Raw genomic sequence first — 59,275 nt, forward strand, 5'->3', positions numbered from 1 at the left:
ATGCCACCTGGAAATATGCTTATGTATTTGGCGGGCCATTGCCCCTGGAAAGTTGAACAAAGTATAAACTATCAATAATCATATTACAATTCTAAAACAGCCTTTTCAGATTTCTCGAAATGAATGCATTGCACAGTGTAGGAAATTATTATTATCGTATGATTATTATCATCTCCTGCGGTGGGCCGGCGACCTGCCCGAGGTTTGTTTCCTGCCTTGCGCCCTGTGTTGGCTGGGATTGGCTCCAGCAGACCCCCGTGACCCTGTAGTTAGGATATAGTGGGCTGGATAATGGATGGACGGATATTATCATCTCATCCACTGTATTCAAAGCACTCCATATTGAATTCATTCTTTATGTTTAAAATATTCTTTGATCACCTCCAGTTAAGAAGTGAATCCACATTACACCTCAATAACGGCCTTGTTTTACCTGTTTGCCCAGACGAAATATTTAACAGCTAGTTTAGAAAGTCATCGTTATGCTCTGCTCCACATTCCGCACCAATGTTATGCTTTTAAGTGTGGGTGTGCATTAAAGTATCATATATGCTGTCGATGTTCTATGTATGTACTGTATATACAAGAAGCTCCCACACACACACACACACACACACACACACACATACTGGATACGCACTCATCTGGTTTTGAACCTACTTCTTCATTTACAGCTTTACAGAGAACAAGAATCGACCCTGACACCACTAAGGATCACCAAGCCAGGATGTCCTGTCCAGTCGGCGTCTGTCCTGCCCTGCGGAGTCAGGTTAGCCTTTACTGTGTGTGGCTTCATGTGAAAGAATGCAAATCTCATAATATAATATTAAATTCACTTTTAAGACCGTGCATCAGTTTTGATTTGAAAATTAAAAAGTAACGTCTCTGTGTTGCTACTGCATGTGTATATTAATGCATTGTATGTGTGCTACAAGTCAGTCAGTCAGTCAGTCAGTCAGTCATTTCCAACACACTATATCCTAACTACAGGGTCACGGGGGTCTGCTGGAGCCAATCCCAGCCAGCACAGGGCGCAAGGCAGGAACAAATCCCGGGCAGGACACACACACACCAAGCACACACACGGGACAATTTAGGACCGCCAATCCACCTAACCTGCATGTCTTTGGACTGTGGCAGGAAACCCACGCAGACACGGGGAGAACATGCAAACTCCACACAGGGAGGACCTGGGAAGCGAACCCGGGTCTCCTAACTGCGAGGCAGCAGCACCACCACTGCAGTTACCTGCTTGTAAATAAGTCTCAGTTGGATTATCTTATAAACTAGTGCCGCCCCATCTTTAATTTACTCCAATGCACCATTCAGTAAACTCATCAGCATCACGTCAGGTCTTGACTGCCTGTCAGCTTTCCCTCAGAACTGACGTAATTCAAACCAGTAGAACATCTGCATTTCCAGTCCTGTAGTTATTCATCATACTGGTAAGCCCAACCTTTCTTATGACAAAGCTCATTGATTTTTAACACCCTTAGAGACTACTCATTAGGCCTTTAAAATGTCAATCTAGATATGCGTCTTACCAATCAGCATCCAGTCTGATAGTTAAAGTGGCCGTTTATTTGAACCCTCTGTGTCACTTCAGCGCCAGATCTCTGTTAGTTACGGTTCCTTTCATAGATTCTCCATGGTTTGTTATATTTATATACCCCCCCGTTATCTATTATTTAATATGGTACTCAGGTATGTAACTGAATTGAAGTTTTAAGTTGACAGTACAACTTCAGAATGGCAGCGTGAATGAATGTTGAGCACAAAGACCTCCAGCAACATTTGATGTTTGAAGATGAACCCTACCAAACTAAACTTGTACAGATGGTGTTCAGGTTCCTTTTTTAGTTATAACTCTGTGACAGCTTGTTTCCATTTCAGCTGATCTATGGCTTTATAGCACATTGAAGCCCCATCAGTGTGTTAAAACATGGAACTCTTACTCCATGGGGTTGCCAGTTTTCTTTCTTTTTTTTTCATTCTGTGACCCTGACCAAGTTGCTTACCCTGTCTGTATAAGAATATCTGTACACAGTTGTAACAAATCATGATCTTGTCAGCCAAATACACAATTCTAATGCAAGCAAATCACCAGAACATCCATCTTAACATGGTCTGCCTGTCTTGTGAAGGCAGTGTGCACTCTGTTCATAATGAGCTTACAATTCAAAAATGAACCCAGTCAGTCAATGGTGGATATCTCTTTGTACAGGTGACGTCTCTGCGGCAGTAAGGAAGCTAGCATTTTCAGATGAATATTTATTTTAACAACTGACATCAAAAAAGAATGCATCATACAAGAAATGTACACATCTCAGGAAATGTTAACAAGATGTAAAAGTGCATGCAGATTATGAATCGCCATTCATTTTAGGGTTGCCTTTCAATGCAGTCAGTCAATAGTGAGCACCTGAACCACTGCAGTCATCTTGACCGGCTTGTATTTGAAGGACATTCTGTCACTTGGTTTTACGGAGGCTATGCATTACAAAGATGACATCCATGACAAATACTTTTTTAGCAAGCTGATGGAATAAATGCTTATGAATTTGTACAAGTGCTTGTGTCAGATGATGGCTCTATTTTCATTGGACATGTGCTAAATTCAAAAAGGGCAGCTACCCCCAGCTGGTTATTACCAGGTTGCTCTGTTTCTTTTATATACAACTTTGTCTATGTTATGAAGTTTATTCCATTACAAAGAATAGATGAGGTTATGTTTTTTTACAGTAAGAACAGCTCAAAGTACAGTGGTGGTGGTTGTTGTTGTTGTTTTGTTTTTTTTTTTTAGTCATCAGATCAAACATTCAGGAAATTGTATTTTAAAGTCTCTTTTACATTTTTGGCTCAAAGAATTTAAATATGCAATTATTGTAACCTAATATTGTCTTTGTCTTCAATGCTGAAGAATTCCGATCAAAGTTTTCCCCTTCTTTTTATACTTTAGGGAATTTTCAAACGTCGGGAACTGTGGCTGTAATGCCCCAAGATTTGTTCTCCCTGAAAGAAATCATAGTAAGAATTTATTAACTACAGAGCAACCTGGGTTTTAGGGGTCTGCATTTATTTTACTTCTAAAATGTTATTCACTGTAAAAAAAAATATATATATATATATATGCTTTCCGGCATTGATGGATTTCACTGATTACTTGTAGCAGCTTGTCATGCATTAACAATTACCAGTATTATTTGTTTGGATTGGTTTGCTTACAGGGTTTAATTGGCAAATCAGTGGGGCATTACTTGGTAAGAAAAAAATAAATAAAACAAAGAAGAAAAAAAATCAAAAAAACCAAAAAGATTTGCATTGAGCACTCAACACTGAATGATATTTAGTCTGCTGATGTCACTGAGAAAACGAAACACTGTAAAGAAGGACCACACCTTTTATGAATGAAATGCACAAACACAAGTTTTGGTTTTTAATTAAAATATAATAAAATAAAACTCATTAAAAGCAAAGTATTTTATTCACACAAATTTAATAAGATATATCACAACCGTTTGGTCCATAAATATTTAAGGGGAAATAGTTTCTATACACCATCTTTTATCAAGAAACAAAGAAACATGGACAATCTTGTCAGACCACTTACTGTACTATAAACACGAAGATCAATATATAAGATTTATCAACTATATCTGAAAGAGTGCACAGCTGCTTTCTATGACACGCCATGTCTGTCCCCTTTGAGCAGGATACACCATAAAAAGATCTTCAGAAATTTGATGTAAAACAGTACAAAACTAGTGAGGTGTCAAAAGGATGTGAATCAGTTAACAAACAACACATTTAGCCTGAATTTCACAAACTTTCTTCCAAGTTATAGTGTAAGGCACATTTGTAAAACTGAGTTAGATGTCTACTTTGGAAAGCAGATCTAGAGTACCATTTGTGTTCTGTCAAAGAACAAATGTTGACACTTACAATGAAATGTTCTGAAAAGCCAACGATAGATTTTCTTAACCCTTCAGCCTGAAGAAACATGAAATTCTGGGTCTGTTCAGTGGCAAAAGTCCATAATGGGATGAGAACAGAATGCCTCAAAAAGTTAAACTGACGGGCATGGCCGTGGCGTTATATCGATATCCATCCTCGACTCAGCCTATTTTAACTAGGAGATATATATATACATATACATATATATAGGGTGGTCCAGATCTGATTATGCAATTTTCATTACGCCGTAACTTGTTAAGTTTATTACACCTGAAAAATCGTGGACCATCGACAAGTGTGCGAACTGACGACATGAAGAATCATCTTTGCGCTGAACTGGAATCGTCCCCACATAAATCAAAGTCATCCAGACGATCTGGATCTGCATAATTAGATCTGGACCACCCTATATATATATATATATATATATATATGTCTAACACCCTGAGCAATGTTCAATATTAATGCGTTTCAGGACTGCTGTGCGATTGTTGTGTGTGTGTTTCTATCGCTCTACATTATCATTTTGTTTGAACACTAGCATCTGGATAATTAACAGCGTGTACAGTGAGGTATAGGCCTACTCACTCAGTTTTAGAAAAATAGATTCCAATCCAATTACAATGTTTGTACTAATTTGGACACATCTAAATCCACATATTCAATGAACGATTACCACTGTACAGATCTCTATAGTCCCGTTGGCTTCATGCTACAGTAAAATTCAGCTGACCAAAACAAACCATTTGTTAGGCTTAGCATCCACCTGGCATTCGAGTACAGAAACAACTTAATTAGAATTTTGATTTCTTTGTGTAATGCATATTTAAGGAAAGAAGAATACTGTATCTGACCACAAATGTTCTATTGCTACCCTTTACAAAGAAATGTATTATTGTACATAAATATTTAGTAAGGAATTTTCATACAACAAATGTAAAGGTCCTTTGCTGTTGATAGGCAAATGGTTTCTTACAATCCAATAAAATTTTTTAAATGAAGCAGAAAGAAAAAAAAAAGAAAGAAAGGAAATAAATAAATTAAAAAAAAATCTTTACCATACATTTCACAAATAAATATTTAATGTTTTTTACCTTAATGGAATTATTTAAAACATTACAAAGAGTATTTGTTTTTCTTTATGGACATCCTAGCTTAAAAAAATAATAAAATGCAAAAAAAAAAAAAAATAATAATAATAATAATTATATAACTATGAACAAAATTTCAAAAAAGAACAATTGTACATATCCAAATTGCAAACTATGTTTTATCATTAAAAATATTTTGTGCAAAACCTGGATATCACCTCTGTATTTAAAGGCTATGCAAAACTCCTATACTGAGCTGCAATGGGTGTTTTCTTTGAAAAAGAGAAAAATCATAGTAAGAGCTCAAAATAACGACTCCGTTATTCCATTACATAGTTATTGTTAAAGAAGAGCTGTTAGAATTTAAAAAAAAAAAAAAAAAAAAAAAGAGATTAGTTCAAAACTCAGCTGCCAAGTGGTTGCGAATGCTACACACCAAGTTTGATTCTGTTAAGTTTGTTCGTTTGTTGATTTGTTCATTCGTTTGCTTGTTCGATTTCCCAAGATCTGTCTCTGGTCATTAAAATATCTTGTAATAAACTGTTAGAAAAGATTTGTTAAGGTAGTTTGTGAGGGACTCCCAGATTCGTGGCTGTCCAAACTAGAGGTCACTGAAGTCACTACAGTGATAGTGGGATTGGTCAGGTCTGTTAAAGTGGCCGCAGTGCTGGGTGGAGTTAAAGCGCCGCTGTCTGACGAGGGGGCAGGCGGGAGTGTGGTGCCATCTGCTTTATCAACACCCCCATTCTCCTGTCGCAAAACGTTTCTTCTGAATTTGGCTCTTGCGTTTTGGAACCAAACCTGCAAACCAATCCCAATTGATTTCTTTACTTTTATTTCATTTCCTTTTTTTTTTTTTATTGTACTTGTATTAGAATCATTTCCAATACGATTTGCATGTAATTAACATCACAGTTTCACTGCTACAAGTTACACTAGAGTTACAAGACTAGATGACATGTACTGTTTGCTAGATACAGAACTGGGGTGCTTCCTTTCTGATACCTGGGTCAGGACCACCTAGACTCTGACACGGCAAGAGATAATGAAGGCTACTTACACCAAACAGGTACAACTTACAGCACATTTTCAACTGTACAGACTTATCCATTTTCAAATATTTCATTTTAACTTAACAGATTTCCAGGACAAATGTGTGCCTTTATGGTTCTGCAGTTATTACTTTTTCAGATGGTCACAGCCTTTCAGTTGAATTGTTTCTATTCAGCTACTGACACTGTTAAGAGACAATCAGTAAATGAAAGATCTAGAAATACAAGGACCTTTACGGTCTTTCTCTCTCTTTTTTTTAAAACTGTAACCTAGCAACCATTGAGATAAGACCTGGCACATACAATGGTGGGCAAATGAAGCAGTTAGAAGGTACACACTCCTAAAGGACAACATTAATAGACATAGCTGAAGAGAGGCTTACCTGAAGAACTCTTTTGGTTAGCCCTGTTTTCTGGGCCAGTTGTTTTAAATCTTTAGCATCGGGATTGTGGTTAATGGCAAAGTACGACTTCATGGTACGGAGCTGGTGGTGCTTGAAAGAGGTGCGCATACGCTTTGTTTTCTGGGAGGGAGGATATGGCTGCTGGTCACGGTCCAGGTGGTCAGCCTCATTTTCATTACAACCTAGTCAGAGTAAAAAAAAGGGGCACACAGTGTCAAAAAGAAGAATACACTAGCAATATGACATATATTCATATAGACATATAATATTTTTTCTTTCATGCCATCTTTGGATGCTGAGAGAAAGATTTGTCTAAACTGAAAATATAGAATTTGAAAGTAACGTTAGGGTGGCTTTCTTATAAGATATTTTTCCACTTGTTCCAGTGGCTCACGTCTGCAATGCAGATTTCTTCAGGAAACACACAACATGAGTTCAGCCTTGTCCTTCATTTGGGAAATGTGCTGCTCACATCAGTGAGACGCCCGGCTAGCGGTCTTAACGATAATTTACTGGTGTTCATTTCAGGCGAAACACTTCTAAGGATGTAGCAGACAAAATCATCAAATATGACATCTAAAATATATAAATATACAACTGAGAAGCTTAACACTAAACACTACATGGTCCCTAGCAAAGGTAGCTTTGGAAATGTTCCCTATTAAATATTGAGAAAATAATTTATATACTATTAATGATATTAGGCAAACTCTCAGGAAAATATTTGGTAAAAGGTACCTATTAAGTGATATGTTTCAGAGCACAGTTTATAAAATGTAAGGCTTTACCTCCTGTCACATCAGGAAAGAAAGAAAGAAAGAAAGAAAGAAAGGAAACACATTTTCGTCTGTGACAGTGTTTAAAAATGTTTTGGTTTCAAACAGAGACGACTCCCTTCTTAGCTACATTACTCTGACTGAGCAGCTCAAGTGTTTTATCAGCCACGAGGATTTTCATGAGCTTTCTGATTTCACGACACTCGCTGCACAATCGCCAGTGTTACATTCACACTTGGAGTAAAGATCTGGAAACATTTGTTCAAAATATACGTGTGTGCGTGTGTGTGTAGATAGATAGATAGATAGATAGATAGATAGATAGATAGATAGATAGATAGATAGATAAGAAAGCTATATAGATAGATAGATAGATAGATAGATAGATAGATAGATAGATATGGCACTATATGATAGATAGATAGATAGATAGATAGATAGATAGATAGATAGATAGATAGATAGACATACAGATACATACATCCGCACTTTAAAGGTTTATTTTAACATTATGCAACTTAATTTAACACTAGTGGATTTGCTGTGAATTTGCACCACTTAATTGCAAGTTAACTTCAAATGTTTATGCCGGCTTTGCTTCTTGTATTTATTTCCATTTCAAGCTCTTAAATTTATCAACAGTTGTCCAAACATTTGGTAGATCAGGTATTGGACTGCCCTTTACAAAATTTCATATTAAAACTGTGGTAATTAATATATGCACTCAGAACTGTCTATTTGTATTGCAAGGCCATTAAAATGTACTGCTTTAGCAGATGGGTGCATCTGCTGGAAATTATTAATGTCTAAGATTGTCTTTCATTTCCCTTTTCTTTAACAGAATCTATCTTATCTCATCTTCTGTTTAAACAAATATATATATTTTGATATATATCATCTCATCTTGGAAGGCCTAAGCAAAGGTTTATGGATGTGGTGAGAGAGGACATGCAGGTGATGAGTGTAACAGTACAAGATGGAGAGGACAGGAAGATATGGAAGAAGATGATCCGCTGTGGTGACCCCTAATGGGAGCAGCCGAAAGAAGAAGAAGAAGAAGAAGATATCTCATCTCATCTTCCGGAACCACTTATCCTGGCGATTGTCTTTGTGAGAATATATCTACTGCATAATTCTATTGATTCAAAAAAATTCTAGTTAGTTTGCCGACTATTACTGACTATTACGGATTATTACACTCAGCCATCCATTTCCTGAACCCACTTGTTTCATTTCATCCCATCAACCGTTGTTAATTCTAAATTAACTAAATCATGAAATATGCTGGATGATATTTAGTGTGAATTCTAAAGTTTTATAACACTAGTAGGAATTTAGTGCTATAAATGGAGATTTGCATTTATAATAAAATTGTTCAGCTTCTTTATCTTTTCAGTTGGGTGATAACATGGAGCAGTCATGAAGACCCAGAACTCCAGAGTCCTGCCCTTAAGTTCTCGCTCCTGTTCCCCCAGTGGTTGGTCTCCTCCCACACCTCACAGATGTTTGCATTCTGTTTATTGAGAGCTCTGATTTGGCCCCACATCAGTGACCCAGCATGTGACTGATTGTGCCCTACATTGGACTCCCCTAAATTTCCATCCTTTCACCCCAGTGCTGCTAGGATTGGCTCCAGTACCTGCAACCCTGAAGTGGGTTAGGTAAATGGATGGATTTCATTAGTTTTTGTTTAGAAAATAATTGCCATAAGAAGACGTTACAAGTCTTGTCAAGAATGTTCTGGCTGTGACTATATATATATATATATATAGATGAACAACGGCTACAGTGGGCTGGTGCTCTGCCCGGGGTTTGTCTCCTGCCTTGCGCCCTGTGTTGGCTGGGATTGGCTCCAGCAGACCCCCGTGACCCTGTAGTTAGGATATAGCGGGTTGGCGAATGACTGACTGACTGACTGATGACATAAACAACGTTGCATATTTTGCTTGTGTAAAATATACTCCTAAAAATAATGATATAATTACAGTATAACAGACAAATCATAATCTGTAAAGTATGTAAAGTAACATGCTAGATATAATCAATCAAGCAAATACTTCAAAATGTATCAACTTATTTAACTTGTTTCTAAGTCAGCAGCTTAAAGTTAGCATTACTTCGTTGTTCTAAAATATGTTTACCTTTAATTTCCAGTTTCGTTTAAAATAAATAGCTGTGTCATTCATATTTTTAACTACAGACTTGTTAGTCATTGAATCAATACGTAAATATGTAACCACATGACAAATATACATATTCATATTAAATCTCTTGCTACTAAACAAAACTTTACGAACAATTTGATGTTTACTTCAATATAGCCTGCGAGTGCCAGCCAAAGTGTTAATTACTTGCTGCGCGTGTTTCGATTGTATATACTAACTAATTTACCTTAGGAAGCAGTTAATTTTTCCATTAGCACTTATGCAGATTTCACTTTAATGAAGATCATTATTGAATTTCAGAGTTTTACGTTAATTTAGTTCTTCAAATTAAAACGAAATAATTTCAGGAAACTCGCTTGCATTCGTTATTTCCAGCTGGGCCCAGGTACACGCAGACGCAGCTAATTTAAAGGAATCGAGTCGTTGGCATTTTGTGGAGTTTCCGTTTAATTCCAGTCAGTGACCACCAGGTGTCGGTAAACGACCACTTTTGAACTTGTTTATCTGGCATTAAGCGGGAGCGCGTTTAGTAAACTGGTTCAGGACTTTCTGAAGCACGCGCTTCACAGGTACACGATTATTTCTCGGTCCTTAGCAAACTAACATTTGAACTGAGACAGTCGTCAGACCGTCTAAATGAATGTAATCGATTTTAATAAGAAACTATTTAATAGGACATTTGTCAGATTTTACAGTCTGTTGGTCTGAGTGACCGTTTCGTGGGTTCTTCTGAATTTATGCAAATCTGTCAAATCCCCGAATGAAAATTAGAACATCTTCTTGTGCAGCCAGCATAATAGAGCATAAATAAGCAGAATATCTTCTTATTTTAATATTTTAATATTATCTTGAAGAATATAAGGCGAACATCGTGTAATGGTGTATAATGAATGTAAAATGTTCTGGCTGTGAAATGGTGAATGTCTTCTCCGGGAAGCAATTACAACTTCACGCATTCTTATAAATCCTAAAGGTATTTTCTGCATCCTCCAGTATTTTTCCTCGCTTTGGATAAGAAATGTATTAAATGTATTTTCGTAATATATATTTTATAACGCGGATTTTAAAGTAATAAAAAATGGTTTAGTACATAACATTCTCAAAACCTGCTTATTTCATTATATCATTAAGAGAGGTGTGTTATTCTGGCGCAAAGTGCAAGTGACTGGAACAGAATACCAATTTAAAGTGAACACAGCAAACTGCTTTAAAAATGAAGCCAAAGATGTCTGTCTGTCTGTACGTCTTTCTGGCGATGGGTCCCAAAGAGCGCGCACCAGCCTTGCTGAAGTCTTTTTCCCACGTGCTATTTCAGGACTGAAAGTATAAAGTTATTCGTGTCAACAACTGCGGTCTTCGCAGGACGACTTGGAACTCATTGGAATCCCGGGATCCCAGCGTCAGCTTCAATTAATTCAAAACAATAAACACGGAGATTACTCCATTCAAGGGGAACGCCAGAAACCTGGCAGGCACCACAAAAATGAAGACAAAGGAAGGCGCTGGATTAACACACGAGTCGAGGAGTTTAAGAGAAAAGTTTAAAATGTCGGATACGAGAAATGTGTGCTCTTGGGGACGGAGGGGTGGACGATCTCTTCATTACTACAACGTTTACTTTGAATTGCTGTGTTGAGAGCGCGCACTGCCGGGACAACTGATCTGTTTAACTTTTAAAGGGTCCACTTGAAAGTTACAATTCTATCATATATTAAACTTAGAACAAAAAGCTATTTATTAAACTGTGTGAAATCTGAGTTATGTGAACGACGTCTGATATCACATGTGAACAGTTAAGGATTTGTCTCCAACGCAGTGAATTTGCTAATGTTAAACGAATTCTTATACAATACAATTTATTTTTGTACAGCCCAGAATCACACAAGGAGTGCCGCAATGGGCTTTACCATGGCCTGCCTTTTGACAGCCCCCCAGCCATGAATCTCTAAGAAGACAAGGAAAAACTCCCCAAAAAAGACCTTGTAGTGAAAAATATAGGAGAAATCTTGAGAAGGGCAGAGACCCCTTTCCAGGTAGGTCGAGTGTGCAGTGGGTGTCAAAAACAGTGCCAAAGAACCCATTAAAAGTACACATATATGGAAAAAGTAAAAATATGGACCTTTTACAATATTAATGTAACTCTAGTGATTTTACTGTGTATGCTTAAATGATTTGTTAAGCTAATACATCGCATTCAACGTTTACTGTCGAAATTGTGCCGCAATTCTGAATATAAAAGGCGATTCTGTGTGGTGTACATGGAGCAAGTTCTTCACTGGGGTCAACACTTTTTACTTGTACTGTACTTATTTTCGTATAAGCTTAAAAAAGTTCGTTTGTTTTCAACCCTGTTTTTTGTAAAAATTGATCTATCTGTATGGAATGATTACAATAAGATCAATAAAAATAAAAAAAGTTCGTTTGTTAATTTATGTATGCAGCGTTATAAGTTTGGCCACTGTTTAGATAAACTGATAGATAGGCGGGAAAGGCATATTATAATACATAGATGGATAGATAAATAAAATAGTACTATATAATACAGTAAATAGATAGATTTTAATAAATTGGCGTTTCTTTACAAATACCATGTTTCTTGATGTATTAATGTGTCAAAATCTTAAATTAAAGACTAGTAATATATTTTGACAATAAACAAAGTGTTTTGGTTACAAAATGTTAGAAGAATGTTAAAACGTTGAAATTGTCCGTTTTGGTAACTGTTCTGACATATATTAAATTATCGCATTTATTTGTTATTCTCTTGTTTAATGGGGGAGCTCTTCAGTGTAAGTGACATCACAATGAAATGTTTCACTTGTAGCTTTCTATTTAGGTGATGTTTCTACAAAGTATATAATAGGAAAGTTGGGAATCCTCGTGGACTTGTTTATCTTGTTACGTTATATATACACCGTCAAACATGTAACATTTTCTCAAATATCTTGCCATCCATCCATCCATTTTCCAACCCGCTGAATCCGAATACAGGGTCACGGGGTCCGCTGAGCCAAATATCTTGCCATGTTTTAATTAATATTAATGTATTCTAGTTGTAAAATTCTAGTATTTCCCAACCGTTGGCCTAGTGCACGCTTCCCTTTAGATGGACGTTGTCATATTAAGCGCTTTAAACACGGGGAAGAGGCTATATACATTGAATGGAGGATGATGATGATGATGATGATGATTATCTCAAACCAATCCCGTCTCTCTTTGGTGTGGACTGACTGCATTTAACCACGAGCAGCCTTTTCGTAAGTAGGCAAGTTCTTTACTAGCATGTTTGTAATTTAGATGAAATGATAACTGGACTAATAATTTCTGTGTTTTTCTTAAAAATCTCAGCAATTGACTTGACGTAGAAATGTATTCTGTTTCCTGATTCACCTTTATACATTTCGGTTAGCCCTTTTAAAGAGATATCCGACAACACACCACCGTTCGCTGGGTAATAATTAGGTCTCCCAGTCTCAGTCGTACTCCATCCCCCTGGGCATTTCACAACGCTTTCCCTTTAACTGTCACTTCTGATAGCTTTACCTGAAGACTGACATAAATTACACCGTTACGTGTTTTGTCAGTAAACACTTTTATCACTCTTGTGTTTTTCTCTTGCTATCATATGCATAATTGCGCCATTGTTTTGTAAACGATTTTAAGGATTTGCCATGGACGTGTGCAGCGCCCCTTGCTGACTCTACCCGTGCAGCATCGATTGTTGTTCTCCTCGAACTTCCGTCTCTTGTGTCCTGTAAGTGAATTATTTGTTGCTGACTCTGTAGAAACAGCGAAGGCCAACATTATGGTCACGTGCACAGAATCTCAGTAAAATCTCTTTTGTTAAATTGACACTAGAAGTGTATATGTTGGTCCTGTCTTTGCAAATACACATTTTAAAGGATTAATTTAACACTGCAAGCCAATTTAATTTAATTGGTGCTTTTGCTCGGAGTGAAATTCTCCTGCTTTCAATATTGTAGTGAAGTTTTGTGCTTCTCCTTAACAATTCTATCATGGATAGCAATGAAAAAACCAGTAGTGCCCACCTGAATTGTAGCTGTTTATGTCCACTCCCATCGCCGGACTTTTTCTCTTCCTTGGCCTCCCTTTCTGGACTGCACCGGTGCCATTGAAGTAAGGCAGTGCCAACCCACCTCCTTTTGCAGCGATTTCAGAGTAGTTTAGTTGGGGATGGTATTCTCCCTGTAATAACGTCTCGAAGTGGACCCTGCAATAAACCAGGTTGTCTTTCATGCCAAATTGATCTCCCGTGGTCAGTGTCTTGTTGCAAGTGGTGCAAGTAAAGCAGCTCAAGTGGTAAACCAAGTCCCTGGCGCGCATTACCATTTCCGAGGCTGAAATCCCAAGGTGGCAGCGGGCACATCTCTGCACTGAGAACCTTCTGAAACAACAAACACAAGTCACGTCATGGGCCGTTTGGAAGATGGCTGTTACTAACAAGCACCAAATGACATCTATGATGCTATGAATATATATTACCCTGTGCTGCTATTAAACTTTCTAGGTAACTATCGAGAAATGAGTTTAGTAAAATAATCAGAGTGCGATCCCTCCAGTTATGGACTACGGCCTTCACTCTCAGGGTCTCAGAACAAAGAGAGATATTGATCATCAATGACCAGCTACTTTGTAAGTTACATGCTCTTAATTAATTGTGTCGCAACACTTAAAACATTTCAGGCGAACATCTAGAAAGTCTATGGAATGAGACGACACCATGAAAGCGTTCTGTCGAATATTCTGAAAGATGTCACCGACGGAATGGTTTGTTCTTCCAATGGATTGATATATCAAACAGTAACTATGAAAAAAAAAAAAGAAAAGACGCCCGTTGCAACAAATTATTGGACATATTTAGTAAATGAAAGCAGAATATTACTATCGTTATATAATATATGTGGTATACATAGTGAATCATCCACCATCAGGAAATAGCAGTACACAGTGCAGAATTGGTTTGAAAAGCTGAAATACCTCGACGCTACGAAGATTTGTTCTTTTGTTTTTTTACATAAGTGTAAGTATTACATTTAGATTTCTGATCCATAACTTGTTTATCTTTTTAATTGTGTACTTAACCACGTCCACAATAGGCCTCAGAATTTAAAGAAGTTCTTCATGACGTGCGATTGCATACATTTACTTCATTCTACAATGGAATTTTATACATTGAAAATTGAATTTATTTACTCATTTATTTATTTCGTTCTCCAGCAAAGGCATCTTTATAAAAACGCCATCAAAGAAGGCAAACGTAACCTCTTCTCGCACCAGGTATTTGCTTTTGTGCCAGCTGCTGGTATTTTAAAGCAAGCTGCATGAATTACTTCCAAATTGCTTTGTAAGCGAAGCATTAGGGGTTTATACACTGCAGGCCGGGCCTACGCTGAGAAGAGTAAATTCGTTTGACAGGAGCCTCGTAATCCATGGAATTAACTGACTACACAACTGCACTGCTTTAAAGAAAGAGAGAACTTCTTTGGGACAAACTGGACTTGCGCTTGTTAGAAAATAACAACTTAATTAAGATTTAGGCATAACAAATTTCACCTCGGAAAACAGGCCCTTTTTTATCTATGAATGTTCTTAGTTTTACATCATACAAAATAAAGCACACAATGAGAACAAAATCTGGTTGGTTTAGAAGTTATAAATATATATATATATATATATATATATATAATATATATATATATATATATATATATATATATATAATCTATGTTTCGATGTTAAGTTTGTCAATGAGACTCTTACCTGTAGTAATCCTCTTTGCAGTAAATGCTACCATCCTTTGCGAAACATGTGAGTTCTGATTCAAGGGCGAGTTTACATTCACAGCACTTGAGACACCTGAGGTGCCACTGCTTATCCACTGCCAGTAAATAATATCTGTCCGAGATTTTACCACCACAGCCAGCGCATAGGGCCGGCTTCTCCGGGCTCATCGAGGGCATCGTCTGTAAACAAGCGTCGTCAGGAAAAGGCAGTTAACATTCCAGGTTAAAGCCCATCACCGAAACTTTCAGTATGATAAAGTATACGGACATACACTGTACAGATTTTAGGCTTTCATTAAAGTAAACTCATTTACAAGGAATTAAAATAACTGAAGAAAATACTGGAAGGAAACTTTTTAAAAATTTCAATGTAACTTTGATGTATCATATCATCATGTCAAATGATATCTATCTATCTATCTATCTATCTATCTATCTATCTATCTATCTATCTATCTATCTATCTATCTATCTGTCTGTCTGTCTGTAACAGGCCTATACCCAAATACAGTAAACATATTAAAACTGTAAACGCTAAACATCTAGCATGTCTCCCTTTTAATGCCGAGTATAAGTCGTTAAGAACATTTTTTTAACCCCGTGCTCTTATTTATTTTTAAATGAAAGTTGTTTATTTTCTTGTTCTTTAGATCGTGCGAGTCGCAGTTGTGCTAAATTGGGCCGTTCCGTTTTTTCCGTTCCTTTTGTCAATGCTCGTTTAATTTATTTATCACTTTTGTTGTGTTCCGGGCATTAATGAATTCGGAGCATTTCGTTTCGCTGTAAAATCCATTCATATTTGGAGGCAAATACCGTGCAGGCTAAAGTACCATTTTTCATTTCAACAATCGGTAAGAAAAATGCCAGTTTAATCTCAGGCTGGTACTTATAACAGAGAAAATGAAAATCAACGCGCATAGCTGTAAAAACGAATAATAGTTAAATACGAGATATGTACGTGTACGGTATATTTTTAGCCTATTATTTTAAGATTTAACCAAAAAAAATGTTTTGGGAGACATTGTTACAAAATGCGATTAATTAATATTTAATAACATCTTACCTCAGAAATTCGGGGTACAAATACATTATAGAGTGTGTAGCGTTAAAATGATTTCACACACTGCAATATTAAGATTTTTTTTGTCATAGTAGAAGTAATACACTTGTTTAAATTCCCATAACACAAGAAACATACATGTAGATCATTAAGTACGTAATGACGAAAGCAATGGTGATGTAGCTAAATTAAAAAGTTCCGCAGGGCCTGAAATCAGAAATTGTAGAATTTGGTAAATCCCAGCAAAGCTCAGTTTTTTTTCTTTCTTTCTTTCTTTTTGTCAACTGATTGAAGTTCCTTTAAAGAAACCGTATTCTTAGTACCATACAAATGACCTTTGTATCTTGTAGTTTTGTTTTCATCGTATTACTTAACTAAATTGCAACAATGTGATTGATAATAATAGTAATAATAATAATAATAATTAATAAAAACAAAAGGTAATTATTTTGTTTCACCTAAAATTTTCAGTTATTTTTTAACGATTCACGACGTGTTTTAAACCACAGAGAACTTGGAAAACGTTGCCAACGTTAGAAAAGTTACTGCGAATAGAGCTAGCAGAAAAAGCTGCTGAAACTTGGAGGGGATTACAGCTGAATTCGTAGAAGAAAGTAACGCACATTATACAAGCTCACGAGAAACTTTTCCGCGAATAAAATGATCACCTTTTTCTATACATCATTTCTTTAATTCCTCAAGAACTGCACACTTACCGTTTCTCGCCCATTCATCTGCACACTTTTGGCCAGTCGAGACTCCGATTTAGACCTCCGCTCCATCTCCTCCATGATTCCATGGATGTGATCCCCGGAGATGCCGTGGAAAAGCATGGCTGATGGACGAAATGTGCAAGCGTTCTCTTCTGCCCTGCACCCTACAACTTCCATATACGAGCCCACAGTCTTAGTTCATCCAAAATATCTACAGAAAGACACACGAATTGAAAGATTTACTGCCTTTCGAATGCAAAAAGTACTCATACGATGTGTCGCCGATTCTCTTTCTCTGAAAGGTGTTCTGAAAACAAATGTAGAAAATGAGACGCGCCGCAGAGTTGCAGCCCACTCTTGTTTAGCAAGTACAGCCGAAGTATAGTCCAAATAATAATGCTGCCAAACTAACTGTGGATCGTGCGTTAATGATCATTAATTGGCTTTATATCTTAAGCGTTTTTTTTACTTGTTTTGTTATTTGGTCTTTTTCGTTCTTTGTTTTCTTTCTTTTTTCTTTTTTTTTTTCTTTTATGTGTCCGGTCCCTGGTTCCCTTCAGGGGTTCCAAATGCTTGAAGGTCAGATTGGGACTGCCTGGATTTCGGAGCTGTGTCCTATTTGAGAACGGAGCAAAAGCCTGCCCAGTTTCGATAATTTGGTAGGAGGAGTTCGGCTTCCCTGAATTTCAGTTCAGCAACAAAGACCTGTCAGATTCTCCTCAAACAGTCGGTGATGGGTAGCGCTGGCATGAGAGAGAGAGAGAGAGAGAGAGAGAGAATGTGTGAAAGTGAGTGAGAGAGAGAGAGAGAGAGAGAGAGAGAAAGCAACGCCTTTGGTAATATTATAATGTTATTGTATGTGCTCATTCAACTTTATTAGACTGAAAATGTAAGTCCTCGTTTAGGAGAACAAACAAAAGCAAAACAAAGACAAAGCTGAGATCAAACGATTAAAAAAAGAGACACTGCGTAAAATTTGTGACATTATGACCGAACATTTAAATGAAGAAAAAAAAATTATTTCATTTAGAAACATATATATATATATATATATATATATATATATATATATATATATATATATATGTGTGTGTGTGTGTGTGTGTGTGTTTGTGTTTTGGTGGGTATTTGTGCGGATGTCTGCCAACCCAGACAACTCCATATTGTGTATCCTATATATTGCTCAAGTTTTCTGATTGCTTTCAAATCTTAAATATATAGTGCACTTCTTAAAACGTAATTTCTACAGAATTTATTAAGGGAAAGGTGATTGTTTATTTCTTGATTTTTGACTCTTTTCTGATTATTTTACTCGAACTCCCAAACTAACAGATGTCTTTTTATGGGAGGAATTTCAGAATTGGTAGTCTGGTGGGCGCATATCTTATATGCATGAAAACTCTCTCGCTCGCTTTCTCTTTCTATATATATATATAGAACACACAACTGTGTGTATATATATATATATATATATATATATATATATATATATATATATATATATATATATATATATATATATATATATATATATAAATTTCTCCTAGGTGGTGCATAATGCACACTTGCATGCCATCGAGACCGTGGCTCACTTACCGCGGCCAAAACTGACTATTTTTTAAGCATCTATCTTTGTAGTTAGAATTGCAACGAAATGCTTAGGCAGATTTTCATAAGAAATCACCTGAAATCTAAATTTTAACTAAGAACATATGTCTTATATTCATAAGCATTGTGTTTTTGTAAATCTTGATTGTAAGTCTTTTAATTCTTCATGAACACGCAGGTGAGGTACACAAACTTCTACGGAGGACACAATGATTGTATGCGTTTTTTCCCGTTTCAGTTTTAACGAACAAATAATGTGGCTTGTGTAAATGTAACATATGTTCGGTCAACCATTCTCTAAAATTCTTCTCCGTCAGGAAGCCTGTTTGACCGAAAAAGGCAAAGCCTTTGTCTGGGCACCAGCGTGTCATCTTCATTTCGACAACTGCGCCTGCTAACTGCAGGGTGGATTTTCTCTAAGAACTTCCTGAATATGAGATATCTCTCCACTTCTCCTTTGGGATCCCTCCATACCCCCGCCCCCTACGACCCCCTAAAAATTGCGTGTTAAAACAACCAGTTAATCTGTACGTGTACGTGTTCATAAAATGTCACTTACAGCATCATCAGAGATTAAAGTATAAGATATCCGTCATCACGTGATTTTTGCCCAGCTTTATTTTTTCATAAAAGTAAACTATTTTATCCTCAAATTTTGGAAAAAGCTTAACAGGTTAACGGCAAGGCAGCACCCTTTCTGAATGGGATACAGTTTTCATGTGTAATTATCCTAATCAGGTTTATGCGTCTGACAGGAGGGCTGCTACTTCATGTAAGTAATGTAATTAGTGGCTCTGATGTAAACAACAACATGGTTTTCATCAAAGCAGCCAGTAATACGTGGCGTGTTCGATGCTTAATGGCTAATTCGAGCTCTGTAACAATTGGAATCGGCAGCTCAAATGATTACTTCAGCAAATCCCAGCCGAATAAGATGTTGTCTTTCTTCTGCCTTAATGCCCTGCATTTCAAAACTTATCACACTATACATTTGAAACTGAAATGGCATTTTGAGACATTTTGCGAGGTTCGTGACGCTATTATGATGTCACAGAGTCGTTTACAAAAATATTTCACATTTTCGCCTGCACTAAACGCATCGGAATATGCCCGTCTTTCATTGTTTACCTCTTCTGTGATAATACACATTTGAAAAGTGGCCGGCGTGTTGTTTTTTGTGATTTTGCCGACAGAGCTACACCCTCTACGAGGGGATAAGTCGAGTGGGTGACAATAAAGTCCCCCAAGTGCGTGACCCATTCTATACTTTCTGTATTGTGGATGCATTCACGTGACTTATGTCGTGACTTTAAAGTGCGCTTATTTGCAAAACGGTGAGCTCTGGTTTTACTTTGAAAGGTATCAGACGTTGACATGGCCGACTTGATCTCGGGTTCACAAATGTTCGTGTTGATATTTTATTTTAGTTTTGCGTTTGTGTTAATATGTATTCAGATATGTCTTACTGCCACAGCCCAATTAATCGAATCATTTGTATGTATTTATTTCGCTGCATGTTTAATGTCCAAGTGCTTTCCTTTCTGCACTCTTTGACTAGTCAGGAGCTTCGTCGCGCTCGTTCCCAACGTGCAGGTGAATTGGTAATTCCTGTCGAGGCAGATCATTTGAACAATTCTTACATTTCCATCTCAGCCTCTCTATTAGATGCAGTTGGGCAGCTCCGACAGACAGAACTGCAAAACAGCCCACCGTCCCAATGTCCTTTCCCTTTTAATGCCCATCGTGATTGCTTCACGTTTGCTTCTTGATGAAATCAGATTGATACCAGCGTGGTGAGACGAGCTCAACGGTGGCACGTTTGGCTTCTACACTTTGCGGTGGCCTTTTCTGCGTCTCTCCATCTCGTAAATATGCTTTTAAGTAAATACTTTTTTTTTTTTTCCAAATGACAGCATTCGTCACTTTGATGATTTTTCGGAGATCAAAAAAAAAATCATTTTTTACTGTAAAATAATTGATACAAATTGAATCTGAAGCATGGCCTTGTGTTTATAGCGCCGACTCTCAAATAAAACGAGTCTGCTTCGTATTCTAATTTGATTTCAAGCACGTAATATTTAAGACAAAGCAGGCAGAAACGAACATTCTTGCTTACCAATTAAACCAATTACTTTTGCCAATACAATGGACCATTATTCTGACACTATGCGTTCTCTAAACGGGGATACTTTGGATTGTGATGTCAGATACACATCCACAGTAATCTGACCATGACAGACAAAAAATGACAGTCGTGAGCTTTTGCTAATATGTTCTTTTTTGGTTAGATTGATTTAAGCGCATTGTCCGGATGACGTTCTCCTAGTATTGACCTAATAATTATTGACTAAGCTCTTAAAATGCAGGAGACTATTAAACCGTGAATGATTTTCGTATTTAATTAATAGGATTCCTCTTGAGTCGACTTGTCTTCTGTCCCGCTGAGAAGAGGTTTCACTTTCTAAAGCGTAAGAAAAACACAGAATTACGCCAGTCAGGCAGTTTTGTTTAACTAAAAACCATTTGATTTACCCAACAATAGAAACAACTTGGACTCCGATGACTTAACATTATTATTGAACACTACGTGAGGTACAAACCTGTAATTAAGGTTTCCGGGTGCAATCTGAACGACCCTTGAAGAGCTCAGCTAGTCTATGCGCATTTTATTCGACTTACAGTATATATCAGTGAACTGTAACGTGACATTGCGCAGTATAATAAAGCAAATTATTCTGTATGGTTGCTTTTCGCGAGACGTGAGTACAGATTTACCCAAAGCGAGTTTTTAACATCTTTATACTTTTCACTTGGGCTAAAATACTACAGAAATGTCCATATTAACACAAGCCCCACACTTTAGATGACATGTCTTGGCTTTCTATTTAAAAAAAAAACTGTGACTGACATACTGAAAAGCCACGAACTGCCTAAAATGCGGAGCAGCACCAGTCTGCCTACAGGCGAGAATCGATTTATTCTTGATAGATTCCGTAATTAATTTACATAGCCTCATATATGTGTCTAAAATCGAATTATGTAATGATTTGCAGTCATGTTAGCACTGTAATATTAAACGAATGTTTGAATTTCATGAGCTCTTGATCTGTGATAAATGTATGCGTTTCTTTTACTTTTTATTATCTTGGCGGAGAACATCAAGGCCTTTACCTACATATATTACGGTGCATGCACCATTATTCATCACATTAAAAATCTAAAATATCGCTGTTGCATTAAGTAAATAATATAATCGTCCGATATAATATTATTCGATCCTAAATTCCAAACATCCAACTTCAAATAAAAAACCCGTATCTCGTATTTCTTCACTGCACCTTTTAAAGATGAAGACCCAGATCGCAACGATGCAGGCACAATAGAGGAGACGTAATGTTCTGGGACAGGTGAATTGCACCGCTGCCGTTTGCTTCTCTACCTGCCATTAATCAGATTCGTATCACAAGAGTCTGCAAATGGTATGGCAATAATGATTTTTAAAGTGCTAAGTGTATTTGATCGATATGGAACGCCTCAACAGAGAGCTATACTGTTTTATTCGTCATAACTATCCTTCTAAGTCAGTTGATAAGCAAAATGCGTAATGCTATCTTACCTTCAGGTTTGCAGAAGCTTGCCAATGTGAAAATGAGTCCAAGTGACTGAGGAGAAGGATGTGATGGACTGGAGATGGCAGCGATCCTGCCAGTAGATGGGGGCTGTTCCTTGTTTCTTATAGAGAAACCCGTGTTAATTAAAACAGACCAGCTGCTTAGTGAAGAGAGGCTTTCCTTCAGACTCCACATCATCCGCTACACAACAGACTTAAAGGCCTGACCTCCAGACCTGCTTTCTAAGACAGCTTTTACCTGGCTTTCGCCGTTTTATCACCACATACCGAGGTGTGAATTTGAATTGTAATCATATCCCTCAAAATAACGCACAAATTTGAAACGTAAAATATTTCACTCTCATCTTCTCCCTCTCGTCTAAAAGTAATGCTTTAAGAAAAAATAATTGTTTAATATTTAGTATTCGTATGAACAAATTAAACTTCATTGATGTCTATTTTTTGTGTGCCCCCCAAATACGATTAGTGGAGCATTGGTTTTGATTGAACACAAAGAAAACAAATTTGCTCGATCGGAAACAATTTTATGAATAAAAAAGTATATATATATATATTTATATATATATACATACACAGTGTATGTATATATATATATATATATATATATATATATATATATATATATATATATATATATATATATATATATATATATATATACACTTTTTATTCATAAAATTGTTTCCTTTATTTTGGCAAAAAGGAATGAAGTCTTTCGGTACATTCCTAAAACAAACGCCATGCTTGGTTTGGGGAAGGGAGAGGCGGGGGTAGGGAATTAGACGATGGTATTTTTCTGTTTGAATTTCTCAAAGGATGTATTGATATACCAGACAGCTGTCAGTCGATGAGAAGGATAGATAGATAGATACGGCACTATATAATAGATAGATAGATAGATACGGCACTATATGATAGATAGATAGATAGATACGGCACTATATAATAGATAGATAGATAGATAGATACGGCACTATATAATAGATAGATAGATAGATAGATACGGCACTATATAATAGATAGATAGATAGATAGATACGGCACTATATAATAGATTAATAGATAGATAGATACGGCACTATATAATAGATAGAGAGATAGATAGAGTTTGGAATGCACAGTAGATAATAATTGCCTCAAGCCGCCTCCGATGGGTTCGTTATCAGTCCTTACCAGTCCCAAAGGAGCGCGGCACCGTTCACCACTGAGGCTACTAGAAGATTTAGGAGGGTCGTTATCAGCGACTTAATGATTGGAAAAAAAATGCTCATGCGCATTAAGAGCAATTAAGTATTTACGGAAGTGTACTGCAGAGCGCTGTTAAGTTTGCTTATTGCTTGCAGAACGAGGCGCATTGTGGAAGAAGATACCTTTACGTAAAGTCTAACCCTACCCTTTTTTTCATTTGAAATTCTAATATGTAAAAATATTATATTTATACAGTAAACTTATCAAAACCTTAAACGTAATGGCTCGTGTTCGACCCTAACTGGTGATCCAAAGCAAATCGCTTAATCTACCCAGTGTTACAAATGTCAAATAAACGTAAAGAACAGCACTACAGAAAGACGCAAAATACAATTTGATCTAATTAACAACATTACAGTATACAGAGCAACGCTTTTCAACATTGCGCTTGGAATGCAACTCATAATTAAATATATATGATTTTATGGAGTAACGCCAACCAACCCAAGGCCGAAAATAACTACTTTTTGTAGACGCGGCTAGTATATAAAAGCGTGGTTTGGCCATTTCTCTTTGATTGTTGTGTCAGTGCCATTCATTTGTGCCCTGAATGGACATCTTCAGCGCGTGGACCTCAGGACTATCGACGGCCTTGATGTTAATGTGCTGCCGCGCTCTTATTACTCATTAAATCGCATAGCAAACCTCCCAGACCTTCCAGTGGGCTCATTAAGGATTTACCGGCCTTTTTCCTATGGGATTGATGTGCGTAAAAAACCCGTCCATTCAATGGACTGACAACAAAGCGATCGGGTGCAAAACACCTTTTTACTTTACATAAACCCGTCAATAAGGTATATGCATGTATTACAACGAGTGAGATTTTCCAAAAGAAACCTAATACTCCTAGGGATTCCGACATATTCTAAGCAACATAAATGCTGGACAAATATATACGAAAGGTTGAAATTCTGTACCTGTATATTGGCGTTACAGTTAAAATGTGTCATTTCCGATTATTGCTTTATTGTACTGTATTTTTAAGTGGTACAGCACATGAAAGCCAAGGTACACTAAGTGTAAAGTGTGATTACAATGCAGTATCGTATACGTGTAACATGCATTCTAATTGGCATTTTCTGCTGTGCTGTTATTCAAATATGCTTTCAATTCATACTGCTTGAAAATAATGTAACAAATGTTTCGGCAACACAACCCAAATTCAGTCTTTAACCAATCAAATAACAGCCTATGAAACATTAAACGTGATTAATCCACTCTGTGTTAACCAAGAAGCTAAACGGTGGCTGCGCACTGACCTGGTGGAGAGACGAGGCTGACCAAGGCGCGGCGAGTATGGACGGGCGAGATGACGGCATCTGGGGTGCACTGGCGTCCCGGCCGGGACTCGGCTCTTCTTTGCCACCAGTGCTTTCGGGTGAGACTGTACTGGAACAGTAATTTGTTTAGCAAATGAACGAGTCATCCACCTCAAGAAGAAGAAGAAGGATTCAAATGTCAGGAGTTTGATTTTTACACGTGTTACCGCAATTTGTCATTTGGGGTTAAATAAATAAATAACTCTGGTTAATGGAGTGTTCAGGTTCCTCACCGGCCAACCTTTAATGTTTTTAATGTTGCTGGTATATGTGCCGATCCCCTTACGAAAATGGATTTGAACGTCATGTAATAAAGTGACACAATTTTAACCGATGACTGAATGATGTGGTGACTATTAGAAACATAATTTTGACTCCATTCTTTTTTTGTGTCCACTCATTAAAATGTTGAGTTCTTTAATGGCGCTTAACTGAGTTGTGTGATTTCTCGTAGAACCATTGCTTGACTAAATATTTTATTACGTGAAGGGTTCTTTGCATATAAAACTGGGCTTTAAAAAGAATCGTATTTGTACAGATCTTTAATGTATATTATAAGATCAACCTGTGTTATTGTATGCAGCAGGATTCCTTATAAAATCAGGGACGCATTGGTGTTTGACAAATTTGTTTTAAAGGTTATTTAAGCTGTTACGAATAATACACAAACAAACAAACAAACAAACACATAAATAAATGCAGATTCTGGAACATTAATGTGGATGGTTCGTTTGAGAGCCAACAATTGCACCCTATGGCATCGGTCCGGAGAACCTCCCTGGCATTTTCATTTTTAAGTGTTGTTTGGCCATTTGCTTATGTAAAAAATCGAGTATTTATTTATTTATGCAGCTTTTGTTTTTTGATTTAATTTATATTACAGTACCTCAAAACATACCTTATATTTATTTTATTTTCTGTGAATTCTATGCTGTTGTATACTGTGATTGTTCCATTTGTATTCTTTCTTTTTATATATTATACATAATATCTCTATTCGTACCTTAACATAGATCACTACAGACTATATATTAATCCATTTGAGGGGTGACATAGTCTGCGTCATTTTTGCTTAAACTTTTCATCGCAGTCATCGTAAGCCTTTCAGTGCCTACGCCTACATGTCTTCCTATTCCTTAGACTGAGGACTTCTCTTTTGGAGACTGGTCAGGTGCTGTTATTTAATGGAAGGTCAGTCCAATTTACTATGGCCGGAGAACTTTGAGCTATAGGAATACATTATTAGTGGTATTTGGAAATCCGGTCATGTTTCCAACAGGCTTAATCTCGTTAAAAATGTCGAGGGACGTATCGTCGTGCAGATTACAGACAAGAGCCAAAGCCCGGACTGGGCGCCATTGACGCACACGTCGCACTTGTGGGCTCCTTTAAAGTGACACAGTAATCACAAATGAGCGCGTGTACATGTTTGTAATCGGTGCTGATAATCCCACTACCTGACATGTAACCTCAAATTTCACGTACAGTGTTTTTTAAAGTGGCCTGTCTATTGTTATTGCGTACGTAGTTCGTTTAATTGTTTTTTGTGTTACTTATAAGACGCCAAATATAAGCGACGCATATTTTATTAGCACATTTCTGTACAAATTTTAAGGAAATTTAGAGGGAAAAGTCAGCGTTTCCTGGCCTTAATAAAACATTCACGCTCCGTATACCTATAAAATACAGTTAAGAGATGCATCTTTAATAATGTTAATTGATATGGAAAACAATAGCCGGGAGTCGTATACTTTTTTTTCATTTATGCCTTTGTGCGCAAGTTTTATATTCCAGTGCAACAGCATATCTACTGGCTTTACGCTTTGTATCAATAAAATGGGTTTAAAAAATGAAAGAATAAAGGACGGTATTTTAAAAGCTAACGCCTGTCAAAGTCGTCTCAGACAGCAAACATCTGACATTTAAACACTGATGATATAATTGCCTCGAACTTACGGGTTTTCTTTAGCGATGCCTGAAGTTGAACTGGGAGTCGAGGTGAGCGGTGCGGCGCTGAGGATTTCCTGGCGGAGTCCCGAGATGTTGGGTGTGAAAGCGCTTTCTGGAAGAGGCGCCGGTGTTCCTTCAGAATTTTTATTTTAGCTGGTGACTTGTTGCTTTGCTTCTATCCTTACTCGAGACCGATTGCTCGAAATAAATACATACATACAGTAAACTGATTGCAAGTGCAGATGGCATCAACACGCATTCACTTACAAAAAATAAATAAATAATTAAGGCTTTTGGGTTCACAAAATTAATGTATAGATGGAAGCCAGATCTTACTTAATATGTGCTGAACATCCCATACCGTATACTTGTGTGTCTGTCCATATAGCTCTATTGGGTAATTACTGTCACGTGTTCAGGGCACGCGGAAATTCTTCCTTGCTGTAACGCCACAGACAGTTTAATCTTGAATATGGGAAAGGCGCTATATAAATACAGTTTGTTCATGTTGTTATTCATTTCGAGATGTTCGAGTATATGTTTCATCTTTCATTTCTGCCCCGCGCATGATGCCTTTGTGAGACAGGAGCGGCCAGACCGGACACGAAGCGCACCCGCTAACGACTGACCGGTGTCCACAAGTGACGCTCCAGCTCCAGCTCGGTCCCGTAAGGTACAGGATATTTAGTTTCGCCAAGTGATGACATTCTCCTCTTTTTTACATTTTCAAATACTCAAATATTAACTTTTGAAAACGGGTTTGTCTTTCTCTGCCTTTTTTTACATATGATATATTTTCATTGTGTTTTGCAAACCGAGTAGTTCAGTAATTGTATGTAATCGTTTCCTATAAACCGGATTAAAGTTATAATATACCTTTAACAATGAATCATGAACAGGATGCATGTTAAGAAGACGAACAAATGATCGAATTAAACAAATACACTTAACGTATAACTATCTTACTTATATAGGAGATTAATTTGCCACAGGAGGACTTGGAAGTGAACTTTACTGTCTACTAGTTTACTTTTTTTTAACTTTGTGCAAGTTATCACATTATTTAACTCTTATTTATTATAACCAGCTGTCTAAACTAATAGTATTACTAGTACAAATATTACTACTACTGTAAAAGAGGGGTGGGTGTCAGGGACCTCTGGAAAGGCGCTAATTCGCAGGGTTTAGCTAACAGAAAGCCGGGCGCAGGAGTCACACTCAGACGACTGCCGATATGAGACTGTTGGATTCCAGTATTTTATATTTATTTAACGTAAAAAAACAACGGAAACAATAAACAAACATGCTGTAGATGAACCAAAATGGCGGAAAGAAAAGTCTGTCGTGAACAGGCACCCACTTCCGGTCGAGGGCGTGACCTTGTTAAACTTTCTTATAACTACTACTAATAATAACAATAAAAGTAATAAAAATAACACTAAGCATTCCGAGTAGTAAAAGTGGTACTAATAGCAGTACACCCTTAAAAAGAGTGGTACTTTAACGGCATTTGACTGGGATGTGTGGTTCCCAGTTGACACACTGCTATTCTGGCATATGAAATCAGTTACTTAGGCTTTTAAAAGGCTATTTATATGTGGACAAGACAGAAATCTTTAGTGCATAGTAGGGTACCGAGCAGAGTACAAGCAGATCAAGAAACCCAAACTTAGCCTGTGTGACTTTATGCAGCTGGGCTCCGTTTAAAATTAGGAGCCCACTGGTATTATCACCAGTTCATAGTCATTTATGCAACCTGTTAAGGTTACAAATCAGCAAAGGTTCTTTTTGGAACCAAATACACTTCCCCTACGCCATCATTCTGAAGAATAGCCTTTGGCTCCTTTATGTTTTAGAGTGTAGTCGTTATTATTATTAGACTTATGGTGATGAACAAAACTGATTTATTAACAGCTTGTACTTTCTGGAAGTCAGTTTAGGACGATCAAAGTTTTAAAGTTTTAATTACTATAAGGTTGTGAACTGCTGAAGGTTTATAGTCTCCATATGCTTGCATCAATGAACGAATCAATGAGTCAATCACTTACTCAATATATCTTAATTTCATACAATACACAAAATAGGATGCAGATAACAGGACTGAATAAACAAAATTAGAAAACTGTATAATTTATTTTTTTAAATGCACATAAACCGATAACATAAGGGGCTATGGAGTATACGTTTCCAGTTTTAACAATTACCACTAAAATGTTTTCTTCTTCTTTATTTTCTATCCACATATATAGTGGGTTCACTGCGTAGCCACGCAGAGGGTTCATGGTGTGAACTGCGAGACTAAGTTAGAGTGCAGGATCGACTGATGCGTTTTGGGTTTGGCCTTCAAAGCGTTTAATTACCGCTGTGTCATTATTGCCAAAGTGAACAGGAGGGGTTGGTGAAACTCATAAATGAAGGGGCGGCAATTAAAAAGTCAAAGAGAACAGCTGGGCCTTCTCTGTGAATGCGAACATCAAGAACACGAATCCAGGCCTAGAAAGCAGGAGCTACAAACCTAGCGGAGCAAGTTTGACAGTTTGGAACAGTTAAGAACACCAGCATCAGAAGATCGGCAGGGTCTAACAAATGTATGCAGGGGATGTCCTCGCTAATTATAAGGGCTTATAAGTGAGTAACAGATTGTTCAAGATGATTCAGTGTCAAACAGGAAGCCATTGTAGAAAGGCCCGCTAGGTGAGGTCACAGATTTGTTGAAGTGAAGAATCAGGCAGCTTCTTTTTGAACCTCTTGAAATACACTGATACTTTACTAGACGAGAACATTAGAACATTTGAACAGTCTAGACAAGAACAGGCCATTCAGTTCAACAAAGCTTGCCTGTCCTATCCACTTATTTCTTTTAAAATAACATCAAGTCGAGTTTTGAAAGTCCCGAAAGTCCTACTGTCTACCACACTGGTGGCTTATTCCAAGTGTCTGTGGTTGTCTGTGTGAAGAAAAATTTCCTAATGTTTGTGCGAAATTTACCCATAACAAGTTTCCAACCGTGTCCCCGTGTTCTTGATGAACTCATTTTAAAGTCACCGTCTCGATGCACTGGACTAATTCCCTTCATAATTTTAAACACTTCAATCAACCATACTTCACAAACTGTGGGACGATAATGAAAAACAAAAGACTTGTAGTCCAACTAAGAGGAATAAAAGGACTCTGGTGATGTTTCATAGCAGATAAAATGGCGTTTTCAATTAAGTAGTTCTGTGAGATTTAAAAGTCAGGCTTCTGTCACATCCCACTTCACAACTGCTCGTACAGGAGGATGTGAAAAGTTGTTAAGAATCAAAGTTTAATTAGATGAGCTGAGTTTCTTGAATTGTCTAAGAGAGCCTACCCAAAGTTATCCAGTGTTGTGTGAATAGAGTTGGAGGAAGTTTGGCAGACATTGAGGCACCAAAATCACTGAGGTAGACAGATGAGGTGGGGGCCTTGAGCATAAAAATGGAAGATGAAGTTCAGGAATGATGTGATGCTGCAAAGGTGTGCAACATAAGTGAACTACAGTGCAGGACATTCAAGCCTGGTTACCATGAAAAGCAACAGACAGCAGGGAGCTAAAGAGGTAGTTTGAAAAGCCGTCGTCAACAGCATCAACCCCAGCAGTACTGAGGGATAACCGCTGTCATCATAAAGGAGGACATTTACAATTTAGATAAAAATCTTGTGATGTGGTCAACAGCTGGACTGGAAAGACAGAAGTCAATACTCAGAAGAAAATATACATTCAAGAGTTTTAGGCCAAAAAGAAGACTAATAAATGGATACATTTTGGAGGGCTGAAGTGCCTCAATGGGCTTTAACAGGCCCTGCCTCTTGACAGCCCCCCAGCCTTGACTCTCTAAGAAGACAAGAAAACACTCCCAAAAAAACCTTGTAGGGAAAAAAAATGGAAGAAACTTTAGGAAAGGCCGTTCAGAGAGAGACCCCTGTCTAGATAGGTTGTGTGTGCAGTGGGTGTCAAAAAAAAGAGGTAAATACAATAGAATACACAGAACAGAACATAAATAATCCTCAATGCAATATAACAGAGCAATAGAAATATTACAAGTACGGAGTAGAATTAACAGTAGATGATATCCCTTAATATGATTTGGATTTGTTTAGAGTCCTGGAGACCTCGGCCATCAAGCTGCCTCCCCCATTTGGTCATTCCACAGCTGAGACAGTGCTGGGCCAGCCAATCCGATGAAAGGACCCCTCTTTCCCACGATTCCTGCGATCCTCCATCAGGGATGACTTTACCTTAGGCAGGTAAAACAACTTGGCAGGTGGCACCAAGTACCACATTTGAGTACCAAGAAGAAAAACAGAATAGGTGAGGGTTAGTAACAAATTCTAACTATCATGTTAATTATGTTTTAGTGTTAATGACTAACAGCAGAGATGCAGCCTGTACAGTTAATCAGCAGCTCTAGTCAGGGTGTGCTAAACTGAAATCGTGAGTCTTCAGCTGGGATTTAAAAGCTGAGACCGAAGGGGCATCTCTTATAGTAGCAGGCAGACCACCCCACAGTTTAGCAATGAAGTACATTCCCACACTCTTGAAGCTACAAAAGCTAAGATGAACAGAAGAGTCAGACGTCACTTAAAGGCCTTTATTTTGTGGTGAAAGTGATGTCAAGATGCTTTATAAGTGCAAAGCTAAAGACTGATTGTTTGTATTTTTAGAGTTCACTTGCTATGGTTCACTTGGTGAGTTACTGGTGAGGACTGAATAGTCAAACATTTTGGTTGCGGTCTAATGTTTTATTTTAGGCCAGTTTTTCATTTTGCTAATACTTGATTTCTAGTAGAGTACTGATGTGCTAAACAGCATTTACAAATTAAATTTTGCTGAAAGACACCCATTTATATCTATATCTATATCTACTGTATATCTGTATCTATGTCTATATCTATATCTGTATCCATATCCATAATGTCATGAGCTTGAGCACCTGGCTGAATCCAACGAGACTGGCTGAACTGGACTCCGGGTAAGGGTTAATGAAAATGGTGGAAAGGCCAGGAGTCCTTGTGCTTTCCTTTCAGCAGTAAACAAGCAAACCTGGATGAAGCCCTTTGTCTTTGCACCAGCCCAACTCACTTCCCAGGTACAGTAGCTACTGCCACCTTGGGGCTTTTTAATCTCGTCATCATTGCGATTGCCAGATGTGTTTTATGACCATTTGGAAGAGAGACCTCGATCCTCATCCAACATGCACAGCGGCAAGGCCAGTGGTGTCCTTTAACCAGCTCAACAATCAGTTAACAGTGCTCACCTTCCAGGGTGCCAAACCCTTTTTTACTTCTCTTATATTTATAAGGTCCAGATTCCAGTAGTCCTAGTTCAGCCACATACTGAAATAATTATATCAAGAGATTTCCTTCCTCATATTTACCTGTGAGTCACTGAAAGAATGAGACCATAGGTACAAGCAGCTGGAGTGCGGTTTCTCTGTAGGTTTGCAGGGTCCCCTCTCTGTTTAGAGCTCTTAATGGAGAGGAGGCAGTTGAAATAGGCTTTTTGGACCCCTGTTATATTGGGCATAGCCCACTTTACAGAGTTTCAGAACTGGACGCTGGAATGCTGGAGGGATTTTAAAAACACTTTGACTAATTGTGTGAAGGAATTTCTAGGAAGGAGCTGGAGTCAGAGAAATACGAGCTACCCTGCCCAGTCTGTTACTGCTATGACACTCTAATGAAGGAACCATGAGAATCACATGATCATTACTTTTATATTTCAGATATTACCTCCCATATTAGCATACCTTTTTGACAGATAAGTAATTTGGTAATCACTGATGCCACAAAGGCAATGCCTCACCCACTTTATGTCACAAATCTAGCAAGCACCTTTTTATTTCATGTAACGCTAATCAAGGTGGGCACAATCAGGCTCATAGGACCAGTATTGTCAGGTGTACCGAGTGCAGTGAAATTCTTACCCGCATATGCTAATCAGTATGCAACGCATTTGACACTATGGGTGTTCAACATTAATATACTATATGCACGGCCAGATTAAGACCTTTAGAGGCCCTAAACACTTCAAGGTTTTTAGTGGATGACTGAACAGGGCAGCCGACAAGACCAAGAGAAGAACGATCACGTGAGCCTCGGTGAACCGTGTGGCAGTTAAAAGATTCTAATTTTGTTGTATTCCCAAAAGTAATATATACCATTAACTTCTATTATTACTATTTTATTATTATTTTTTACTTATATATATATATATATATATATATATATATATATATGTATGTCATTTTTTCATTTAAAGTGGGAGCCCCTTTTTGTGGATTCTGGTTCAGCTGCACCATTTGCAGTTTTGCACCATATGGTCCATGGTAAATCCAGAAATGGAAACGTTTTGTGGTGCCCCCTTCCCTTAATGCCCTTAGCATGTGTTTATTTTGCTTAATGGTTAATCATCTCAGCCACTATGAATGGCAAACAATGCAGTAAATGGAAATACAGGTTAATACTACACAACAGATACTGCAGTACAAGGGATGTTCAAAAGGTTTCTGCAGTTTTATATTTTCGTTGTAAATGGTGAAGGTGGGTGTAGTAATTGGGCATTAAAAAGTTGGTACGACGCTGGGAAAATTGCATCGCAAATGAAGGAGACTATGTAGAAAAGTGATGTCATTTGTTTTTGAAATTCTTAATAAATACAGTTTAACAAAGCGTGGAAACTTTTTGAATGTCCCTCGTAGTAAGCAATGCAAAATTCAAATGAACAGGACATAAGATGAGCAAGGACAGGAAGAGCTTAAGTCAGGGTGGTGAGCTTCTAATACAGACTGAATAGGAGTGTGACTTAGGAAGTTGAGATTCAAGACAGTGTGTGAGTGGAAGCTAAAAGGTGTATGGCCTTCCCTTGTGTGTCAGGACAAGTTCTAAGTAAATCCTATTTCATTCACTTTGCCTCAAAGTTTGTCAAAATTCAAATAAGTTCAGGAATTCCTCAGTGAAATACATTAAAGTTGATGGGTAAGAAGAAACTGAACTCGTTTTGAGTGGATTATAATGATACAACAGACTTTTTAGTGTATCTGATGGCTAGGAAAGCATCTGCTAACTATACTGGATGGATTATTATGGCCAATAATATTACCTGAGGCATAAATGAGCAGTGCAATGAGATTAAATTGTACTCTTGAACCTCTGTCTCTCTGTTCATCTCCTGAGCTCCTATCATTATGACTAATGGTTACAGGGCCTGTCATGCCGAGAGATGGGTTGGGAGCATGTGCTGATAGTGTGTTACTGCACCCACCACACGACAAACCACCTGGACTGGGAGACGAGTGCAGTGGGTGACACCTCCGCACCACACTGGAACAGTTTGAGATTTTTTACAGTGGCTGGACTGCCAATCCTGCCATCAGCTCCCAAGTTTTCCCTGTAAGTTGGAGGAACTGCTCGCATGGCTGGATGCAGATTAACGTCATGCCCGGGATGAGTCAATTGCAGGTTAAGGGCGTTGCTCAAGGGCCCAATGGAGTAGAGTCACTTCTGGCGTTTACGGGATTCAAACCTCCAGCATTCCAATTGCCTGCGCAGATTCCTGGCCTGAGGGCCACCACTCTAGATCTGCGTTATAAACTCAGATGGTTGTTACTGTCACTACCTGATCTGTGCTTCACAGTGAGGAGCATAACATGCTTAATCCTTGCAGTGAAGACACAACATACATTGAATCTATGCTGAATAACAAAGTACTATATTTTCAGAATATTCTCATTATAGTTTGCTTATGTACTCCTCTAATGAAAAAATTGCAAGGTTTTTTCTTTTTTTTAAAGCATGTCATAAATTATTCACGCAAACATGATGCAGATCAGGGAGCAGGGTAAAGTGTGAGGAGTCAGATTGCCATTCATCTGCCATGAAACCTGTGTGGCGGGTGCCTGGAGGCTGTGCCCAGCCGGGACGCCAAGAAGAACCGAGTGAGGGACTATGCCTTCCCCGGACTTCGAGAGGGCAGCTGCCCTGGTTTTTATGGGGACCACAGGAATGGAGCATGGAAGCTCAATCCTATAGGGGACAGTGGCCACTGCCAGGGGGTGCCCAGATGACTGAGGAGCCCTGGACGTCAGCACTTCTGCCACACCCGGAGATGCTGCTGGAAGTATTACCAGGGACATCCGGAGTGCTTCCGGGTGCTCATGCGGCACTTCCGCCAAACCAGGAAGTGCCGCAGGAAGCTCATCAAGAGGCACCTGGAGCACATCCGGGTGGGAATAAAAGGGGCTGCCTCCCTCCAGTCATCAGCCGGAGTCGGGTGGAAGAGGATGAAGCTCAGAGGAGAGTGGAGGTGGAGGCGGTGAAGGCAGGACTTTTAAGAGGCCCAGACTTGAGAGTGTTTGGAGTTGAGACACTGGGTTGTGTGCGAGACAATACCAATTGTAAATAGTGTAAATAAAATGAGTGTGGTGCTTGAGCCAACGGTGTCTGTCTGTCTGTGCCAAGGCTGATCTTCCACACCTGTTAAATCAAATTCAGAGTTTTGTGCCTGAAGCGTATTCTAAAGAAGGAACCAACCTTGGATGGGACCCCAGTCCAAGAAAATGCAGAAGGTCCGATTTTCAAGGGAAATATGTCTACAGCCTCCTTTCACTTCCTACAAGCCAGAATATCAGTTTGTCATGAAAGTATGTTATATAATTACTATTATCAGCATGGGGTATAAACTGTATATCATGTCATTATTATTTTCAAACTAGTGTGGTCTACGAATTAACAACCAAGAAGATAAATTCTTCTGCAAGGGCTTTGCCCAAGAGTGCTGCTTGAGTCTTTACTTGGTATTCATAAATTAGACTTACATGGGCCCACTTTAAAGTTACCAATTAAACAGACCTACATGTCTTTGAGATGCAAGAGGAAGACCAAAATGTATTGTACCCTTTACGAAAATGTAAAAATATTTCTAAACCTGCTTAAATCCAAAGGCTGAACATGGGGAGAGCACATAAACTCCATACAGTCATTTGTTAAATCATTTAATTGGCTCCAGTGCCTATATATGTCATGAAGTGGACCTTGTAAAATGCCTCCACAGTTAGCCGGTAAGAAAGCATTTTATTATACTTCTTTAACCTAAACTAGCTCAAGACAATAGTGCTAAGCAGTAAATTAAGACATATGATATAAATCATGGTGCCAGACATGATGCATATCAGTTCGCTGGTTGAGGGGCCATCCTGGTGCTAAATAAAGAATACAGACAGGCAGAATTTATATATATAATTCACTAAGGCAAGACAACCATGGAAAGCGTCGCGGATTCACTTAGCTGCCGACAAGTGAGACACCTATGGCGCACGCAGGAAAGAGCCACGCCCACCAACTCCAAGACCATTGTATACGACGACAACTCGGACGCGACAACACAGAAAAATGGCGTCATTTATATTCGTCTGTCGTAGAAGCCACATGCAGTGTCAGGTTAATGTCATGTGCATGTCATGTCCGAGCCGTTGACTGTTCATAGAGGCATGTTTCTCGGAGGTGAATCGCCATATGCAGCGTGTGAAATGAGGGTATCCCATGGGATCCTTAAAACAATCCTTTACAACTGAGGTTGAAGCACAATGAAGTAAGCAGTCTTTAAAAACCAACTTTTCGGTTATGATGCATGACCACGTGCACCATACCAAACTGTTTTACATGCTACATACAGCTATTCGCTTCCGCGACAAACATGCGTCTTTTTAGATGCTCCTTCAGGAACACGGAAGACGTTTTCCTGCCCACCAATGCTCCTTTTTCACCGGCTGGCGTCTACCCTCGCTCTCTAGTCATTTACATTGCTTGCCCATTTGCCTGGACGCAAAAACTCACCGACCACCCAGTTAGTCCCTTTCGTCAGCGGTAAGAGTCCACATGCACGTCTGAGCCACGCGGCGTTTGTTATGCCACGGGTTTACTATTGTGTTGTATTTTGCTCTCTCCAGAGTTCCATCTTTTCATTCACTTACTGTTGTATTCTCACACCAACCCGTTTTAGACATCTGTGTCTTTCCAGAAGTGTTTAGCATTCAATAAATAATTATGCCACTAAGTGTGAATCATACACTCCCACTCATTACGTCCTTACCCTTTGTGCACACCCCCCTCCTACCATGGTCGGGTATCTTGGTGGATTATATATAGAAAAGCAGCCAAAACCGAGGGGTATCCCATAGGGTCCTTAAAACATTCCTTTACAACTGAGCAAACTGTTTTACACGCTACATGCAGCAATTCGCTTCAGCGACAAACATGCATCTTCTTAGATGCTCTTGCACTTTGTTCACACCCCCCTCGCTACTACCGTGATCTGGTGTCTTGGTGGATTATATATAGAAAGGCAGCCAAAACCGCACAGAGCAATGAAAAGTTCCATCTTTTCATTCTCATTCTGTTGTATCCTCAAACCCTCCCTTTTTAGACAACTGTGTCTTTCCAGAAGTGTTCAACCATCAATAAATAATTATGCGGTGTTTGTTATGCCGCGGGTTCACTATTGTGTTGTATTTTGCTCCCTCTAGAGTTCCATCTTTTCATTCGCTTACTGTTGTATTCTCACACCAACCCGTTTTAGACAACCGTGTCTTTCCAGAAGTGTTTAGCATTCAATAAATAATTATGCATGACATTGAGCGTGTGTCTACCCGGTGTGGGTAAGCCGTTGAACTCCATTCGGGCTGCAAACTAAGTCCCACTGAGTGCGACTCATACGCTCCTACTGGTTGCGTCCCAACCCTTTGTACACACACCTCTCCCACCTCACTACTACTGTGGTTGGGTGTCTTGGTGGATTATATATAGAAAAGCAGCCAGATCCGCACAGAGCAATGAAAAGCACAGGTACATCTGGACTGTATAAAGACGACGACTCAAGTGACGAGTTGGAGGTGGGCACATGAGCGGGCAGTGCATACTGAACGAGAAATCAGCAGACTAGCATGACGGATGGAGCTGAATGGACGTCCTTCTCCTCTCCTCCCGTTCCACAGCACCCCCATCCCTCCGTGGCAGGAGAAGCACGGTGCGCCAGTTTTCAGTCATTGTGTGTTGGTTTCGTGCATTGTTACAATGTTGCTTTTCTTGCTAATTTATTACATTACCGATTTTTCAAATGTTAATTTTCTCCCTGTGCTTAAAAATCATTAAAAAACTGGCCTGATTATGAACGGGTTGGCTAGTATATGTGCTTAAGACAGATCTGCCTAAATCCATTCAATATAAACAATGATGGCAACCCAGGGAACAAAAGGGTCTGCTCCCTACCACCAAACAGACGGAGTGCAATAAGGATTAAGACGCACCAAGAAGAAATATGCTGAAAAGAGACAGTAGCACCTTAGTCAGTTTCTGCATCACCTCCTGCATCTTCCTACCATGAATAAATGGCAAAGTTCCACTGGGAAGAGATTTAGGAAAATGATTATTATTGTGTTTCTTATTTTTTATCATTTTTGCTTGACCATCAAGACTTCTTTGTAAGGAGTCAAGGAACCTTATGGTCATTTATCTGCCTGATGCATTTTTCGGGATGTTCAAAATGATTAACACAATGCCACTTTGTTTTTCACAGTGGTGCTGACATTTTAAGTATTTTTGTTGGCTGGTTGAAAGCCGTTTCTATGCAGGGTCAAGCAAAGGTGCGTGCTTCATGATATTATGCTGTCATAGCCATGAAGGCCAAAGTTGCACATTACTCTTTTGTCCACAATTGGATTCTTTCAAAGACCTTTACTTGCATTCATTTTTGTTTCCCAATCCCTGGCTTTTATGATTTGGCTTTGGTATTTTTTTTCATCCATTTTTCAAGGTCCTGCACTATTTTCTGAATACAATTCTTGTTTTACATACCCTGTATAGATAACTTGCAGTTAAAGCAGAACACTTGGCAACCTTTAAGAAGTATCTGGATGAGATATTGGTACAGGTGCAAACAAGCTTGATGGATTAAATGGTCTCCTCTCATTCATCAAATTTCTTATGTTCCTAGTTCTTATGTTCACATCCTGAGCTAGTTTGCCCAAACCTTGCTGGTGTGACCCTTTGCTATTACTATTGTGTTTTTTTTATTCCATCTCCATTTAGAAGTTGCTGCCGCCTCTTGCATTCAGCACAAGAAGGACAAGCATCCTCAGTGACCATCCAACATAAACAGGCCAAAACTCAACACTTTATTTAGAGGTGGAAACATCATACTCATTCTGTAAAGATTTTATTTTTATTTTCTATTGCCTTTTAGGTTTCCTCCATTAATGCATGTAAACTTACAGTTTTCAAATAGAGTAGTTAATTACAAGTTGTCAAATCATTTTGTTCAGAATTCACCTGCAGTACGCTTTTGTTGGCCTCTCTACATATCCTGATGTGCTCTGAATTTGGTAGTTGTTATATTTCAGACAAAAATGCTGATAGTCGAGATGACATTTTGTTTGGTTGCATGGATTTTTTTAAACTTTTTTTGGGATCAAATGTTTGGTTTGTGATGAGTTTACATGCAAAATCACAAAACACTTTTAACAAAACCACAAAAATTCTAAACTGAAGAGCTGAAGTTGGGTTTAGGGAAAAGGTCAGGGTTTCCAGGAGCGCCATCCACATCACTGCAAGTTGAGGTGTGTGGTTTTGGTCCAGGTTTGGGTTGGGTACATTTAGCTGTGGACAATGGCTGTCTCTCAGCGCTCAGTCTTTAGTTGTGCCCCTTAGGGTTAGGCTTAGGGTTGTACACCATACACCAGGTACATTTGTGCATATCTGTTATTTTGCCCTGTACATCTGGCACCAGGTGTACAAGATAGCAGTAACCATACATGGATGAGGCACCAGTGCACCCATGAGTGTGCACATACACACTTACATGCGCTCATCAACAACAATTATTTATATGGCAGACTTCTACACAAGATTGTAACTCAAGAGGCAAATAATAAAAGAAAAATTACAAATAATAAATAAAGAAATAAAAAAGATAGAATATCTAACAGAGGTGAATGTAAATTAAATTACAGTCAACCCCCGCAAAGTCACAGTTCAGAGTTTGCGGTCTCAGTCGTTTCACAGATTTTTCCTTAGAACCTAACTAATAATTGTTCATGGAAACTGCAAATATCCTCTGCAATTTTTTTTGTGGTAATACTGTACTGTAGAGAGAACACAAAGCAACCGTAGAGGAAAACACAGCTTGGGATGGTGAAATACCCCTGTAGTCAGAGACGGGAGGTTTGAAAGTAGCCAATCTGAGCGCGTTATTCATTTCTCCTTACTGCTGATTGGCTGCTGCCCTGTGACGCATCTCCGGCAGATGTAGCCCAGCATTCCTGCATCATAACAGTTTACCGTGTGTAGCTATCTCGAGTGTTTCATTGAGTGTTCTCGTGTTTTTCATTTTGTTCTTCTTAAAGCCCTAAGATGCTGCCCAAGCGCCTGAAGAAGAGGCGCCACCAGAGGAGCTGTAAATCATCTGCTTTGCTGGGCAGTCATTATCTTTATTACATACCTTCATCATACTGTACTGCTAACTCATCATCATCATCATCTTCAATCAATATCATTCGTGAGTACCCATACATTTTGTAGTATTTTTATTAAATTATTAATATATTTACCCTACTTATACCAATGAAAGTGACCGCAATACCATAGAAAACGTGCTTGCATGAATTTCAGTCCATATAGGGGCAACATCGGTATTTTACATTCTAGCACTGCGGCAGACATAGCAGTACAGTACTGTGCAGTATACGGGTTTACCTTTACATTCTTTTTTTTAAGGGTAAAGTATTAAGCTGAGTTTGAAATGAAATGAAATGAAAAGTTTTTGGGGGCATGTTTAGGGTTTAAACTATAAAAATAGGCATTTATAGGCATTTTTTGACTACATCCAGAATTCACGGTTTTTCGCAATTCGCGGGTGCACTAGGAATGTAACCCCTGTGAATTCTGGGGGTTGACTGTACATTGAATTCAGTCAGTTTTAAAGTCTCCAATGGTAAAAGTCGAATGTCTGAAATGATAACATATGTTATGGTCAGATGGCCAGGGAGGACAGGAAAACAAAAATCCAACTGGCATGGAAGTTGGAAAAAATAAATCCTTGGGGATTCTGAGGACAAACAGCTTTCCCTGGCATTCTACAGTACTTATGTGTAATACATTTATTCATTAATATTTAAGTAATATTTAATGAAAAGTCAGAGAACATTTGACACTGCAGGTATCATCACAGCAATAACACCCATCATCCCTTCCGTCATCATAGTTGTCCTTAGATTACAAATTTAGAGTCCTCAACTATCTTAAGGTGGAGAAAAACCCACAGAGGCACAAGGAGAACTTGCAGACTCCACACCAACAGTGAATGGGCTGGGAGTCAAACCTAATCTCCCTTAGCCACAGTGTCAGCATTATAAAATCCCATTGAAATAAGCTTGTCAATTTGTTTTCCATGAATTCAGACAATTAGATATAATCTACTTTGTATTAGCATAGTCTGTTTCCTTTGCTGTGAACTTTGTCTAGACTGGGGTGTTCAGCTCCAGTCCTAGAAGGCCACAGTCACCACAGGCTTTGGTTAAAGTCCATTTCATAATTAGCTAACAGTTCTTTAGTTCATTTTACCTGCCATTTCATTTGACACTCTGTGCCTTGTACCTGTAATCATTCCATTGTGTCAGAAATTCAGACTTTATTTTAATTTCAGCAGAAAAACGACATATTCCTCCCAGTTTTTTCTTTTTTTAAGTATTTTATTAAAAGCAGTTCCTTAATTAAGTACACACAAACAAATGAGGAGAGCACCTGTGGAAATGATTACTTGTTTTCTCCCTTGATATCTGCGACTCATAGTTAATTGCCTTCTGGATGACGAAAAGAAACAAAGAGGTTCAAATTCTTGATAAGCCAGTGAATTAAAATAAAAGAAAAAAAAGGCAGGGAATGAAGAGACACCTGGCCACTATTATCACATCGGCTGTTAGTGTCTTTATAAATCCTAAGCAGCAGTAAAAGTCACATTAGTCAGGAAGATGGATGATCAAACAAGAGGTTCAGTTAACAGAAAAGCTGACATTAAATGTAGCAAGTGGCTGGAAAAAACGTGTAGTTGTCGTACCTTTCAGGACTGGAAGTGAGCTGACTATTGTAGTGTCTAAAGATAAGAGAGATTTGGATTCATTAGTTGAACTTTGAAATTAAATCTTGCATATACATTTCATTTTTTAAACTTATAATTTCACAGTATTATTAGTATTACAAAAGGATAACAAATTCACAACATGTAACATATTAGTTGATTTCATTGTCATCACATTTCGGGAAGTTTCAAAGGGAGGGCTCAGACGTGGTGATGTCAGGGTGGAACATAATACATTTAAAGTGACAGCATGTAAATATAAACAAAATAGAAAATACGCAAAAATCAAGCACATAACTCAAAAACAACAAAATACATAAACATCACAACAAGGTGATGTGCTAGAAAATAACGGTGGTGTCAGAAAAAGATAAATAAATGAATAAAAACATTAGAAAAGTATGTCTAATCCAAAAACCGATGACAAATTTGAGTTTTGCAACTATCAACTCAGCCTTCAAGAGTCCTCTAAACTGATGCCACGTGATAATTGAACCAGTGGATTTCTAAATATGCAGGGCCCACATTGGATAGTTTTCAACGGCTTTTTGAACCATTTACATTATTTTTTGCTATTAAACATCTTGTTGTCCATGTGATACACACACTACATAACCTACCTCGAACAAGGTTCACAAATTACAAGATCTTCCTCCCAAAAGAAAGAATCCAATTCTGAAACTCCATTATCTTATGAAACTATAAACAATACATGCCTGTTCCTTTTCATGGAGTTGGAAGAATTGCTTGCAGCACAAATTATCCATGTTTTCATTTATTCTGAAAGAAAAAAAACAGGAATTATGGAGTCAAGAATGAGTGGAGAGGCACAGCCAGGATCTTGCTAAAGTTCTTCCATCTTTCTCTTCCATTTCTTCAGTCCACATGTTATTCTGAAGTTGTTGCTGGTTTCCACCTCATTTCCTCCTATACTGTCATTGGCTTTTACTCCCTACTTTCTGTAATTCTGTTTATTTTGTGCAGATAATTTCAAACTGTGACATCTGTGATCAGAGGAGCAGCTGAAGTCGTCATACTTAATAAGCATCAATGATAGGCACACTCAGTCATTTGGCTGTGATCTGGAGATTTTTATCTCCAATCTCAAATATGTATTTCTGTGACTAGGAAATTGAGGCTAAAATTGTGCAGGTTGAGTCTGGCATTAGTTGCTTGTAATTTAGGGTAACTGGTGCACAGAGCAAAGCATACAGAGAAGGATTAGGAAAGGATTTCATCTCTATGGCCAACCAGACCAGAACAGGTTTATTTCTTTCTGATTCTTTCCATCGTCTCATAATACATATATGGGCAATTGAGCAGGTAGTGTCATGCCCACCTCTGCATTAGATCCCAAAGAATTAATTTCTTATCTGTATCATATTACAAATGAACAAAGTTACAACTGCATCCAATTTTAAAGAAAACATTGTTAAAATATATTGAAATGTGCTGAACAACTTTCCTCCCACTATCACCAAACAATTGCTTATAATATTTTAAAGATGAAATGTTTATTTTGTACTCTCACTAAAAGCTGTTCATAAAAAAAGTAACCTTTTCTATAGGCCATCAATACATTGTAAGGTAGAATATATTTTTGAATTATGCCAATGAGCTGATTCAAACGATAATTAGCTTGAAAATGGATAATATAGTTGGTGCTACATTTCTAGGTGAACACTGGCATGGTAAGTGGCTCATTGGCGTCTACTGAAACAGGAACATTGTAGTATACACTATCTGCTGAAATTACACATACATTTACGATAGGAAGACCAACAATATATCAGCTGCTATATTAAACAATATCAAGAATTAAACAGATTTAAGGGTTTGGACTCTGTCTACTTTTTCTTCAATATATTTTCTTAATGTGTCACAGAGTGCCAAAGCATTAGCTGAGAGCATAACGGAAACATTCACATACTTATGGGGTAGTTTATTGATGTCATTTAACCTTGTGTTTTGGGACTATGGACTCAGACTTTCTGGAAATAACTTTTTATAAATCCACCAGTGACAAATGTGTTCCATGCACAAGGCTATTAATCAAATCTAGGACCCAAATGATGTTCATGTTTTAGTAAATCATATGAAATAATCACATATTATATCAACAAGTGACATGGCTTGTTGTGGAAGAAAGTAAACTGCAAGAGAGTATTAAGGGTAGCAGAGGCAGGAAGATGAAAGGAGCCGCGAGCAACTAGCAGTAGAAAATAATTTTTCAACATAAAAGGTTTCTAAGGAGGTATGGCAAGGAGTAAACTGTGTTGATGGATTGTTGTTTTAGCTTCAGGACAATTCGGTCAATTCAAGCCAAATTTAAAATGAGTACTAACTTCCCTCTGGGAATGTAATGGGAAGACCTTGGTTTTCACTGCCCTTTTCGGTGCAGTTTTACAGGCTGTAATATTGGAAACATTTCTATTGCATTAGGTTATTCCTATAGGTAATTCAACCAAAAAAAGCAGTGTAAATGAATCTCCAAAAAAAAAAAAAAATAGGAACAGAAGGGACCCAGAAGGGCTCTCCATTTTTTTTCCGGGATTAAGGAAATGAGAGATGCTCTTAAATGGACAGCCGGCAGCCATTAGATTCTTCTCAGGGATCACTGGCAATATCATAGAAATTGCGAGTTCCCTCTTGCTGTTGAGAAGCCGTAAGTGTTGGTTTTAAATGATCTTTGTTTGGTGCAGGGCTCCCTCTAATAGTGCACCGCTGGGCAGCATTAGGTCATGTTTTTGTTTTCCATTTTGAGGCTTTGGAGCTTGGGCACAAACACACACATGCCACTTGCCTCGAATAAGACACCATCAATTCTGATTTTGCCTTTTATGTATCTGTTGAAATTTGCATGTATTTTAGATTTTCTTGTGGTTTTTGTTAATTTTGAGTTATTTTTCAAGTCTATATGTTATTTTTGTTGATTTCATATGTGATTTTATAATGGTGTATTGTCACTTTAAGTGTAGATATGTATCTTGTTCTTTGTGGATGGAGCACTAGGAGGTGGGCCGCCCTGACGTCCTGCAGTCCTGATCCCTGTGTCTGGCTATTTAAATCAACTGAGAAGGCTCAGAACTTGGGAATCATTGTTGTTGTTGTTGAAGTTTTCTGTAAAAATTACTGTTTCTTGGTGAGTTTCTACATTTTTCATTATATCTCACTTTGCTTTAAGGATTCTGGTTTCTGGATGTCATATTGAGACTGGTTTTGTATAGATTGCCTTTTATGTAATTCCATTGTTAATAGATCATCATTTATAAAAATCCTTCATTTGCCCATTTTTTACAATGTAATTTGAATATCTAAAAAATCAATTCTCATTCTAAAGCAAATGTTGACATTTGTTTGAAAAAGAACAGTGCTTTTTTTAACCTCACACTAATTTCACCTTTGTTTTACTCCAGACACACAATGCTGCAATACATTTTTATTTTGCATTTGTTTTGTGCATTAATTGTAGCAAACATAAGCAGGTTTCCTTTCTTCTAAAACATACTGGGGAAAAAACGGTCATATTTCTGATTTTACTTTTATTATTATAACAGCTTTATAATTGCGAGTTTAAACAACATTTTTAGTGTCAGGAATGTATATACTTAGCTATCTCAACTCATACGTGTCTTTGGAAGCTATTAAAGTGACAAATACAAAGTCAAAATGAAAAATTAGGTGACGTGTTATGTCAGTCAGTCAGTCATTTTCCAATCCATTGAATTTGTAAAGGGGAAAAGAATCCCATTTTGTTTAATCCAGTATGTTATTCTCTGATTACCAGCATCTTGCTCTGCATGCTTGATCTACCTTTCACAAGCTGTTTTTTAAAATTATTAGCTACGCTCCTTGTGATCTGTTTTAAAATTTTGCTGTGTATTTTTTTTTTTTTACTTATTGACAGAATTTTTAATTTGGTGTTAATGACAGTTATTGCCTAATAAAAAATAAAAATTAAGAGGGAATATTTAGAGATCATTACAATGCAGCATTTAGTATACTTAATAACTCTTTTTGTCATTTTCTGGTCATTTGACAAGGTGGTAATGTAAGGGATTATGTCATTCCATTCCACTTATAAAGATGGTAGCATGTAGCGTACAGTATTCAAGTTTCTAAATATTCTATTTTTCTTTTTTGAAATTTTGTTAATTTTATTGCAATCATTCCATACAAATCAATCAATTTTTATAAAAAGTAGAATTGAGAACAAGTCGACCCCCACCCCTGAGAGAGAGAGCATGGCCAAAGGAGTAAAATTTAAGGCTTGTAAACATACCTAAATTGATAAGTTTGATAAGCCAATAGAGATGAATGGAGAAGAAAAAGAAATACAGAAATAATTGCCTCCTCTGTGCTTTTAGAGCTTATTTTAAAATATTACTGATTAGATCCTGCCATGTTTTGAAAAAAATCTGTACAGATCCTCTAACTGAGTATTTGATTTTTTTCAATTTCAAATAGTATAAAACATCGGTATCCCACTGACTTAAAAGAGGAGAGTTTGGATTTTTCCAGTTTAACAGAATAAGTCTGCGTGCCAAGAGTGTAGTGAATGCAATCACAGTTTGTTTGTCCTTCTCCACTTTAAGTCCATCTGGAAGAACCCCAAACACAGCTGTTAATGGGTTAGGAGGGATTGTGACACCAAGGCTGTCTGAAAGGTAATTAAAACTTTTGGTCCAGAATGATGTTAATTTGGTGCAGGCCCAGAACATGTGACCCAGTGAAGCTAGGACTTGATTGCAGTGTTCGCAGGTTGGATCATGCCCTGGAAACATTTTGGAGAGTTTTAGATGAGACAGATGTGCTCGATATATAATTTTGAGTTGAATAATTGTATGCTTTGCGCATATGGAGCTCGACTGAATTCTCTGCATTCCTACTTTCCACTCCTTTTCTGATATATTGATTAAGAGATCTTTTTCCCAGTGTCCTCTTGGATCTTTGAAAGGGAGGGACTGTAAAATGATTTTATATATTGCAGAGATGGTGTCTGAGTCCTTGAAATTGAGCAATATTTTTTCCAGCATGGATGAGGGTGCAAGATGAGGAAAATCTGGAAGGTTCTGTTTAACAAAGTTCCTAATTTGAAGACAGTGAAAGAAATGTGTAGCTGGAATGTTAAATTTGGAATGTCATTGTTCATAGGATGCAAAGACGTTGTCTATATAAAGATCTTTAAGTAAGTTAATCCCAATTTTTTTCCAGATATTAAAAACTGCATATGTTTGCGAAGGTTGAAAGAGGTAGTTCTCTTGCAGAGGTGCAACAGATAAAGATTCTCCATCTTAAAATGCTTTCTATTTTGGTTCCATATTCTAAGTGAGTGAAGCACAATTGGGTTATTAGTATATTGCCAATAACTTGTATTTATTGGGGCACAGAGCAGGGAATATAAAGAAGTACTGCAAGATTTTATTTCTATTGCGGACCAAGCCTGTGTTTGTTGTTCTATTTGTGTCCAGGTTTTTATAGCTTGTATGTTTGCTGCCCAGTAATAAAACTGGAAGTTAGGTAGAGCCATGCCACCTTCTGCCTTTTGTCTTTGTAGGGTCACTCTTTGGATACGTGGATGTTTTGAGTTCCAAATAAACGAGGTTATTGTTGAATCTAATTGCTTAAAAAATGATTTATTGATGTATATTGGGATGTTTTGAAATAAAAAAGGAGCTTAGGAAGAATATTAATATTCTAACAGTGTTAATTCTACCAGCTAGAGTAAGATGAAGGGTTGACCATCTATGTAAGTCTTGTTTAATTTTTTCCATGCAGACAGCCAAATTTTGTTGATAAAGAGCTTTATGTTTACTTGTGATGTTTAGTATCTATCTATCTATCCCTAGGTATTAAAACTGTTCTTCAATGATAAATGGTAGGGTATCTAATCTAATATTATATGCTTGAGAATTCACTGGAAAGAGTACAGTGGAATCTCAGTTCACGACCATAATTCTTTCCAAAACTTTGGTTGTAAACCGATTTGGTCGTGAACCAAAGCAATTTCCCCCCATAGGACTGTATGTAAATACAATTAATCCGTTCCAGACCATACTAACTGTATGTAAATATATATATATATATATATATATATATAAGTTTTAAGCACAAATATAGTTAATTAAACCATAGAATGCAGTCGTAATAGTAAACTAAATGTAAAAACATTGAATATCACTGAGAAAACCTTGAACAACAGAGAAAACTAACACTGCAATAGTTCGCGCTATAGCGCTACCAACTGCTGCCTAAAAGCACTTTTTTAAATGAGTTTTAAGCACAGGGAAATAAATGAACATTTGAAAAAATCCGTAATTTAATAAACCACCAAGAAAAATAACATTCCAACAATACACTCTACAAACTGATCGCTGGAAACAGAAGTGAAAACAAAATCAAGCCCAGTGCATTCTTTAACTGCCTTCCTACCTTAATGCGTCCTGTGTGCCTGCGTCTCTCTCTCTCGCGCTGCCTCTGTGTGTGTGTGCGTCTCTCTCGCGCTGCCTGGGTGTGTGTTGCGCTCTCTCTCGTGCTGCCTGTGTGTGTGCGCACGTCTCGTGTGTGTGTGTGTGTGTGTGTGTGTGTGTCGCACTCTCTCACTCTCTTGCTCGCTGCACAGGAAATCAGGAAATGCACAGGAGAGACTGAACATGTACAAACTGAAAGGGAAACTGGCTTGTTCGTATACCGAAGACGTGTACGAGACATTCATGAAACAAGGTTCCACTGTACACTTTTATTCAGAATAATTCTGAGACCAGAGATTCTGAAATTCTGTAAGTGCTGTTAAGACTGCAGGCACAGAATTTTGTGGGTCTGATATATACAGTACCATATCATCTGCATATAGAGAAATTTTCTGTTCCAGTCCTTCTCTGATAATCCCCTTTATCTGATCAGTGGTTCAATGGCAATTGCAAACAGTAGCGGTGACAAGGGGCATCCTTGTCTGGTACCACATTCTAGTTTAAAGTAGTCTGAACAAATGTTGTTGATACAAACTGAAGCTTCTGGATTGGTATACAGTAATTTGATCCATGCACAAATGTTTGGGCCAAACCCAAATTTCTCCAATGTAGTAAAAAGGTATTTCCATTCAATCATGTCAAATGCTTTTTCTGCATCCAATGATAATAATATTTCTGGGGTGTTTGATTTAATTTGTAAGTATATTACATTAAACAGGCGTCGAAGATTTGAAGATAAGTGTCGGCCCTTGATAAATCCAGTTTGATCTTGTGATATTACCGAAGGGAGCACTTTCTCCATCCTTCTAGCTATGATTTTTGAGAGTATTTTAACATCATTATTCAAAAGTGAAATTGGTCTGTATGATGCACATTGTAATAAGTCCTTATTTTGTTTTGGAAAAACAGTGATTAATGCTTGGTGAAAAGTTTGAGGAAGAGTTTGATTGTCTCTGGCTTCTGTAAATGTTGCTAATAGGAGGGGAGCTAGCTGAGCGGAGAATTTCTTATAAAATTCTGCAGGGTAGCCATCAGGGCCTGCTGCTTTCCCGCCTTAAAGTGATTTTATAGCATCTAGTAATTCTGATTATCGGGGTTTATCAAGTTCCTCCGCACTAAAAGTGTCTATTTGTGGTATCTGTAATGTATCCAGAAATGCATTAGATTGTGTATTGTCTTCTTTAAACTCAGTAGAATATAAGGATTTATAGTAGTCTCTGAAATGTGTGCATTATATTTTTGTGGTCATGATTTTGTCTCATTCGTGTTGGTGATTACTGGACTGCATTACGGACTTCTTGCTTGTGAATTTGTTGAGCTAAAAGCTTATTAGCTTTCTCTCCATGTTCATAGTAATGATGTCTGGATTTATAAATTAGTTGTTCAGTTTCTTTAGTTGTCAAGAGGTTTAGTTCTGAATGCAGAGCGTGCCTTTTCCTATGTAGAGCCTTGCTTGGAAGCTGGCATGTTCTTCATCTATTCTAGTAATTTCGCTTTTTAGCTCTGCTACTTTCTTGGTTTCTAATTTATTTCTGTGGGAAAGATATGAGATAATCTGTCCTCTTAAGAAGGCCTTAAGAGTTTCCCAGAGTATTCCTGCAGAAATCTCTGAGGATGTATTTGTCTCTAGGAAGAAACTGATTTGTTTGGATATAAATTCTGTACAATTCTCGTCTGCTAATAGAAGCGGGTTGAGACGCCATCTGCGAGGTGAGTGTGTGGGGCATAGTAACTTTAGCTCCAAGATCAGAGGTGCATGGTCAGAAATAACAATAGCATCGTATTTGCAAGATTTAATCAAAGGCAAGAATTTTTTATCTATAAAGAAATAATCAATTCTTGAGTAGCAATGATGTACTGGTGAGTAGAAAGAATATGTTCTTGATTTGGGTTTAAAACCTCCAGGGTCTGATAAGTTGTGATCAGTTACAAACTTTGTAATTATCTTTGCAGTGTTAGATGTAGTGCCCCCGTGGTAGCAGTCCTATCTAAGAGTGGATTTAAAACACAATTAAAGTCCCCAGCCATTATAATTTTATGAGTGTTCAGATTGGGAATGGATGCAAATAAATTTTGTATAAATTCCTTATCATCAACATTAGGTGCATAAGCATTTATCAAAATCATTTTACAGTTAGATAAGTCACCCATGACCATCACATATCTCCCTTCAGGATCTAATACTACATCTGATTCTACAAATGAGACTGTTCTATGTATGAGAATTCCCACACCTCTAGTTTTCTTTTTAAAGCTAGAATGGAACATTTGGCCAGTCCAGTCCTTTTGTAGCTGGAACTGATCTTTGCTTAGTAGCGTTTAAACCTGTTAGGTGAGAGAGTACTTTCTTTCTCTTTAATTTGTGATTCAGGCCCTTAACATTCCAGCTCACGAAGTTAACTGTCCCATCATGGAGACATTGATTCTGAATTTTTGATGTCATTTTATAGTCTTAACTGGAAGTGAGACAGCTTCAGCCTTAACTTCCTATTTCCCCCAGAGTTATTGCCATGCAGCCTATTATTACATTGGTAGTTATAATTATAAAGATTAAAAGGATAGATTAAGTATAGATATAGCCTGCTCTCTTTCTCTCCCCCCCTTAACCCCCCACCCTCCCATTTTGCCTCCCCACGTGAGGCTAGACCCCACTTTACAAGTCCCGGTCCTCTGACATACCCAGAGACAGAGCACGTCCAAAGCAAAACAAGCCCCCACGCAGCAGTGTTTTATGGATTAAAAAATAGAGATATCTATTACCAATACAGTCTAAATACTATATGCCTAAAATTTAATCAACAAACTACGAACTTAAAATATATATAATCTTTAGCAAACTTAATGTATTAAGATAATACACCCGGATAATAAACCGGGGAATGGTGTTAGAAAGTGGTCCAGAATAAGCATAATAAGTCTTAATACAATAATAGCAATAATAATAAACCAAGGGTATGATGTTGAACAGTCTCGTTTAGGGTAGAGAAAAAATAATTAGATAAAAAAAAAAAGGAATTAAGCACAAACTTCTATAACTGTAATTAAAACATAAACAGATAGTGTCCGAGTAATAATGAATAATAATGAGGATATATAATGATAAAAACCGGTATCTTAACAAATAGATCAGACAGTAGGTTATTTATCCTTGCCATATCAAGAACGGCTATGACTCACTATTATGTTTCAGAATAGTGCTGGGATCAGCTTTCTTAATTCCTTTTCTGCTTCTTCCTTGCTGCGAAGACATAGAATTGACCATGCAATTCCACTTTCAGTTTGGCAGGATACAAGAGGCTGTATTTGATATTGGCTTGCAGTAACCGCTGTTTAATGTTGTAGAAGGCTGCGCATTTAGTAGCTGTTGCTGGAGAGAAATCGGGGAAGATACGAATGTGGTTATTTTCATATATAATCTCTTGCTTATGTCTGAGGAGTGCCATCACCTCTAGCTTAAATAATAATCTCTCAATAATAAAAAATTTTCTGGGGTGTTTGATTTAGTTTGTAAGTATATTACATTAAACAGGCGTCAAGATTTGAAGATAATTAATATAATACAATACAATACAATACAGTTTATTTTTGTATAGCCCAAAATCACACAGGAAGTGCCGCAATGGGCTTTAACAGGCCCTGCCTTTGACAGCCCCCAGCCTTGACTCTCTGAGAAGACAAGGAAAAACTCCCAATAAAACCTTGTAGGGAAAAATGGAAGAAACCTCGGAAAGGCAGTTCAAAGAGACCCCTTTCCAGGTAGGTTGGGCGTGCAGTGGGTGTCAAAAGTAGGGGTCAATACAATACAATATACACAACAGAACAATTCCTTAAGACAGCATAATAATAAAAATTTTAGAAGTACGGTTTAACAGTAGATGATATGACATAATTAGGTTTGGATATTTTTAGAGTCCTGGAGACCTCATCCATCTAGCTGCCTCCCCATTTGGCCATGCCACGGCTGAAACGTTGCTCCGATGAAAGGACCCTCTTTCCCATGATTCCTGTGATCCTCCATCAGGGATGACTTTACCATAGGCAGGCAAACAACTTGGCAGGTGGGCGTGGCACCAATGGCCACATTTGGGTACCAGAAAAGAAACAGAATAGGTGAGGGTTAGTATTCAAATATAATTATCATGTTACTTATGTTATAGTGCTAATGACTAACAACAGAGATGCAGTATGTACAGTTAATCAGCAGCTCTAGTCAGGATATGCTAAACTGAAGTAGTGAGTCTTCAGCCGGGATTTAAAGGCTGAGACTGAAGGGGCATCTCTTATGGAAGCAGGAAGACCATTCCACAGTTTAGGGGCCCTGTAACTAAAAGCTCGACCTCCCACTGTTATTTTATTAATCCTTGGAATCCTAAGCAGACCGGCATCTTGAGATCTTAATGTGCGCTCAGGTTTGTAAGTCATGATAAGTTCAGACAAGTAAGCGGACCTTGGCCATTTAATGCTTTATATGTTAAAAGGAGGATTTTGAAATCTGCCCTAAACTTAACTGGGAGCCAGTGTAAAGATTTAAGAACTGGGGTTATGTGTTCATATTTTCTTGTTCTTGTAATAATTCTTGCAGCGCATTTTGGATTAACTGGAGGCTGTATAGAGAACAGTTTGAACAGCCAGTGAACACCGCATTGCAGTAGTCAATCCTACTAGAGATAAATGCATGAATTAATTTCTCACAATCCTGTTTATTTAGAAAGCGCCTTAATTTCCTAACATTTTTAAGATGGAAAAACATGTTTTGGACGACTTTGTAATATGCTTTAAATGACATGCTAGAGTCAAAGATAACTCCTAGATTGCGGGCTGATTCAGTAAAATTAATTGGGATTCCAACTGAGTTAAATGACGACAAAATATTGCTGTGATCAGCGTCATTCCCTCAACAATTAACATCTCTGTTTTATCTGTATTTAAAGACAAGTAGTTCTCATTCATCCATTCCTTTAATTCACTAACACAACTAATTAAAGACAACATCGGAGAAACTTCATTTGATTTAAATGAAAGGTATAACTGGGTGTCATCTGCATACAGTGAAAATTAACATTATGTTTCCTAATGAGAGATCCCAGTGGAAGCATGTAAAGTGAAAACAGTAAAGGTCCCAGTACTGAGCCCTGCGGGACACCATATTGAACTTCTGTGTATAATGATGGAGTACTGTCAGCACATTTCTGTACATACTGGAATCGATTTGATAAATAAGAACTGAACCAAGCGAGCACGGGGCCTGTAAGCCCAACATCGTTTTCTAGCCTGTGCAGTAAAATAGAATGGTCAATGGTGTCAAATGCTGCACTTAAGTCCAACAACATAATTACAGTGGAATTTCCTTCATCAGAGGATATCAGAATGTCATTTACAACCCGTGTTAGTGCGTTTCTGTACTATGACCAGTCGAAAGCCAGACTGGAATTTCTCAAATAAATTGTATGCGTAAGGTGTGACTGAAGCTGACTGGCGACTACTTTTCTAGTATTTTAGAGAAATGGTAAATTTGAAATAGGCCTATAGTTATTTAGTATGTGTGGGTCTAGGTCTGACTTTTTAAGTAAAGGTTTAATGACTGACACTTTTAGTGCATCAGGTACTGTGCCATGCAGTAATGAACTATTGATAATGGTTAGAATAGGCGCTGCAAGAACATCCATTGCACTTTTACTAGTTTTGTTGGCACTGGATCTAGGGAACAAGTAGTGGGCTTCATTTTAGTAATTAAAGTTAAGACTTCCTGGTGAGTTACAGGATTAAAATTATTAAAGTGCTGAATGCAATGTGAGACAGGGTCTGCTAAGCTAGTATTTGGTTTGTACTGTGATGCTGAGATCTGGGATCTTATATTTTTAATTTTCTCATTGAAGAAGTTCATAAAGTCTGTACTGCTAATATCTGTTGGTATTTTGCACTGTTGATCTGAATTCCCATTTGTTAATTTAGCCACTGCTCTAAAAAGTACCCTAGGATTTTTATTATTGCTATCTATTAATGTAGAATAGTATTCTGAGCGAGCTTTAAAGAGGGCTTTTTTATATTTATTTACACTCTCTGTCCATGCAATTTGAAAGACATGTAGCTTTGTTGTTCTCCATCTGCGCTCCAGTTTTGACACTCTAATTTAAGAGCTCGAGTATTTTCATTAAACCAGGGACAGTTTCTATGTGCTTTGATCACTTTTGTTTGAGGGGAGGCCACTGTGTCCAGAGCATCTCTCAAGGTCACATTATAATGTGATATTAGCTGATCTAAATTGTTTTCCACGTTTACATTTGATGTTAACTGATCTAAATGGTTTTCCACAATTACACTCGACTTACTCAAGGTATCTATAAATTTTGAAGCAGAATTACAATCTAGATGTCGCACTGTCTTTGTTTTAATCTGTGAGTGCGCTGGCATGGGCAGAACTAAATCAAACGTAATTAAGAAGTGATGGAAATAACTACATTTAATGGAGTAATATTTAAATTTTGAATTTCAACTTTGTAAGTTATAATTAAATCTAATGTATGGTTATGATTATGAGTTGGACCTTTGACAATCTGACAAAATCCTACTGAATTTAACAAATAAGTAAAACATTTGCTAAAAGTGTCAGTTTCCACATCAATGTGTACATTAAAATCCCCATCAGAACTACGTGATCATAATTTATAGCCAAATCAGACAGAAGGTTGCTAAATTCAGTCATGAACAATGAATATGGCCCTGGTGGTCTGTAGACTAGCACTATAATTGTGTTGGAATCTGTTTTAATATTTAAAATGAATGCCTCAAAGGATGTAAAGTTGCCTACATTTTTAGGAGTGATTTGCATTTGTTACAATGAATTATTCCAAGGCCTCCTCCTCGACCAGAATCTCTAGACTTATAAGGATTTATAATAGTCTCTGAATGTGTGCATTATATTTTTGTGGTCAATGATTTTGTCTTCATTCGTGTTGGTGATTACTGGAACTGCATTGCGGACTTCTTGCTTGTGAATTTGCTGAGCTAAAAGCTTATTAGCTTTCTCTCCATGTTCATAGTAATGATGTCTGGATTTATAAATTAGTTGTTCAGTTTCTTTAGTTGTCAAGAGGTTTAGTTCTGAATGCAGAGCCTGCCTTTTCCTATGTAGAGCCTTGCTTGGAAGCCTGGCATGTTCTTCATCTATTCTAGTAATTTCGCTTTTTAGCTCTGCTACTTTCTTGGTTTCTAATTTATTTCTGTGGGAAAGATATGAGATAATCTGTCCTCTTAAGAAGGCCTTAAGAGTTTCCCAGAGTATTCCTGCAGAAATCTCTGAGGATGAATTTGTCTCTAGGAAGAAACTGATTTGTTTGGATATAAATTCTATACAATTCTCGTCTGCTAATAGAAGCGGGTTGAGACGCCATCTGCGAGGTGAGTGTGTGGGGCATAGTAACTTTAGCTCCAAGATCAGAGGTGCATGGTCAGAAATAACAATAGCATCGTATTTGAAAGATTTAATCGAAGGCAAGAAATTATTATCTATAAAGAAATAATCAATTCTTGAGTAGCAATGATGTACTGGTGAGTAGAAAGAATATGTTCTTGCATTTGGGTTTAAAACCTCCAGGGGTCTGATAAGTTGTGATCAGTTATAAACTTTGTAATTATCTTTGCAGTGTTAGATGTAGTCCCCCGTGGTAGCAGTCCTATCTAAGAGTGGATTTAAAACACAATTAAAGTCCCCAGCCATTATAATTTTATGAGTGTTCAAATTGGGAATGGATGCAAATAAATTTTGTATAAATTCCTTATCATCAACATTAGGTGCATAAGCATTTATCAAAATCATTTTACAGTTAGATAAGTCTCCCATGACCATCACATATCTCCCTTCAGGATCCAATACTACATCTGATGCTACAAATGAGACTGTTCTATGTATGAGAATTCCCACACCTCTAGTTTTCTTTGTAAAGCTAGAATGGAACATTTGGCCAGTCCAGTCCTTTTGCAGCCGGAACTGATCCTTGCTTAGTAAGTGGGTCTCCTGTAAAAATACTATTTTAGCGTTTAAACCTGTTAGGTGAGAGAGTACTTTCTTTCTCTTTAATTTGTGATTCAGGCCTTTAACATTCCAGCTCACGAAGTTAACTGTCCCATCATGGAGACATTAAATCTGAATTTTTGATGTCATTTTATAGTCTTAACTGGAAGTGAGACAGCTTCAGCCTTAATTTCCTATTTCCCCAAGAGTTATTGCCATGCAGCCTATTATTACATTGGTAGTTATAATTATAAAGATTAAAAGGATAGATTAGGTATAGATATAGCCTGCTCTCTTTCTCTCCCCTTAAATTTTGCCTCCCACATGAGGCTAGACCCACTTACAAGTCCCGGTCCTCTGACATACCCAGAGACAGAGCACGTCCAAAGCAAAACAAGCCCCCATGCAGCGTGTTTTAGGATTAAAAAATAGAGATATCTATTACCAATATAGTCTAAATACTATATGCCTAAAATTTAATCATTAACAAACTATGAACTTAAAATATATATAATCTTCAGCAATCTTAATGTATTAAGATAATACACCCGGATAATAAACCCGGGGAATGGTGTTAGAAAGTGGTCCAGAATAAGCATAATAAGTCTTAATGCAATAATAGCAATAACAATAAACCAAGGGTATGATGTTGAACAGTCTCGTTTAGGGTAGAGAAAAAATAATTAGATAAAAAAAAAAGGAATTAAGCACAAACGTCTATAACTGTAATTAAAACATAAACAGATAGTGTCCGAGTAATAATGAATAATAATGAGGATATATAATGATAAAAACCGGTATCTTAACAAATAGATCAGACAGTAGGTTATTTATCCTTGCCATATCAAGAACGGCTATGACTCACTATTATGTTTCAGAATAGTGCCGGGATCAGCTTTCTTAATTCCTTTTCTGCTTCTTCCTTGCTAGCGAAGACATAGAATTGACCATGCAATTCCACTTTCAGTTTGGCAGGATACAAGAGGCTGTATTTGATATTGGCTTGCCGTAACCGCTGTTTAATGTTGTAGAAGGCTGCGTTTAGTAGCTGTTGCTGGAGAGAAATCGGGGAAGATACGAATGTGGTTATTTTCATATATAATCTCTTGCTTATGTCTGAGGAGTGCCATCACCTCTAGCTTAAATAATAATCTCTCAATCCGTATAATAAAAGATCTAGGTCTAATGGTATTTGATCCATGTACGAGATAAGCTGCTGCTATCTCAGAATCTGCTTTAAAGTCCTCTCCAATTATTTTAGAAAATAGTTCGGCTGCGAATTTCACTGGGTTTGGACTTTCTCGATTCTCAGGTAGACCTTCAATTTTGATATTACTCCTTCTGCTTCCATCTTCCAAAGCAGCAAGTCTGTCTCTGAGTTTTTTGCATTCGGAGCTGACAGTTGTTGCTTTTTCTTCAGCACTGGCAGCTAGATTTTCGGGTGTTTCAATCCAAGTCGTGAATGTCTGCTTGACATCCTCCAGTGGATCAGCAAGTGTGCTCAGTTTAAATGAGGTTTCCTGAATGTGCTCTTCAAATTTACCCAGCACCTGTCACAGCTCCCGTTGCAGCTCCAGTCGTAGCTTCTCATATGCCTTCTCACTTTTCTTTATATCTTTCTATATCTCTTGCATGAGCTCAGCAATCATCACCTTCAGCAGATCAATTCGTAGTGCACCGTAGGTGAGGCGGCAGGCTCTATTGTAGCCGGTGTTCCCGGCTCACGTGGAGTAGCTGAAACCGTGGACTGCAAGGCCTTTTCCAGTTTCAGGTGATCTTCTCCAATCGGCGAGCTATCGAGAACTGCTTCACTCACACTCGTACATTCGCTCCCCATTTTGCTCTCAGCCGGAGACGATGTGGCGGACCATGGTCCCGAGGAGTCTGGGCTTTCGCCCATCTGATCTAGGTCTGTCTCTGAAAGGCCGTACCTTGAACTTGGGCTTGCTAATCTTTGTTTGGATGTAGCTTTAGGTTTCGTTTCTTTCGGACCTCCTTTCTTGTTGGCCATGTTTATATATGCTTGCACATACTGTAGTAGTGCCCCCCAGGCTGGATAAATACAGGATATCTCAGGATATTAAGCAATAGTATGAAAAAATAACACCACTGCAAGCGGAGCTCCGCTTCAGACGTCCATCTCTTGCAATGGACGAGACTAACTCATCAGTTTCTAAATATTCTAAAACAAATATTTTGCCTTAGTACAACACAATATAATACAGAACATCACAATCACATATAAATACATATTTGTTAAAACACACAATAACAAGATAGAACTAAGTATACATAAATGTAAACCAACAATGTCTGTCCATTAATTAACTGATGAACTAGTGCCAGTTGACAATAGAGAATGTTACAACTGTAAAAGAAAAAGTCAATAACAAATGCACATTTCTGGATACCACAGCCAATTGGCCACCTACCCATCTTTCTACTGACGAATCCAATGCTCCTTTATCTAAGATGACTTTTCCATATGCAGGAGAGTGTTTTAAGCTTAGTTCACTCCAGTAATCAATTATCCCTCCTAAACAAGGAGTGTCAGAAACGTAGGTTTTCTTGTGCTTATTTCTTTACTTCACTCGCGTATCTCGATGATGTCACACACTCAAATTACAATTCAACCATATATGGTCTGTCACATCCTGCTGACCATGTATAACATATTGTAACAGAGAGCAGCCTGGCAGTAGAGCAGTGGTACCAATTCCCACATCTGGATACCAAGGAAAGAAACACAATTTTAATAAATAATTCTCTGTTCAGGATATGCTAGACCAAAGTAGCGATTTAGTTATTTCAAAATCTTTTTAAGGAGTCAGGATTTTTTGTATGGTTCTTTTTGACTTTGGTTTCAGGTGT

General features: G+C 37.8%; 1 protein-coding gene across 4 annotated transcripts; it reads right to left on the reverse strand.

The window, feature by feature from the left end:
• Nucleotides 1–2,809: 2,809 nt before the first annotated feature.
• Nucleotides 2,810–27,074, reverse strand: lhx9 (LIM homeobox 9). 4 transcript variants are annotated; one of them, XM_039735548.1, is made up of 6 exons: nt 26,782–27,074; nt 17,023–17,230; nt 15,224–15,426; nt 13,492–13,847; nt 6,481–6,683; nt 5,233–5,846 (listed from the first exon to the last, which is right to left on the reverse strand). In XM_039735548.1, exons 2-6 carry the CDS (start codon nt 17,194–17,196, stop codon nt 5,589–5,591), a joined length of 1,194 nt encoding a protein of 397 aa, XP_039591482.1. In that variant the 5' UTR covers nt 17,197–17,230; nt 26,782–27,074; the 3' UTR covers nt 5,233–5,588. The 4 variants fall into 4 exon arrangements, with proteins under 4 accessions (XP_039591484.1, XP_039591483.1, XP_039591482.1 ...); XM_039735547.1 differs by lacking the exon at nt 26,782–27,074 and adding an exon at nt 22,244–22,345; XM_039735550.1 differs by lacking the exons at nt 5,233–5,846; nt 26,782–27,074 and adding an exon at nt 2,810–3,012 and having other exon boundaries at nt 17,023–17,728.
• Nucleotides 27,075–59,275: the final 32,201 nt, after the last annotated feature.

Source organism: Polypterus senegalus, chromosome 14, assembly GCF_016835505.1.
Source record: "Polypterus senegalus isolate Bchr_013 chromosome 14, ASM1683550v1, whole genome shotgun sequence".
Lineage (NCBI taxonomy): Eukaryota > Metazoa > Chordata > Cladistia > Polypteriformes > Polypteridae > Polypterus > Polypterus senegalus.

Bases quoted from the DNA above. Each gene is read 5' to 3' on its own strand.
- lhx9 (XM_039735548.1), bottom strand. From the start codon at position 17,196: ATGGAAGTTGTAGGGTGCAGGGCAGAAGAGAACGCTTGCACATTTCGT. The intron at 15,427-17,022 runs GTAAGTGTGCAG...GCTTGTTTACAG, and splicing joins AGATGAATGGGCGAGAAACG to ACGATGCCCTCGATGAGCCC. The intron at 5,847-6,480 runs GTAAGCCTCTCT...ATTGGTTTGCAG, and splicing joins TAACCAAAAGAGTTCTTCAG to GTTTGGTTCCAAAACGCAAG.